Raw genomic sequence first — 72089 nt, 5'->3', positions numbered from 1 at the left:
TTCATATAAAGTCTGACTATGCTACAGTATGAATGTGTCCCCTAAAATTTATGTGTTGGAAATGTGATCCCCAAATTCATATGATGATGGTGTTTGGAAGTGAGTCCTTGGGAAGATAATTTGTTAGATAAAACAATCTTATGGAGTACCTCATGATGGGATTATAGGCTATGTAAGAAGAGAAATCGTTTTCAAAGTCCATCTGGCCTCTTAAGTGGTCATGCAATGGGAAGGTTCTTACCAGGTGTTAGAACCTCAATATTGAATTTCCTACTCTCCTATAATCATGAGAAATAGATTTCTGTTGTTTAAAAATTCTCTAGTCTATTATAAATGGACTATAGCCAAAAGCAACCCATTTCTATGTAAATATATGTGTATATATTTGCATGTGTAAACATAAATATGGGGAATGTATACATACATATTGCATTTATATTCACATATGTATAAAAACATGCCCTGGATATATAAGTCCCTCCAAACCAAAACATTTTAAAGATTAATATATTTTAATTTACCTCTGAAAGAAAGAAAATCTTATTTTGTGCAAAGTATAGCACTGAAAATTCAAAGCTAACCTCTCTGAGAACTTGACCTTGCCTCTCACATGTCATTCAAGAAAATCCCTCCCAATGTCTTTGCATCTGTTGCTCTCTGAATGACTACAGAGAAGCTCTGTCAGGGGCAGAAGGGCTGTCCCAAGATAATCCTCCAGAATTTGCAAGTATTGACACAGAAGCAATTTGTCCAGACAGAGTCACAAGCTAAGACAGAAGTCGGCAGTCCTCTGTCATATGAACCAGGAGAACTGTGGTGGTGAAGAGCCACTGTCATCCACTACACACTGCCTGTAGCCATGCTGGGCATAGGCTCTACACATTTGCTAACCTACATCCTGATCTAAAGCCATAACTTCTAAGGAAGGTGACTGAGTCAGCCCCCAGAGGCTGCCTTCACTTATATTTGTATTCTTATTAGGAGTGTTCACTCAGGACATGAATTATTCTGTATGAGTCTTTGCTACCACTGATAATTATGCCACATCCACTGAGTTCTGATTTCTAAGAATATGTTGGTATTATACAAAGAGATCAAGCAGGAGTATAGCAATACTGTCCAGTAAAGACATGGTGTATACAGTTTTACTGATATTCCAATATATTTGAGCTACAAAGCAGCTAGTCTTTAGTATAAATCACTGTTGAGTTGGACTTGAAGGTTCTTCAGGCTGAGTATGACTTTTCCAGGAACTTCACCAAAGAAGCCTGGCCAGATGTAATAAGAAGAGTGGATGTTCTGATTTGTTAAAAAGGAAAGTAAGAAGAGGTGTGACAATGCCTAACATATGTGTCACTACAGTAATTGCAACTGAATTTTGTATTATCTCACTAATCTTATTTTACAAAGAAACTAGACCTTGAGGAGATTAAGCATCATTTCCCAAGTTGCTAAAATAGTAAGGAAAGGAAAGGAAAGGATTTTAAATCAAATTTGTCTGATACCAAAGTCCTCCATATATCATAGTGCATAGGGTAATAGGGAAGAGAGAACTGTGCTCAGGAGGATATAAAAATAGGCAGTTTGTGCTAAGAGTTTTGAGAGAACGTGAGTAGCATCCTTCTGCACATGTGTGCCATTGGTCTATTAGCAAATGCTACTAGCAGCCACTATATTAAAGACAGAGCTAATAACACATTATAGACAGAAAGAGGTTTAGAGGCCAGGATGGGTGCTTCGCTCTCCAGTGTGTCGCCGGTGGTCAGGGGTGTCTGCTTTCACATTTTCACACACCCACACTCCCTTTTATCTCATGTTCTACTCTTCCTTCTTGCTGTCTGCTCACTTTCTTCCAAGCAGGCCTTTCTTTTTCTTCCAGTTGTGTTAGTGGCTCTGATAGTATCATCAACAGGAACTGATTGGTGGAAGAAACATGGAAAATAAGCAGAAAAGCATGCTGCTGGTGGTGTGGGATGGTAGAGGAGAGTGGAACTGGAAGGGAGCAATGGTTTTCAACAGAAAATGCCCCTCTATTTTTCATTCTCATGGTGTCTTGGTCAGTTAACATAAAAAACACAGCTCTCATCTTTCTCATCTTAGAGAGAATGAGAATATATTCTAAAGCCATTATGACTTACCATGGCCCTAAAACACAGATTTAATTTACTACTCTAAATTTCATGTTCCAACATAGAAGCAGTTTTAAAGATTTTATATATATATATATATAAATATATATTTTAAATATATATATATTACACAGAACAAGGAAAGGCAAGGCAAGTTTAAAATACATTGGGTGATTCATGATTCACCGTAGAGCTAGATACATGGAGATGGAGGAAGATTTTTAGAGGAAGATTTTTACAGGTTCTGATGACATTCTTAGCTCTTGGATTAGTAGCAGTTAGCGTTCTACTAAATTAGTAGCTTCTAAGAGATTTAATTTATCAATATGAGGTATTAGTTCAGATACAGAGTAGGGAAGGAATTGCTGTTCCAGAAGGCTAACACTAGCCCAAGTTAAAGGAATTAGCCCCTGAATCTACAAAATTCCAGTCTTCCCACAGTACTGGAATTCTCACTTGTCAATCCATAGTATCTATAGACACAGGCTTCCTCCAGGAGCCTTGTTTACAGTCAGAAACACATCTTTTCAGGGATTTTTGCTCACAGGATCACTGCAAAGTTAATTCTTCTTTAGGAACCAGATAAAAAGAAGTATTATGTAGCTCACAAGCAGAAGATTGTTAATTCTGGGATGAGAAACCAAAATGACAATTGCAGTTACAGTCAAATGCTCGTTCTCCAAGAAGAGGAAGAGACTGTCAGTCTCCAGTAGGATCGCTGCTATTAAAATGTTGTCTAGAGAAGGAAGATCTTGTTGTATGTGGGAGATAGGAGAATAATGAGACTCATGGGCAACATGGTGCTGGAACCTAATATTTTCTCTTACTAGGAAGAGTCACCTGTCACATGGTACTGATTGCCTGTGTTGCTGCAAGTGGAAGGCTATATTTCTCACGTGTCATCATGTGCAGACTGCACCCACATTTAGTTCAAGACTGCTTGCTCAGGAAACAACTAAGTTGGAAGTAATGAGTCATATTATCAATATGATAGAGAAGTGATAAGTACACGTTAAATATTCAATAAATCCCAACAGCTGGTCAATAAAACATAGGAAGGACAGCAATTAAGACGAATCTCTACTTGGAAGAGGTAAGCGGAGAGGGAGTTGCCATAGAGCTATGCTGCCCTCAGCAGCTAGTGTTGCCTGTCCAGGAGCTCAGGCTGTCCTCCAGGAGAAAAACCAGTACACCAAGCAGACCTTCAGCTTTGGGAGGATAGATTGGGATGGGCGCCCAGACAGGATCAGAGGTTTGGAATGGCTCAGAGGGGAAGAAGAAATTTTGGCAAGGCCTCTAAGAAAACCTTAAAGCTCTTGAGCAAGCACAACGATGAATGAAAGAATGAGTGAATGAAAGAAAACTGTAAGTGGACTCAAGATGAACATCAGAAGGTTCAGATCTTCCTCAAAGAAGCTTGGGTTTCACATCTTACTGCAACTTCATTATCCGTAAAAGAAGCGGAAGACGATGGTAATGCCAACATTCTTTTTTGTGTTAAAGTCTTTGATTCTAGGCTAATGCCATTCTGCAATCTGTACAGACTTAACAAGTATCGTTGGCCACCACAGATCACCCTACTTCCCTGACCTCTTCATTTCTCTGCCCACTCTGTAACCATCTACCAAACACCCTGCGCCTTTACCTTCTGATAGTACCTGTCCTTTTTCAGGTTGCTCTGTGGGAATCATTTTTTTAACTTTATACAATTTGAAGCTTATAAAAAGGCAGTTCAGGCATCTATGGATTGCATAAGGAGTTTCAATAATTGTTTTTCACATTTACCATTTATTTACATTTTTCTCTCTTTGCTCAGTCTCTCTGTGTATATACTTATGCATATGTTATATACATACATGTATATATACACTTAAATAATTTATTTTATATTAACACAATATTCTCCTATCTCATCATAGTCAAGTCACTAACACAAGAATATGTTGCATTTTATGTGCTATATTTAATGTACCATTAACTATTCCCCAAAATACATAATCTGAGTATTATTATGAAGATAAGCCAGGCAGTGGTAGCATATGCCTTTAATACCAGGACTTTGGAGGCAGAGAAAAAAAAATCTTTGTGAGTTTGAGGATAGCCTAGGGGTTGTAAAGAACTCTATTGTCAGATTCACTGGCAGTTCTCAGTGATGTTTCCAGTCTGTTTTAAATATACTAAATTTATATACTTTGTTATTGGTGTGTGCATGTGTGTATGAACACATGTATCTGTGATATATGTGCATGTGTCTGTGCATGTGTACACTTATGTGCACATAACACAGTGTGCCTGTGGCAATCAGAGGACAACTTGAGGGAGATGGCACTCTTATTCTCATGTGAGGGTCCTGAGGTTGGGATTCAGGTCATCACATTTGGTGGCAAGCAACTTTACCTACTGAGCTATCTTGCCAGCCCTCTAGCTATTGATAAGATAATTGAATTAGTTCTTTTCAATTGTCACAACTTTTGTTTTTAGTAGTTTTACTTGGCTCTTTTTTTTTAATTTACATTTCTGCACCAAAATTACCCATCTGGCTGTGTGCTCCATATATTTCTGTCTAGATTCTTCAGTATCTTCATTAAACAATGTAAAGCTGTTGTCCTCAAATGTTCATTTCTGGAGTTACTCAAAGCTTGTTAATTCTTTCTAAAAAAATGTATTTACTTAGTGTCTTGTGATTATTGATTCTCTGAATAAAATGCATATTATTTTCTTCCCTATCCAAAAAAAAAAAAAAAAAAAAAAGAAAAGAAAAAAGAAAAGAAAACAATTTAAGCAGTTGAGCTGTGTATGGTTTGCCCTGTGGTATTAATCAAATTTTGTCCACCACTAACTCAATGATTCAAGAATGAGTCAGTCCTTCACCTTGAGCATGGAAAGACCTGTCTGTACAAACAACCCTGAGAATCCCGAGCAGAGGGGAAGCCCTTTCTGCTCGGGAAAGGCTACTAGCTCTTACACTGCTGAGGACTTCCCCTTGTCTTTTTCTCCTGATCCTTCTGACCTGAGAGGCTGCCATCTTGCTAAATGCTGTGTATATGTTGCACATTGCCTCAATTTATAATCTGACAACACTTTGTACATCCTAACTATCCCATCTGTATCTATAATGGTAAGAAATTTGAATTTCATTGCTTGAAATATATTCATTGGCTTAAGATTAGAGCTCAAGGGAATTAGATTCAGAATTTCATGATGGCAAAAAAAAAATTGTGCTTACTGGATTTCATATTTTTTTCTTGTGTCTTAGCCTTTCTATTGTTGTGACAAAACACCACTATCAGAGTAACTCTTGTAAAGAAAACCATTTAATTGGGGTGGCTTACAGTTGCATAGGTTTAGTCCATTATGATCATGGTGATAGGCATGGTGGCATGCAAGCAGACATGGTGAGGGACAGGCAGCTGAGAGATCTACATTTGATCTTCAAGCAGCAGACTACTCTGCGCCACTAGGCAAACTTCAGCTTCTGAGACTTCAAGGCCCACTCCCAGTGACATACTTCCCATAACAAGGCCACATCTACTAGTAGTGCCAGTTCTTATGGGCCAAGCATTCAAACACATAAATATATGGGCGCGCGGGGGGTGGGGGGTGGGGGGTGGGGGTGGGCATTTTTTGCTCTAACCACCATGCTGTATTTGAGGTATATTTTACATATATAAAATAAAGGAATATAGGGGTTTCAATTTTTGAGTTTTGGTAAATATACGCACTGTATAACTCATACCTCTTTCAAGATATCATTCACACTAGCCCAGAAGATTCATCTTGCCAACTCGTTTCTCCCTACCTGTACAGCTGCAATTTAAGTTTTTCTATAAATTCAAGTTGTGCATTCATAAGTTTCATAAGATAGACTAATACTGCAGATACCCACATGTGTTGGCATCTTTTGCTCAGCATTTTGTCTATGACATTCATTTGTTCTGTGTGTCAATAGCTTCTGTTTTCTGAAAAACATCTCACTCTTTCTACATTTATTTGTTCTTCTGTTGATGAACTTGTGAGATGTTTCCAAATTTCAGTAGCATGAATAAAGTTTACATGGCAATTCTTGTATAAGAGTTTATGTGGTAATATTCTCTTTTCTCTTTTATCATTAAAAAGGACATTGCTGTTGTGATTATATAATTGTAAGACTACAAAATCAACTTTCAAAGAATAAATAAAATTTATTTTTATTGTGGTTCATTTTAATGTATTTCTTTTGTAGCAGTTATGGGGTTTTATGTGCTCTCCCAGTTCCCTGGCCCAACTACACTTCATAGGAAGGACTCTAGCAGTTTACAGTTTTAAAGGTACCCACAGGCCTGTGGCTTCACTAGCATAGGGTGCTGAGGCTTCTGTGTGGGCCTGAATGAAGAATAAACAAGTCTGCATTGTTACTCTCTAATTATGTGATGTTCCTTAATTTCCTTTTCCCAACAGTCTTGCAGACATTAAGATTCTTAACACTGTCACTATGTTCCTTGTTTCCATTTCAGGTGGATTTTTTGGTTGGGGGTGGGGGCGATTGTTTCCTTTTCAATGACTTTATGATATTGGTGATTTGGGAGACTCTTACTCTGCAAACTTTGAGGAACTGGGTTCTGGCAAGTGGAGAGTGGATGAGGCCCTTTTGCTGGCTGCTCCAACCTCTTTGATTGTCCAGTCTTCTAGCAGAGCAGTTTGAGCATCCTTCATGGCCAAATCTGGCTCTCTCATCCTTGTGGTGTCTGGACTTCATGAGCTCCATGTTTAGCTATGCCTTGTCACAAGCAAAGTAACTAAATTATTTGAAACACCATAGTGTTCTGGGATCCAGTGAAACATCTGAGCCTAAAATAGCCCTTGTGAAATGCGTGACATCTCCTGCTCTTTCCCTCTTGCCTTGAACACTGTGGGAGTTTCTTTCCTCTCAATAGTTCTTTCTCTCAATCCCTTGCCTATCTTTGGATGCAGTGTGTGTGTGTGTGTGTGTGTGTGTGTGTGTGTGTGTGTGTGTGGTGTGTGTGTGTGTGTGTGTGTGTGTGTGTGTGTGTGTGTGTCTTCTTTTCAGATTCAAATACTTTTACCCTTAGCAAGTTCCTCCATTTTGGGTGTTTGTTTGTTTGTTTCAAGATTACTGACGTCATTAGGTATGGTTGTCTACTATTACCTGATTGTGTCTTTTTAAGTGCAGGAGACACGAATCCCTTGGTAATTACAAAGCTAGACTCCTGAAAGACTTCCACAATTAAAACATTTCATCATCAACAGTGGGCTTGCATGATTCTCTTCTTAATGTGGCTGCTTCAGAGAGCTATTATACCATGAACAGGGTTGGACTGCTCATTTAGAGAAAGCAGTACAAATCTACTTCCTGATGTGTCAGGTCATTTCAGGTAACAGACCAAGCCCTTGGCTATAGTGCAGAGTCAGGCAGGAAAAAAAATAACCTGCTGCTGCCAGTTAGTTGCTAGGTGCTTGTCATTGTGCAAAGGGGAGTATTTTTGAGCTCTGGTTCTGTTCACACAGGAACCACCACTACTAAGTCAAATGTTGTCTTGTCTCTTCTCTTGCAGACATTCTCCTCAGAAGTATCAGGTCTTCTGTTGATTTTTTCCTTGCCTCACCCAAGCTGTTCTTTCACCCTTCCTCCATTGGGAGTGGCATCTTAAGTATTCTTTCTTGATGATCCAACTAGGAGTAGAGTTAAACAGCGCTTTAAACCACAGCACATTCCTCCCACTTTGCCCACATAGGCTTCATTCTTCCTTCTACCAAACATTTATTGAAGTCACTTGTGTGCTCGGTAAATATAATTAGCACGGTGGAAAACTGTATGTGGATAAGATAAGATATAACCCTTCACTCCAAGAGATTATTGTTTAAGTGAGAGGGAGGTGCAAACGATGCATGAGTACAGCTGACTGTAATTAAAGAGAGAAAGGCTGACTTCCATAGAAGAACCACTAACAAAGCTGAATTAGAGGAGAGGAGTGAGCCTTGCAATTCATGATTAGGCTTTCTTACATTTTGCATACTTGCTTATCAGATATGATATTTTATATAAATCATATATTTGTGCATTATGCTAAGATAACCATATTAAAACTGAAATATAAGGATAGATAAGCTAGGAAGTATATATGAAGTGATTTGATTTTACTGGATGTCTATAGAAACTATTCCTTGCCCTTGAAGTACACTATTAATAGCATTTTCAGTCATAGTAATGTGATCTCTATATCAGATCGGGCTGAATGCTGAGGTTTTTGCATTAAGAATATTGTTTTAACTTTTATATTATGATGAAAAATGTATGTGCAATTTACTCTTCTTTGCAAATGCTTATATTATTGTTCTTATTTTAAATTTGTTACATTTTCCAGGAGAGCATATCAGGAGAGTTTTTTTTATTATTATTATTTTAAAAGGCTAGATGAAGACTATCTGGATACCTAACCCATATTATAGATCACACTAAGCTGAAATGAATGAGAGGCAGAAGAAGCAGTTTCCTGCAGGGCTTCAATAAGAAAAGCCCCTTTCTATCACATCAATGTCTGACACACGTGATCAGGGAGATTTATATGCCAATTAGTATGTTAAATATCAGTAACTATCAATTCATTTGTTAATTTTTTTGATGACTACAAATAGATGTTAAAATATACTCTTCTCATACTTAGTAGACCATTTGATATTGTCCTCGAGTAGATGAGTGCTAGCCTGGAGATACTCAGCTTATCAGTTGGGTTGACATTAAATGCCTCATATATAACTATGTTAGAGGAAATCTAACAGAAGACATTCGCTTTGAATGATGTGTAGAAAATTATTCTAATATTTTTTTCAAGACTGTGGTTCTTTGATGTCTGCATATTGTTCTGTAAAAGCTTGTTATAGGAAATACCAGTCAACTAGTAGATAAAGCTTGAATGAGTTGGACAACAATTCAATGAATTTACATCCTTGTTGCATGGCAGAAAGAATGGTTTAAGTTAAAGCTAATGAAAAGAAGAATCATACAATAAAAATAAAGACAAAGTGATGACCATTTAGTGTTGGAAAAACAACCCTGTCTATTTAGTTTCCAACCTGAGTAAGGGATGGAGATAAAGAGTACTGAGAATGGCTGAAGAGGAGATCTGAAGAGTCATTGGTAATTTTTGATCAATATTTGACTAAACACACCTAAAGTAAAGCATGCGCTTATCAGGTGAATTGGAAAAGATACAAGTGGAAAACTATGAATGGTAGGAACCCGATTAATGAGGGGAGCTGCTTGAAAGAAGATTAAATGAATCATTGAAGAAATCCTATCTAACATTTAACCCCATGGCTGCAGTGGCACCTAAGACTAAGGAGGCTTGTCTTGAGCTTTGAGCTCCCTTACTCATGTCTTTGTCAATTAGAGTTTCTTTGCGGCATCTTTCCTATCAGGCAAGTACATTTAAGATATTTTAAGATCAGATATTACTAATCTTTGGAGACTTATTTTAAAAAAGAAATCTGTTAAGAAAGCTTAGAGATAGTAAGTCAAGGCAAAAATGATAATTAAGCATATTGTCAGAACTTATTAAAAATAGAGAACCAGCTCTTTATGAAGGTGTGCACCTGCAGTCTCTATAGAAGTGTCATATGTTCAAGGCTCCAAGGTAAAAAATATACCTCCCAAATTAAAGGAAACAAACAAAAATAAAGGGAGAAGAAAGTTACTGAGTGTGGAATCATATTTATAATGAAAGTAATATAATCCTTAAAGGATACACTAAGGGCCACTAGTCTCATAGACTAATACATAGACTGTATAGACCAATGAAGTCTATGAAACATGCTACTGATTTTTCCATTTTGATGTGGTAGATGCTGCTTTATAATTGTCAAAACACACCAAAAAATGTAGAATTTATAAAGAAACATAGAGAAATGGCCAAACTTTTATGATTAACCAAATCAAAGACCAGGGATTGGGAGGTAATTTAAAAGGAAGAGGTAGGAAAGAGAGAGGCATTTATGCAAAATTGGTAGCCATATTATACCTATTAAAGGAAGGAGATAGTGATGGACAAGTATTCACTTTAGAAGCCACAGGAGTGTGTCCTTATTTACAATTTGGGTTTGTTTTAAATTTGGATGGTGTATTGAGTATTCATGAAGAAAATAACCTTGTCGGACCCATCTCCTGCGACTATGAAAAGTATGGAGGGAGATTTTAGAACTCTTAGTGGATTTTTATCTTGGTTTTTAACATGTTTTAAATTCAATTCTACAAGAGACACTCATCAATCTAATAAAAAATCAGCTTATTACCACTCTAGAGAAGACTGCTGAACTTAGGATCAAACCCATAATTGTTATGAAATACATGTCAACTTGAAGGAAGTATGTACTAGATAAAGTAGCAATAGCTCAGGAGAAGGATATGCCCATGAGATTTATTTTATCATGGTGTAGACAGTACACCAGGGTATTCAAGTAGATAGATTTCTCATGAAGTTGACAAATTGAAAGAGATTAGTTGAATTTTCATAACACGTGACAAACACTTAGGGCAGACAGTAGCAGTCCTTGCTCTGTAACCTACTCTTCAGTGATATTCAAACTGTGGGTCCCAACCAATTTGTAAGTTAAAGGACCATTTCATTGGATTGTAAGACAATTGGAAAACACAGATATTTATATTGTGTTTCATAGCAGTAGCAAATTAATAGTTATGAAGTAGCATCAAAAATAATTTTAAGGTTGAGGGTCACTACAACACAAAGAAATGTATTAAAAGGTTGTAACATTAGGCAGGGTAAGAACCATTGCTTCTCAACCTGAGACAGATGAATATTTTAGGGCTGATACTTGGTGTCTTGGGAATATGGCTCTGTAGGAGGACATGGAAAGCAGCATAGTGTGAGACAGGAATAGGAATCAAGACCTGTGAGGACATTTCCCACTTATGGTCCTAAATTCACTAAGGTGGAGTCAGGAAAAAGGGTGGGGGATCAAGAGTTCAAAGCTATCTTTTATTACCCAGTGAGTGAGATCCAGCTGAGCTGCATTAGGTCCTGTGAAAGAAAGAAAGAAAGAAAGAAAGAAAGAAAGAAAGAAAGAAAGAAAGAAAGAAAGAAAGAGGAGGAAGGAAGGAAGGAAAGAAGAAAGAAAGAGAGAGAGAAAGAAAAGAATGAAGGAGGTATGATGGAAAAGAGAAAGTAGAAAAAAAGCTAAAATTATTAAAGAAATAAAGGCCTAAGAAATAAAAAATTGAAATCCAAGAGCAAGGATTAAAATAACTGTGATAATTCAACTCAGGAAGATAGGCACAGCTTATTTAATATACTTAAGTTAAAAAATTACTTAGTTGTAATGGATGGAAACCAGTCATTCTTTATTTATAGTAAGGGTTAATATGAGAGGAACTGTGCCTCAACTACAGTGTACAGAATTTAGATATTAAAAAATAGATGCAAATTGGCTGAGAAGGATAGATACTATAGAAGGTTATAGGGTGTTCTACTTGGGAGGCCTTAAAAACCAGCCACTCAAATGTCACGCCTTATATAAAATCAAATGTGAAAGCCGGGAGAGTACTTAGTGCGTGGATGAGTGAAGGGAAACTGTAGGGAACAACAGATTCACTGAAGCGATCTTCCACTCTTAAAGTCCAACGTTATCTTAAAAACATCCGTGTTCTGAGTAGAATTAGAAAATCATTGAGAAATAATATCATGTTGTGGTTTCTCATTATGTTTCTTCTTCCTGCTTGAAACTGGGCAGAAGTTTGGGAAGTTGCCAAGTGGGCTATAACTCTCTATTGTTGAAACGTAAATCTCTTTATATAATAAGCACTCAGAAAGTCCAGATGGAAATACTGGGGCAGTTTTGTTTTGAGCATGAATAATAACAACCTTTTTTTACTTTTCCAATAGTTTATTCATTTGTTAGTTTGTATTCTTGAAGTGCTGTGTAGATGGTTGGCAACAGAACTAGATTCTGTGGGAGGCAGAAGGAAGATAAAAGACAGTTTCTAGTCTCTAAGGGGTGTGACCACTTAAACCGTGCTTGGATAAGTCTGTAAGAAAATTTAGAACATACTATCAGACAGAGTTATTAGACGATATGACGCAGGATATTTTTACTGGAAGAGCTGCATTGTCAGTTTTGTGGGTTGCAGAGGTCATAGAGAAGGTGAATTTTTAAAGGGGCTGTTCTGGAACTCTCCATGTAGAACAAGTTGGTGTGGAATCCACAGAGATCCACCTGCCACTGCCTGTGAACCACCACACCCCGTGAGGCCCAATCTCTTACTGGTTCTATAGCCATTGTTATATTAGTGGTTATATGTCCACTCTTGGGACCAAGACTTTAACATATGGATCTTTAGAGGATGTCCCAGATCCAAATTACAGTACCAGGAGAGGAATCCAGACCTATGTCAATGAACTCCAGGCTTTCCATTCAGTTAGTTTAGAATAAAGAACTTCAATTCCCCACGACTTAGAATTCTGTGAGATAAGTGAATGTCAGATGGACAGATTAGAATTCTGTGAGATAAGTGAATGTCAGATGGACAGATTATAATCCAGCTTTCCAGAAAACAGCCTAGTATTTTTTCCTTAAAACTCAGTCATTTTGCTAGTCACAGGACCACTTAATTTTTAGTTGCTTATTGATGAAATTGTGTTATTTCAGCAGAAACTGTGATGGCTGAATAATCGCAATAGAGGCTATAAATATCTTAATAAAAATAAATCTTGGCTATGTTTTTCTTTCTGAAATTAACATTAAAGTCCCATTAACTTTTAGTTAACGATGGTAGCCAATATTAAGCTTTAGTTATTCATTAATTGAAAGCATTCTAGTATGTAACGTAGTTACTTTTGCAGGTAGCTTATTTTATTGTTGAACATTCTTGAAAGTTAAAGCTAAAATACATATGTATTCTGGCTAGAAAAATCCAAGCCCTGTAAAAAGTATTAATGGAAACAATTAAATAAATCTGTTGTGTTTGGTTTGATTCAAGGATTTCTTTTTGAGAAAGAGGAATTTGAAGGACATGGTTATGCTATGGAAATAACTAGAATACCACATGCTATGTTCTAGGTACCTTAAGAAGCAAGAAGTTTAGCTACATGGCAAATCAAGTCAGTTACTAAACTCAGGAAAGAATGAGATTAACCATTGCTGAATCAGTGTGTTATCACTCTTGTCTGTTAATTAAGGGGCTGGATTGATTTATCCTTTAGAAACTGCAGATAGCACAGCCAGGGTAACAGTTGAGACTTGAATCTCAGCTCTGCTGCTTGAGAAAGTCATGGCAGAAGCATGATGAGAAGTCTGCTAATTTGGTACAGTGGTCAAATATCCAGAGATCCATGTTAACTGGGCAAGGTGACATCTACCTGTGACGCTAGATTTCAGGAGGTAGAGGCAAGGAGTTCTTGGCCAGCCTTGAACACATAACTACATAGTTCATCATAGAAAACAAAACACAAAAGTAACACAAATTTTGAAAAAAGGAAATCCAAGCTGAAAACAATAACAAAACAGAAAAATCCATGTCAAATTTTTGTTAATAAAGAAGGCATTTCTTCTTTCTCTTTGACTATTACTTGTAAAGTTAAATTTATTTATTTTAAAAATGTCTATACAGCATATTCTTCACCTTTCTTTATGACAATTTTATTTTTACTGGCATTGGAAGTCATGGCTACTATTCTAGTACCTAAGGTAGTAGCTAAGAGCTTCAGGTTACACAGACATTATATAAGCCATACCACTTGATTTTTTTATTCACATCTTTCTTGTCCACTATTAAAAATATAATATCTGGCGCCAGAGAACCGGACAGCTTCTGGGACAGGCGGAGGCACAGAGCCACTGAGGCAGCACCCTTTGCAGGCCGCAGACAGCCGGCCACCATCCAGACCAGAGGACAGGTGTCCGCCTGGCTTGGGAGGCGGCCTCAGCCTCAGCAGCAGCGGTCGCCATCTTGGTTCCGGGACTCCACAGAACTTAGGAAATTAGTCAGAACAGGTGAGAGGGTGCGCCAGAGAACCGGACAGCTTCTGGGACAGGCAGAAGCACAGAGCCGCTGAAGCAGCACCCTTTGCGGGCCGCAGACAGCCAGCCACCATCCAGACCAGAGGACAGGTGTCCGCCTGGCTCGGGAGGCAGCCTCAGCCTCAGCAGCAGCGGTCGCCATCTTGGTTCCGGGACTCCGCAGAACTTAGGAATTTAGTCTGCACAGGTGAGAGTCTGCACCACAGAAGCTGAAAGCTTCTGGGACCTGCCAAAGCAACACAGCTTCTGAGAAAGGTCCTGTTTTGGGCCTTCTTCTTCGGCCAGGAGAAGGTCCAAACACAAGATATCTGCGCACCTTCCCTGTAAGAGAGCTTGCCAGCAGAGAGTGCTCTGAGCACTGAAACTCAGAGGAGAGAATCTGTCTCCCAGGTCTGCTGATAGACGGTAACAGAATCACCAGAAGAACAATCTCTAAACAGAGTCAACTATAACTACTAACTCCAGAGATTACCAGATGGCGAAAGGTAAACGTAGGAATCCTACTAACAGGAACCAAGACCACTCACCATCATCAGAACCCAGCACTCCCACTTCGCCCAGTCCAGGGCACCCCAACACACCCGAAAACCTAGACCCAGATTTAAAAGCATATCTCATGATGATGGTAGAGGACATCAAGAAGGACTTTAATAACTCACTTAAAGAAATACAGGAGAACACTGCTAAAGAGTTACAAGTCCTTAAAGAAAAACAGGAAAACACAATCAAACAGGTAGAAGTCCTTACAGAAAAAGAGAAAAAAACATACAAACAGGTGAGGAAATGAACAAAACCATACTAGACCTAAAAAGGGAAGTAGACACAATAAAGAAAACTCAAAGTGAGGCAACACTGGAGATAGAAACCCTAGGAAAGAAATCTGGAACCATAGATTTGAGCATCAGCAACAGAATACAAGAGAAGGAAGAGAGAATCTCAAGTGCTGAAGATTCCATAGAGAACATCGGCACAACAATCAAAGAAAATGGAAAATGCAAAAAAATCCTAACTCAAAATATCCAGGAAATCCAGGACACAATAAGAAGACCAAACCTACGGATAATAGGAGTGGATGAGAATGAAGATTTTCAACTCAAAGGACCAGCAAACATCTTCAACAAAATTATTGAAGAAAACTTCCCAAATATAAAGAAAGAGATGCCTATGAACATACAAGAAGCCTACAGAACTCCAAATAGACTGGACCAGAAAAGAAATTCCTCCCGACACATAATAATCAGAACAACAAATGCACTAAATAAAGATAGAATACTAAAAGCAGTAAGGGAAAAAGGTCAAGTAACATATAACGGCAAGCTTATCAGAATTACACCAGATTTTTCACCAGAGACTATGAAAGCCAGAAGAGCCTGGACAGATGTTATACAGACACTAAGAGAACACAAATTCCAGCCCAGGCTACTATACCCAGCCAAACTCTCAATTACCATAGATGGAGAAACCAAAGTATTCCACGACAAAACCAAATTCACACATTATCTCTCCACGAATCCAGCCCTTCAAAGGATAATAACAGAAAAAAAAAAAAAAAAAAAAAACAATACAAGAACGGGAACAACGCCCTAGAAAAAACAAGAAGGTAATCCTCAACAAACCTAAAAGAAGACAGCCACAAGAACAGAATGCCAACTTTAACAAAAAAATAACAGGAAGCAACAATTACTTTTCCTTAATATCTCTTAACATCAATGGTCTCAACTCTCCAATAAAAATACATAGACTAACACACTGGCTACACAAACAAGACCCAGCATTTTGCTGCTTACAGGAAACTCATCTCAGAGAAAAAGATAGACACTACCTCAGAATAAAAGGCTGGAAAACAATTTTCCAAGCAAATGGTATGAAGAAACAAGCTGGAGTAGCCATCCTAATATCTGATAAGATTGACTTCCAACCCAAAGTCATCAAAAAAGACAAGGAGGGGCACTTCATTCTCATCAAAGGTAAAATCCTCCAAGAGGAACTCTCAATTCTGAATATCTATGCTCCAAATACAAGGGCAGCCACATTCATTAAAGAAACTTTAGTAAAGCTCAAAGCACACATTGCACCTCACACAATAATAGTGGGAGACTTCAACACACCACTTTCACCAATGGACAGATCATGGAAACAGAAACTAAACAGGGACACACTGAAACTAACAGAAGTGATGAAACAAATGGATCTGACAGATATCTACAGAACATTTTATCCTAAAACAAAAGGATATACCTTCTTCTCAGCACCTCATGGTACCTTCTCCAAAATTGACCACATAATAGGTCACAAAACAGGCCTCAACAGATTCAAAAATATTGAAATTGTCCCATGTATCCTATCAGATCACCATGCACTAAGGCTGATCTTCAATAACAAAATAAATAACAGAAAGCCAACATTCACGTGGAAACAGAACAACACTCTTCTCAATGATACCTTGGTCAAGGAAGGAATAAAGAAAGAAATTAAGGACTTCTTAGAGTTCAATGAAAATGAAGCCACTTCATACCCAAACTTATGGGACACAATGAAAGCATTTCTAAGAGGAAAACTCATAGCTCTGAGTACCTCCAAAAAGAAACTAGAGAGAGCATACATTAGCAGCTTGACAACACACCTAAAAGCTCTAGAAGAAAAGGAAGCAAATTCACCCAAGAGGAGTAGACAGCAGGAAATAATCAAACTCAGGGGCGAAATCAACCAAGTGGAAACAAGAAGAACTATTCAGAGAATCAACCAATCGAGGAGCTGGTTCTTTGAGAAAATCAACAAGATAGACAAACCATTAGCCAGACTCACTAGAGGGCACAGGGAAAGCATTCTATTTAACAAAATGAGAAATGAAAAGGGAGACATAACAACAGATCCTGAAGAAATCCAAAACACCATCAGATCCTTCTACAAAAGGCTATACTCAACAAAACTGGAGAACCTGGATGAAATGGAGAAGTTTCTAGACAGATACCAGGTACCAAAGTTGAATCAAGATCAGGTTAATGATCTAAACAGCCCGATATCCCCCAAAGAAAGAGAAGCAGTCATTAATAGTCTCCCAACCAAAAAAGGCCCAGGACCAGATGGGTTTAGTGCAGAGTTCTATCAGACCTTCAAAGAAGATCTAATCCCAGTTCTTCACAAACTATTCCACTAAATAGAAACAGAAGGTACTCTACCCAACTCATTCTATGAAGCCACAATTACTCTGATACCTAAACCACAAAAAGACCCCACAAAGATAGAGAACTTCAGACCAATATCCCTTATGAATATTGATGCAAAAATCCTCAATAAAGTTCTTGCTAACCGAATCCAAGAACACATCAAAACAATCATCCAACCTGACCAAGTAGGTTTCATCCCAGGGATGTAGGGATGGTTTAATATACGGAAATCCATCAACGTAATACAGTATATAAACAAGCTCAAAGACAAAAACCCCGTGATCATCTCATTAGATGCTGAGAAAGCATTTGACAAAATCCAACACCCATTCATGATAAAAGTCTTGGAAAGATCAGAAATTCAAGGCCCATACCTAAACATGATAAAAGCAATCTACAGCAAACCAGTAGCCAACATCAAAGTAAATGGAGAGAAGCTTGAAGCAATCCCACTAAAATCAGGGACCAGATAAGGCTGTCCACTCTCTCCCTACCTATTCAACATTGTACTTGAAGTCCTAGCCAGAGCAATTAGACAACAAAAGGAGATCAAGGGGATACAAATTGGAAAGGAAAAAGTCAAACTATCACTTTTTGCAGATGATATGATAGTATATATAAGTGACCCTAAAAATTCCACCAGAGAACTCCTAAGCCTGATAAACAGCTTCAGTGAAGTAGCTGGATATAAAATTAACTCAAATAAGTCAATGGCCTTTCTCTACACAAAGGACAAACAGACTGAGAAAGAAATTAGGGAAACAACACCCTTCTCAATAGCCACAAATAATATAAAATACCTAGGCGTGACTCTAACTAAGGAAGTGAAAGATCTCTATGACAAGAACTTCAAGTCTCTGAAGAAAGAATTTAAAGAAGATCTCAGAAGATGGAAAGATCTCCCATGCTCATGGATCGGCAGGATCAATATAGTCAAAATGGCTATCTTGCCAAAAGCAATCTACAGATTCAATGCAAACCCCATCAAAATTCCAACTCAATTCTTCAACGAATTAGAAAGGGCAATCGGCAGATTCATCTGGAATAACAAAAAACCTAGGATAGCAAAAACTCTTCTCAAGGATAAAAGAACCTCTGGTGGAATCACCATGCCCGACCTAAAGATGTACTACAGAGCAATTGTGATAAAAACTGCATGGTACTGGTATAATGACAGACAAGTAGACCAATGGAACAGAATTGAAGACCCAGAGATGAACCCACACACCTATGGTCACTTGATCTTTGACAAGGGAGCTAAAACCATCCAGTGGAAAAAAGACAGCATTTTCAACAAATGGTGCTGGCACAAATAGCTGTTATCATGTAGAAGATTTCGAATTGATCCAGTACTATCTCCTTGTTCTAAGGTGAAATCTAAGTGGATTAAGGATCTCCACATAAAACCAAAGACACTGAAACTTATAGAGGAGAAAGTAGGGAAAAGCCTCGAAGATATGGGTACAGGGGAAAAATTCCTGAATAGAACAGCAATGGCTTGTGCTGTAAGATCGAGAATCGATAAATGGGACCTCATAAAATTGCAAAGCTTCTGCAAGGCAAAAGACACCTTCAATAAGACAAAAAGACCACCAACAGATTGGGAAAGGATCTTTACCTATCCCAAATCGGACAGGGGACTAATATCCAATATATATAAAGAACTCAAGAAGGTAGATTCCATAAAATCAAATAACCCCATTAAAAAATGGGGCTCAAGGCTCCCAATGGAGGAGCTAGAGAAAGAACCCAAGGAGCTAAAGGGATCTGCAACCCTATAGGTAGAACAACATTATGAACTAACCAGTACCGCGGAGCTCTTGACTCTAGCTGCATATGTATCAAAAGATGGCCTAGTCGGCCATCACTGGAAAGAGAGGCCCATTGGACACGCAAATTTTATATGCCCCAGTACAGGGGAACGCCAGGGCCAAAAAGGGGGAGTGGGTGGGTAGGGGAGTGGGGGTGGGTGGGTATGGGGGACTTTTGGTATAGCATCTGAAATGTAAATGAGCTAAATACCTAATTAAAAAATGGGGAAAAAATGGGGCTCAGAACTGAACAAAGATTTCTCACCCGAGGAATACCGAATGGCAGAGTAGCACCTGAAAAAATGTTCAACATCTTTAATCATCAGGGAAATGCAAATCAAAACAACCCTGAGATTCCACCTCACACCAGTCAGAATGGCTAAGATGAAAAATTCAGGTGACAGCAGATGCTGGCGAGGATGTGGAGAAAGAGGAACACTCCTCCATTGTTGGTGGGATTGCAAGCTTGTACAACCACTCTGGAAATCAGTCTCGCGGTTCCTCAGAAATTTGTACATAGTACTACCGGAAGATCCAACAATACCTCTTCTGGGCATATATCCAGAAGATGCCCCAACCGATAAGAAGGACACATGCTCCAGTATGTTCATAGCAGCCTTATTTATAATAGCCAGAAGCTGGAAAGAACCCAGATGCCCATCAACAGAGGAATGGATACAGAAAATGTGGTACATTTACACAATGGAGTACTACTCAGCTATTAAAAAGAATGAATTTATGAAATTCCTAGGCAAATGGATGAACCTGGAGGGCATCAGCCTGAGTGAGGTAACCCAATCACAAAGGAACACTCACAATATGTACTCACTGATAAGTGGATATTAGCCCAGAAACTTAGGATACCCAAGATATAAGATATAATTTGCTAAAAACATTAAACTCAAGAGAACGAAGACCAAAGTGTGGACACTTTGCCCCTTCTTAGAATAGGAAACAAAACACCCATGGAAGGAGTTACAGAGACAAAATCTGGAAGTGTGACTAAAGGATGGACCATCTAGCGATTGCCAAATCCAGAGATCCATCCCATGATCAGCTTCCAAACGCTGACACCATTGTATACACTAGCAAGATTTTGCTGAAAGGACCCAGATATAGCTGTCTCTTGTGAGACTATGCCAGGGCCTAGCAAACACAGAAGTGGATGCTCACAGTCAGCTATTGAATGGACCACAGGGCCCCCAATGGAGGAACTAGAGAAAGCACCCAAGGAACTAAAGGGAACTGCAACCCTATAGATGGAACAACAATATGAACTAAGCAGTACCCTGGAGCTCTTGTCTCTAGCTGCATATGTATCAAAAGATGGCCTAGTCGGCCATCACTGCAAAGAGAGGCCCATTGGACTTGCAAACTTTATATGCCCCAGTACAGGGGAATGCCAGGGCCAAAAAGGGGGAGTGGGTCGTTAGGGGAGTGGGGGGTGTATGGGGGACTTTTGGTATAGCATTGGAAATGTAAATGAGCTAAATACCTAATAAAAAATGGGGAAAAAAGTAGTGGCAAAAAAATATATAATATCTAAACCCTAAGGTTATGGAAATCAATGGGGTCAATGGACAGAAGGTCTGAATACATGTAGTTGAATGATCCATCATCCTGTTAGTTCTTTTGTTGAATATAGATGGGTGATAGTAATCAGAAGTATACCCATCAACAACTGATGGAAAGTTTTGACCGAACTTTTACCAGGAATCAATGTTGCCTGAACTAAGAAATGGTAAGCCTGCAAGAGAAGCCACCCTGAAAATATGGACACATATAGTATTGCTTACAATCAATGACATTGACTTTCCTCTCCCACTATCTAATCAGGTGGTTTTAGTAAAAGGAAAAGCAGCCAAGTGAAGAACCAGTCCAATAAAATCCTGGTCCCAAGGAGTACATCTTGTCACGCAAAGATAGCTTGCTTTAAAACTGAAGTACAGTAAAATAAATGATGTTGTAATTTTTGATAGGCTCATTTGCTACAAGGTATAGTACCATAGATACATTGGATAAAGAGAAAGTTGAAATTGAACTAGAACACTTCATCTAGTTCTGGCTTCAGAGGGAGAGTAAAGACAAGGCATTGGAGAATCAAGGAATCGACACACAGGAGAGAAGAGGCAGGTAAACAGCTTAGGAATGCCACGGTGAAGCAACATGGAAGGAAAATTGGATGGTAACAATGTAACAGTCAAAGAGAGTTGAAGCAGAAGATATGATAGTGCATAATCTTACTACTCAGGAGGCAGAGGCAGGAGAGAACAGTCTGGTTTTGGTCAACTTGGCTGCATAGTGATAACCTGGCCCAGAAAAATAAAATAAAATAAAATAAAATAAAATAAAATAAAATAAAATAAAATAATAAAATAAAATAAAATAAAATAAAATAAAATAAAATAAGAAGACCTGAAGCCCAGTGACATAGCATGGCCATTTTATATGTCCAGACTACCTGGTGAGGCCATGAATAGTTAGGACAAGCTACATAGCAACTTAGCCACTGGCCATACACTAAACCTCTGGGACCACAAGCAAACCAAGCTCCTCTTTTTAAAGTTAGTTTGCTGAGGTATTCCATTTGGACAGATTGGTCACTACCCACCTTCCATTTCTCTCACTTTTATTTCTTCCTCTTATTGTCTATTGTCTCTCTTCAGCACATCCTGGTGCAAATTATACATGACTTGAACATGAGCTTCATCAGTTAATTACTAAAAGCATGAACTTCAGTCATTTCCTTCTGAGTCCCAGTATTCAGGGGGAAAAAACGTAAATTAATGTGTTTTAGTTTGTAAAAGGAAGATCTGCTTCCAACAGTTTATGAGAAGAGCATATATAGTAACTAGTAGAGTATGTATAACATATAGATACAAAAACCACTATATAACGTTTGGGCAAACGTAGATGTGGATTTTTAATATTACTGATGTATTTCAGTAGTCTTTCTCTCTTCTATTTTTCCTTTATAATTCCAAATAGCACGACGTTAAGAAAGGGACAAAAAACTAGAAAGAGAGGCCCATTGGACAGGCAAACTGTATATGCCCCAGTACAGGGGAATGCCAGGGCCAAAAAATTGGGAATGGGTGGGTAGGGAAGTGGGGGGGGGGTATGGGGGACTTTTGGGATAGCATTGGAAATGTAATTGAGGAAAATATGTAATAAAAAATATTTTTAAAAAAGCATACCCTTTTCTTTAAAGTTCTTTTAGAAAAGTCTTCAGACTAGAGGAATGGACCTGAGAATCTACTAGGATTTATTTTAGTCACATGACTCCACAATTAATCCAATATACATTTCCTCTTTGGACTGTGTATTGCTCATTTTCATTGAGCTAGAGAAGCCACTGTTCTCTTCTGATGTCCTGCATATTTTTTGAATTGAAAAATTAAGGAAAGAAACTATCTCAGAGGGGGTGGAGTAAGAGTGGACCAAGGACAAATTTACTACTACCAGACCTGGTCAAGTCTGACCTGAGTGGGCTGCAACGTTCAGGCCTCTGGGAGAGATGAGTGAGCTCCAGACCTCGGTTTCCTTCTGGATTGGCCATGGCTGTGGTTTCTGTGGAGATCCTAACAGAGGCCAGCCCTATGCTGATTTAACTGTGTTATCAGATGACATGGATCTTAGTGGTAGCAGCTATCTCAATACTGTTGTCGATCTAGAATCAGAGTAATCACTGGATTAACTTTAAGCATGGACTGTGTTTCAGCACCTTCTGGGCCACATTTCATGGGCCACATTTCTTCACAGCAGAAGCTATAATCTAACCAGTGACAGCCCAAGTCCTGACAGTCTCCTTACAGTCAGAGCCGAATTTCACAGGAAGTTGAAGAGTCATTGATTTTGGCCTCAGTCCTTTTCTCTCTTTGAGGTTATGGTAACAAACTAGCCTAAACCTAATGGGTCACAACAACAGCAGCAGTACATTGTTTCGTAGCTCTGGAGATGAGAAAAGCAAGATAAGCATGTATGTATTCAAGCTACTCCCATCTAATACCTGTAAGGGAAACTGATCAGCCATCTCTCCAAGCTTTAGTTACCTTGTTAGACTGTGATATTACTCGGCTTCTGATGTGTCACCTGATCCTACTTCTCTCTTCATATGGTGTTCTTTTGTGTTTAATATCTGCTGTTTTCAAACTTCTTTTTATAGGGACACTGATCATACTAGATTAAGAACTTGTAGTATGTAATTTATTTCCTCTGCAACAATACTACATCTAAAGATGGCCATATCCTTAGGTACTGATGGCTAGTGCTATGGCATATACATTTCTAAAGAACAAAAAGCATAAGAAGGATAAACTCTGAAATATATTTGGTTAAAAATTATTAAGACTCAAATTACATAAAGTATATTTAGATAGCCCACACTTATTAGAGCAAGTCATGAATGGTCCTTCCAGCCAGCTTTTGACATTTTAAGTAGTCATCAAACATACTTGTTAGTTGAGAACCTATATGGATAGATACCAAATGTTTGCAAAGAATATGGCTAAAGTTAAATATATATGGCCATCATTTAGTTTTAAACCATTTATATTTAAATCAGAAATATTTGAGATCTTCTCTGTTGGTCCAAAAGGGGAAAAAGCGTATATTCTCTTACTCAAATGAAGTAGAGGTTTGACTGTTCATTCTGCTTATTTATGTACATGAAAACTATGGAGTCTCTATGTATACAATATGATTTAGTAGGACTCCAAAGCATAGTTTTCAATGAGAGGCTAGAGGGGAAATTTTCATCCTGGTTAATGTACATGAATAAAAGTTTGGGGGTAAATAAACATTTGGGAAAGGCCACCAGAAATGTAAGGTTTGGAATATTTGGAGAGTGGATTAAGAAAAGTAGTTTGATATTCTAAAACAGCGGATCCCACTAGGTCTTGACTGAGTTCAGATCTGTGAAAGATATATTTAGTGCCTGGAAAGTTTGCTGAGCCTCACTGTGCTCTCCATACCTGAAGTAATTTGCTTGTTGTTGATATCTACTGATCACTTTGATGCTTCTATTATGTAGATCTTGTCTTCCTCAGTAAAGCAGCATTTATACAGTATCGGGGGTTGTACAGGTTTCCCCCTGCATTTCTGTCCTGTGCCATTAGCATAGTTTTTAAGTTACTAAAAGTACAACTTTGCATGCTTAATATGAATTTAAGAATCATGACCAAGAACATGCAATTATAAAGGACAGATGATCCTGTATTATGAAATCTCTTAGGACCTTAGATATGGAAGTATAGTTTGTCTTAACAGATTTCTAAGAAAGAGATGACATGGTTCCTAAGTTACAAGTGAAAGTATTTGAGGTATAACCAGCTTGTGTCTCAGATTAGTAATCTGAATTTATATCTGCTAGATTATGGACTCTACAATATTTTTACTCAAGGTTAGAGAACAGAAAATATTGAATCCCATGGTACATCACAAAATCAAAACCTATGACCATGTCCTTGATTAGAAATGACAAAAAAGAAAAAAGAAAAACAGCAAAATGAGGAGTATGTGACTTTCCTTAAAGACCACAACACAGTTATACTGTCATTGAAACTGTCCTTTCATTATTGTCATTGACCCAGGGGGTCAACTTGCCTACTGTACAGTACATACTGAGTATCTGGTAGTAATTTTTCTCATTATCTATCTATCACTTCCAATCTCATGCATGCTGAACCCACAAACAATTTTCCTTTTAGATTTTGTACATTGTTTTCAATTGTGTTATATACATTTACATGCAGTCCACATGACCATAATATAAAGTTATTAAGTGGAAATGCAGGCCAGTCACTGCCACTGGCATGATGCTCAGTGGTGTAGCAAAAAATGGGTCACAGAGTTACACAATGGACTTTACACAAGAGTTGATTTTCTCTTCTAAAGGTCACTTTGAATGTCAGTCCATTGTTAAAAATTGTCAAATATATTAACCTAATAGAGAACCACTAAATACAAAACCGAGCATAAGGATGGCAAGTATGGAGAAAAGTGTGATCTTTCTGTTTAATGTGAGATACTTTAGCATCTTCAAGCACACTGGAAAAGACCACTACAAAACTTGATTGATCTTTTCCTTTGACTCTCTGGCTTCACCAAGAAGAAATGGAAAACACCCAGAGATGACGCACAGTTATAAAGAAAAGACAAGCTAAGCACGGAACTTTAAAAACTGAGAACAAGGATGGAAAGCATGCTTTCAAACCGACCCAGGCAATTTACAATGTGGTTGAGGCAGGCCCCGAAGCTTGTGAACAGTCTGCCCTGGAAAGTGGGGAAGCTCAGGGAAAGCCAAGCCATACACATCAGGGCTTAGCAGGATAGCTTTCTGCAATCACTGCCATTTCCACGGGATGATGTTGTGTTTGCTGTCTATCCAGTGATGTGCAGGAATGCACTTCTGAGATTCAGGAGTGATCCCCCATGCGACCTGCCCAGATGTGGGAGGGACAGACATTTGGGTACATGAATATTCAGTGGGCATTGGAGACAACATTTGAAATATCAGAAGTCTGAGTTAATTTTTTCTATGTTTTTATGTTTTGTTAGATTATTGTTAATATATAAAACATAATAAAATGGAGGTTAGCAGACAATTTTGTGGGTTTGGTTCTTTTTTCAGCTTTACATGGTTCTGGAGGTCAAACTCAGGTCACTGGGCTGGCAGTTTCAGGCAGCAAGTCCCTTTAATCCATGGAGGCACCTTGTCCCTGAATATCTTAAAGTAACTTAAATGATCCAACAATGCAACTCTCGGTACATATAAATAAAAGCCGGGGCTGGGGGAACATTTAGAAAGTCCCAAAGACCTGGAGTGTGAGAGGTTCCCCCAGGATTCAGTGGGGGTGACTTTAGCGGAAATGCTCAACAATGCAGAGGTGGAATCTGAAGAGATCATCTCCAGTAGATAGGGTCCCCAGAGGAGGGATAGGAACAACAACCTTCAAAAATTTTGATCTAGAATTGTTCCAGTCTAAAATAAATGCAGCGGGGGAAATGGAGCAGAGTCTGAAAGAAAGGCCATCCAGAGGCTGGACCAACTTAGGATCCATCCCATAACAGTAATACTCATGCTATGTTGTGCTTTCAGACAGGAGCTGTCCTCTGAGAGCCTCCACCAATAGTTGAATGAGACAGATACAAGTACTTAAAACCAAGCTTGGATTGAGGTTGGAACCCCGATGGAAGAGTTTTGGGAAGAATTGAAAGAGCTGAAGGGAATTGCAACCACATAGGAAGAAAAACAGTGCCAACTAATCTGGACCCCTGGGAGCCCCCAGAGATGAAGCCACCAGCCAAAGAGCATACATGGCCTGGTCTGTAGTCCCTGGAACATATGTAGTAGAGGACTCCCCTATTTGGTCTTAGTGGGAAAGGATGTGCCTAATCCTGTAAAGACTTGATGCCCCAGTGAAGGTGGGTGCCCAGGGGGGAGGGCACCCTCTCAGAGGCAAAGGGGAGTGGGGAGGAGGTGAAGAATTCTGGGAGGGGGGACAGAAAGGGGGACAAAAATAAAGCATGTAATGGTAAAACATATTCTAACAAACAAACAACAAAACTCTGAAAACAGTAGCTGAAGACATATCTGAATATCATACATATTCATACTCAAGGTATAGTGGGAAGCAATGGGTATGCTTACTGATATGGACTAAATGTGCTCTGCACATACAAATGAACATAGTTTGCCACTGTTAAAGGAAAGAAATTCCAGTGCATTCACCAAAATAGGTAAACCCTGAGGACATTATGTAAATGGAATAAAACAGTCACTGAAAGACAAACATCTATGTGTGTACATGTGTGCATGTACATGTATGCCTGTATGGGGGGTGGGGTGGGAAGTGCATGTGTACCAAGGATTGCAGAGTAACCTTCTGTAACTCCTTTCACTGTGAGTTCTGAGACTGGGACTCGGGCTGTCAGTCTGGTGTGGCAAGTGCTCTTACTCACAGAGCCATCTTGTGGGCCCTCATTTAGAAACCCTTACACCTTAGAGCAGAGGAAAAGATGGATTCACCATGTGAAGGTAGCAAAAATTGCTGAATAGGACACTTGCTAATCCTTATGCAACCTATGTACTTACTAAATACATTAAATAAGCCTTTGGTAACAACCCTCCATAGATTCAGTGGTGTAGGATATCTGAAGTTCAATAATATGATACTATGTATCATAAATGTCTATAATGTGCTTGATTATGATAACTCTTTCCTTCCACCACTTCCTGAATACTATACTACATGCTTGAGGTTTTCACATTTAGCCATAAAAAGTCCCAGATTCTGCAATATTATCAGCTCCTAGAGAGACTGGCAGAGATCAGTCCTTGTTACTAACACAGAAGTTTGAGAGATCCAGCAGACAAAGGCTGGGGGTTTGCAGGTTAATTCACCACCATCCAGTAGATTTCACCTTAAGCCTACAAAGCTGCTTTGTTATGAGATCATATATGAATAATGTACACATTTTAATAGGATGTATTTAAAATACGGTAGTTTAAACTGATGGCGACATGGGCTGTGATTAAGCTGAAGACAGCAATTGCTCTCTATACAAATCTGACAGAGATTGAGAAAGCTGGGTCCTAAGGTGCGTGGGAGCAATGCCTGGTCTTGGATCATGCTGCTCTGAGAGTGGTGAGATAGAGAGGATCCATGTTTAACTTACCAACTTCCTTGCCCTCTTCAGAATATGGTATTGTCTGCCTCCTCTCTGCTGACTTTCACCCCCGTATCCAGGAGGTTTCGCATTAAGAAAATCTCCAAATAAAAATCATTACGTTACTGACCCTCAAATAAATTGCATGTAAACAGCTATCTGCAATCAACTGTGGCTTAAAATGTTACCAAGGTTCTCAGCCTCTATCAGGAAGATCTTTAGTTCAGTCTTGGCCTGACCTCGACAGGGCAAGGCGTTCCTTGAACAATAATAGCTAGAATTGCTTTCCATCCAGGTTCCTGCACACTAGAAATGCTTCCAGGAGAGAATAGTTTAACCAAAGAATTCTTGCAAGCACAGAGCAACACCCAACAGGGCCAACTATGATTCTTTAAAAGCTTACATCTTCTATTAGGACACTTCATGCCCCTGTAGAGTTGAAAATTTGAAAATACTTTGTGTTTCAGTGACTTCCTGCCTCCAGAGTACCTACCAAAGCTACCAGGAATTAGTCTCACCTGCTATCATGTTAGTACAGCTCCCACAAAACAACAGAGCTCATAGCAGCCACAGGGCAGTATGACTTCTCCACCCACCTGATAACTTTCTGGTCAGTTATGAAGTATCTGTAAGGACAGACATGGAAAGCCAAGCATGGAGGCCTCTCTCTGATTAGGGTATTTAAATAAAACATTTTCCAGAATCTCAAGCATGCACATGTACACACTTAATCTTAAAATCTGAGTTCAGTGAAATATGTTCTATATACTTAAATGATTCACTAGAGCTTGCAGTCATAGGTTGTACTTTAATTTAGAGACTTCTGACAGCAATGGCAACAGGACATCCATGGAATTAAATTTGCATTCAACAGAATGACTGTGGATCTGTGCATGAGTACAAAGTACCCCACCTCAGTGTGTGCATGTGCACCTGTCAACTGTGCATATTTCCATGGCAACAGCTGGAAGTACCACAGTGGAACAATTAACAATGTTTGACAAATTATTGCACTAACCCTTTAACCATTTTGAAATTTACCAGAGCCTGTGCTTTCTTGGATTCCTGCTTCTCTGTTTCCTTACTTCTTCCTCCTCCTCCTTTCATTTGACTTTAAGCTTTGACAATCATAGCAAGTAATCGTCAATTAAGTGCTGCAAAGATACTCTGAAGCAACTTTGACATCATATAGCAAGTATCATTAATTTTTCAATTGGCTTTTCTTTAAAGGTCTAGAGCAATTTTTTGTTTTGTTTTATAAGAAAGAATAGGTAAGATGTTAGAGGTTTATATTGAATAGATTTTATTAAAATAAAATACTACAAAGCCCGGGGTTTAAAGAACGTATTTTTATGCTGCCAGTTCAACTTAATAATGTTATTTATTCTAAACTTGATGGAATAGCATTAAAATAATGGCACACACTAAAAAGTCATTAGACTAAGTATTAAAAATGTTATTTCATACTTTAAGGCATGTAAATAATTTATAGTGTTTACTGACCAACTACAAGATAAATAAAGGAAGACCATAAAAGAAGCTGTGTAGCAAAATAAGGCAGCTGAGCACTGTCTAGGTATGGCCTGCAGAAAATGCATGGACTGTTAAAGTGAACAGTACTGATGGATTCTGTGCTGCCCTTGAATTGAAGAACACTGGAAGTTTACCATGCCGTGTGGGGCCACTCAGTTGTTTATTGTCTCTATGCCTCAATTTTGTAATTTATAGAAGGAGGTCATTTGTGCAATGAGATGAGAGGTATAAGAATAGACTTTGAAAGTACTATTGTAGTGACATTAGAGGGAAATGGTGGTGAGATAGACCATGGGCAGATTGTCTTTGGTAGAGATCTCTCTCTGTGTCTGTCTCTGTCTCTGTCTGAATACATCATCATCTCTAGATGATGGTACTGTTATGGGAAGCTGTGGAAGCTTTAGAAAATGAGGCCACACTGGAGTAGAGAGATTACTAGGGCCAAGTCTTATTGTTATCACTCCACCCCAGCGTTGCTCTGTTCTCTGCCTCCAAGTAAGTATGCTATCTCACCAGGATGAACAGGATTCCCTCATCTGGGAGCCAAATCAACTCTGCCTCCTCCCTCATAAGTTTCTTCTATGACCTGTTCTGTCACAGGCATACAAGTTTGTTATGTAATTTTGACACATTCAACATGTGAAGAAAAGTCACTGTAATTAGCAAATCTTTCATCTTATAGATTTATTGCTTCTCTGGAGGGGAGTGTTTCATTTTTTCTGTTTATTTTATTTATTCAGATTTATTCATTTATTCATGTGTGTGTGTGCACACATGCACGTGCAAACATACACTTTTGCTATGGTGTATACATGAAGTTGGGGGACAGTTTAAATAAATCCATTTTATCTTCCCACCATGTGGGTCCAGGGTTTGACTCATATTTTTTACTTACTTTGAAATGTACACGTTACTAGCTGTGAGTCCCCCTAGTGTGTTAGAATGTTAAAATTCCTTTTCTGACTATATGAAATACTCAGTTAACCTTCCATGTTCCCCATCTCCTCTCCACATCTAACTTCTAATGGCTACCATTTCTATGTCTGAGCATCTGCCTGTGTTTAGCATCCACACAGGGATGAAATCACATGGTATTTTCCTTTCTTTCTCTGACTTCTTTCATGTAAGACAATGTCCTTTAGTTCTATGTATGTTGTCATGAGAGAAAAAGTGCCATATATTGTGATATTTTTGCATGTGTGTGTGTGTGTGTGTGCATGTATCTGTGTATGTGTGCTCACATGTGTGTGTGTGCACGTATCTGTGTATGTGCGCTCACATGTGTGTGTGTGTGCATGTATGTTTATGTGTGTATGCATGCATGTGTATGTGTGTGAGTGGTATAACATATATACTCAATCTTTCCGGAGGAGCATGCTTTGTTCCATTCTGTGTGTCTGTCCCATCTTCCCTTATTTGATCTTTTCTCCTAATAACTTCCACCCTCTTATAATTTTAGTTTGTGTGCATCACATCTGTTTTGATGCTGTCCCATATCCAGCTCATTTTCTTTGTGTTCATTAGTTTAAATCTCCAGAAAATGGAAAGGTATTAGCTGGCATTCCCTTTGAATGCAATGCCATGCCTGGGACCTTATGTCATTGTATCTTGTTTCTGTGGTTTTTCAAGGATGACTTGGAGGAAGCAGGAGGAGAAGAAGGAGGAAGAGGGAAATGGGAGAATGATTGGCATTGATGTCTGAGGTAGTTGAAATTAATTCAAATTTTCATATGTATATTTTATGTAATCTAAGTGACATTCTTGGTTCATGTACTTAGGCATCCTCCAAATACATAATGAGTTCATGGTGTGCCTACAACTGTCCTGGGTGCTAAATATAATAGGGAACAAAACAATGTCATTCATGCCCTCTGTCAGTGTGTTTTTTAAAATATTCATACAGTTTAGTTTTCTTCCCCCGCCTCTCTCTTTGGTATTGACAGAAATATGCCTAAGAAGTTTAATACTTTCTTCCAAATTCAAAGAGTCCTTATGAAAATAAGAGATTTTAGAAAGTGCCTAGGGAAAGTACTTAAAAGTATTGTAAATATTCATATTAAGAGGTATTTATTGTTTCAATAGTGCCTTCCAAATTTTTAGCCTGGGATTATGATAAAATAAGTGTATAATAATAGCATAATTAACTGAACTTTTCAAGTTACCTAAGTTAGAGAGATAAGGTAGATTTATGTAATTTGCATTATTTGCAAGGGTAATTTTTCCCTGCTGATCATATATGCCATAAATTCCTTCTGAATACCACTGGCAAATAAATTACAAGATGTAGCATTAATTGTTTTAGAGATGATTTATGAAAATAAGGCTTTTGTGCACTGGATAAACAAAGGGAGTGGGTAAAGTAAAAGCATTTGGCAGGGAAGATGTTCTGAGTTTAGCTATGGCTTGGAGGAAGGTTTGGCTGTGGGAAAGAGTAGAGTGAAATGGGAAGGAAGGTCTTGTGTGTGTGTGTGTGTGTGTGTGTGTGTGTGTGTGTGTGAGAGAGAGAGAGAGAGAGAGAGAGAGAGAGAGAGAGAGAGAGATTGAGAGAGAGAGAGAGAGAGAGAGAGAGAGAGAGAGAGAGAGAGAGAGAGAGCACATACACACACATGCTCACACATGCATGCTTAGGCAAGCAAAGGGACCTCCATGGAGGATGGAGGCAGCAGATAACATGGCAGGAAAGCACAGACACCTGCTAGACCAACACTACTCAGAGAAGCAATGGAAAAATTTAGACCAGAGCATGACATTTTATTGTGAAAATGTGCACTGGGCGAGAAGGGCACTGCTGAAGTGAGACCCAAACTGAAGTATGGTTTATGTCCCAGAGAGTAAAGGAAAGACAGTCATGTGACTGTGTGAACAGCAGTAAAGTGACAGTGCTTGGAAATTCACTTACCATATCTAAACTGAAGAAATCAGGCTCTGGTTGGACAAGTCACTTTAGCAATGATTATGCGTTTGCCTTCCTGGAAACTGAAAGGATGACATCTCGAACTGGGTTGTAGGATTGGAAAAAGAGGAAGGGGTGATTGGGAACAAGCTGAGAGAAAAGGGAATACGGATCAAGCTGGAAAGCTTAAGAGAGCCTGTAAAAGAAACAGAGGCCCTAGCACAATGTTTGCTGTGTGAGCAAGTCTAAACATGAGGACCTTGGAGTGAGCAGAAGTTCCCACCAGGCCAAGTTTGAACTTACACGCTTGACATAGAGAACATCCCATAAAAATGCTTCATTTAAAGATAGTCCCAAATAGACAGTTAATCTGTCCTAAAGAAGAGAGGACCAGGGAATCTGGGAAATGTAGCAATTTTTGGGATTTGTTTTGAAAGACAAGGTTGTCTTCAGAACCGGAGAATCACTATGCAGGGTGTGACCAGCATTATAAACATGGTCATATTGTCCAACACAAATCCAGATGAACATGGTGTGGATACAGTGAGAGATCCTGTTTTTGTCCATGGGAATCTGTGAAGCTGAGACATAAAGGAGGTAGGGGACTTGATAAGTAGAGGGAATAGGTGTTTCAAAGACCCAAAGCATGTTGAAGAACTACAAGTGCACTTTGAGCTCTTGAAGTAGAGAGTGTCAAGGGTGAGCTGTGCAGCTAGCCAGACAGACTCCCATTAGATCAGAAGGAAGTTTTTATGCCGGACTCTGTGCCTTATCCTGGAGGTATATAGTCTGACAGAATCTCTGATGGGTTTGAGCAGGAGATAATACACAAGACCACCTTTCTTTACACCCATTTAAAGACTGGGCAGGGCTTTAACTGTGTGGAGAGCTGATGACCCAGTGACTGCAAGCTTTGTAGGTCACTACTGACCCTCCTGTGTTCCACTGAAGCTGGCATTCTGCTAGGATTTTCTGACTTAAACCAAATCCTATGGACACCTATTTCCTCTATGGCCATGATTTCAGAGTTGATACCTACTCCTTCAGGCTATCACTTGACAATAGTCAACCCCTCTCCTAAGGTCAGTACTGGACAACAGTCATCTCCTGCTCTAGAAGCAGCACTGGCTAGCACCTCCCCATCAAGAGGCAGCACTGGACATAAGTCCACCCTCCTTGTTCTTTTCTTTACCAAAGATTTTTCTCATATTCTCAAAGAAGTGTTAGTTCATACATGGCTTACTCCATGAACACCTCTTCATGAAAGCCAAGTTGGGATGAGCTGGCACTTTCTGTCATCCTTCCTCTATGCCTGGCACATGCCTGATATCCAGCCCTTGGCACCTCACCTGCGTCACAGTGAGATGAATGAAAAGCTGCTGTGTTAATCCAGAGGAGGAGTATGTATATTACTATTATTACATATGTATTATACATTGTACATCATATATTATATAAGTATATATAATATAATATATGATTATAATATAAATTATAATATATGATTATATATTATATTATATATAAAATATATAATTTATATGTAATATATCATATATCATATAATATGATGCATAATATGTTATGCAATGTATATATCATATAAGTAATATATAATATATTAAATAATGTACATATTACATATGTACATATATATTATATGTAACATATTAATATATAATATCTTACATCTTACAAACATATTAAAATATGTTTATTTTTACCATTACATGGTATATAATTTATAATAAATTATCTAGTATATATCATATCATACACCACACATTATATATCATATATCATATGTCACACATCACATCATATTTCATATGTAATATAAATGCATATATATATGTACATATATAATACAGAAAAGCTTGCAGTTCCTGGATAATCAAATATATGTTATATGTTGCTCACTGCTGCTTCTATCTGTTTCAATATAGAAAAATCCAATTTCATGCAGAGTATTATTAATTTTATTTATGATTGTTGTGTATGTCTGTTCATAGTATGCACACACACATACTTGTGTGTGTGTGTGTGTGTGTGTGTGTGTGTGTGTGTGTGTGCGCGCGCGCGCGCGCGCACGTGCGCTGGCCAGCATGACTGCCCTTGCTCATATGCAAGTCAGAAGACAACCTTTGGAAGTTGTCTCTGCTCTTCCAGTGTTACCCTGGTTCTGGGGATCAAATTGGGTTCATCAAGTTTGTGCAGCTTTTCCTAGCTGAGCCGTCTCACCAGCCCCTTGCACTGCAGTGTCCTAAGGACATTTGCACTGCTCAGCGGCAATCACAGTCATCCATCGCCAGCAGTTCACCTTCATCTTCAATCCTGATTTGCTGGATTTGAGATGAAACTTGCAGAAACACTGCAGTGATCTTGCTATGGATCTGACAGCTGATTTCAGAAGCCTCACGTGACTGAGGAGGAAATGAAGGCAGATCTGTAGCAGAAATGAGAAACAGTAAAGGAGCCGTAGGCTGCAATTAACTGGAGGTTTTTGTGACTGTAATGTTAGGTTGAAGCATAGTCCTGAAATCAAGGAAGAGAAAATCCTGTTTTCTATACTTCCCAGATTACTTGAAGTAATGTATGCAGAAAGGATGAAAAATCAAAAGCATCATGAGAGATAAAGAAAAATGTTAATTAGGGTTTGGTTAAAACAAAAATTAACACCTGCTGTGAGAAACGTCATCTTAACTTCTGATGCTATTTAAAGAACGTGGAAAGCACATGCTGTCTCAGACTGACAGAAAATAGAGACATCAGGACTCAGGGAAATAACTGATCATGGTGGCCACTGAGGGAGAACACTGCTGAGGAAGCAGCTAGTCCTCTGTCATGAGTGGCATCTGCTGTGATACCTGGTGGATACCTGGTGGCACAGAACCAAACTAGTAGTGGCTTCTTAGACAACATGGCGCCAGGGTTCACTCCAACTGAATTTTGTTTAAAATTCTTTTGGTTGGGACAGAAAACCAAACCATATCCAGTTATAGTTTCTCAAGTATAAAAGAAAATGTTAGGAATCATATTTGAGAAATGTCATGTGGTTAGAGGCAAGGCTGAGCAGTGGAAGTTAAGAAGAGTGGCGCTCAGTCCCTCCATCTTAGCCATCTCTCCTCACTCTCCCTGGTCTGACTGTCCAGTATGGTACCTCTATTTCTCATTGGTTCACTGCAGTGGGTAAGAAGGGCAAAGGCTGGAGGCTTCTGTCTTAACAAGCCTATGTTAAAGTCCTGAAAAGAGGCTTCATAATCATTTAAGTCTGGCCAAGAGAAAAAAACATGATAAGAAAATTGATTCCAGTTGTTAAGTTGTGAGCCTTTTCAAAGAGTGTCTTGACCATGAAAGTTTCAGCGTGGCAAAGGACACACTCCCTGCCTTAACTTGTGTGACACTTGTGGCCAGACCCAAAGGGAAGACACTGGCTGAACCATCTCAAAGGAAGGAAACATGTTTGGAGTTTACCTGGAGGAGCCACAATCAATTTAGGAGCATAGCTAGGGACCACTGTGAAATTCTTATTACCACAGCCTGGCCAGGGATGCAGCAAATGAAGTAAGGCTTTTCTTTTCTGAGAGTTTGGAAAACTTTAAGGCAAAGTCAGTGGTGTGTAGCAGCTCAGGTCCTTGCAAACATTTGTGGCTGTGCCTGAAAGCCAGAGTGGGCTGGAAGTCTGTGGGGTCACGGAGGACAGCCTTGGGAGTTAGTAGAGGAGTCCAGTTTTAGTCTACAGATGAGAAGGTTGGTCCCGGGGGTGAAATGGCAGCAAGTCCTGGTGTGAAGTCCCACTTCTTCACATCACACCTTTCCTACAGCCTGTCCTGGCTCAAGAAGAGCCTTGCTTCTGCGGAGGACTCACTAGACGCCAGAGGCACTTGCTCATGTTTTGAGAAGGAACAAGGTTTGACCACACTGAGTAGGACAAATGCCAACCTCAGTTCACACAGATCTCTGCAAGGATTTCCTACTGAGGAATCTTCTATTTTAATTGTGGTCTTATCTTTCTGAGTTGTTGACTCTGGTGTCATTGTGTGTCCTTGAGGAAGATGCTGGAACTCTGGCTCCAGCCCTTTTCTGTTTCTCTCTCTCATTCCTGGCAAACAGGAGGACAGCAGTCTCCTCCACCACGGTGTGTCCTTGCCAATATTTTCTTCATTCTCACAAGGACAAATACATCCTCCCTCCTTTTTAGGGGACCATTTCTGATATTTTGTCACAGTAAAAGATGAATAAGCATGTATACCAATTTTTACAAACTTTACATTTATGAAGCAATCCCTCAAGTTCTGGGAGAGAATTGACATGAGAACAGAAAACAACATGTGCCTCTGGTAGATCCCATTTGCCAAGCCTTGTCTGTATCTCTTCTTCTCTTTCTAAGGATGATTTAAAATAAGGGCAAACTAACTCATGACGGATGGAATCAGGCATCAGAATGAGTGTCTGTTCACACTGCTTTTGCCTAATCTGCTGTAGAAGAAGAAGAAGATGATGATGATGACAGTGATGATGATGATGAGATGATGGAGATGATGATGATGATGGAGATGATGATGATGGTGATTATGATGATGGAGATAATAGCACTGGTGAAAGGTTGCCCTGCTGACTAGTAAGTGGAGGTGGATCTGTTTGGCTATTCTGAGAATGTAGTCAAAGTGCTGTGATAAATAATGAAATGAAAGCTGAAGCACATGTACTCTCGTGCTTCTCTGAAAAGCCATAAGGAGAATGTTAACTGTTTGAATGTTTCATTATATTTTATATTTCATAACATGCTGCAGGGCACATAAAGAATAAAAGGTAATGGCTAAAGAAACTGGAGGAGCAGGAGTGTTGAGTTCTGGAATTGAAGATGATCATCAGCCTTGCTTACAGTGGGTAAATAGCACACTATAAAAGCCTTGAGAAGGAGAAGGGCAGCAAACAGAGACTGGCCCTGACTGAGAATCTAATCAGCTCTACAGCAGGACCCAGTTGGGCTAAATAAGAGACAACCTTGCTTGTTTCCCAAACACTAATGCTGGAGGTCAGGGCAGAGCTACTGTTCAAGCTTGCTACAGAATATGACAGTGGCTATGTACTGCCTGTCTCACCATGAGTTATAGATGAAAACACCAAGTCCAGGACAACCGGGATGCATGGGAAAGAGATAGCACTTCGAAACACCTGTTGTCTTCATCCCATGTCCTTTCACAGGGAGCACAAGATCTGTTCAGAGTGACCCAGGCATGGCCCAGCTAGCTGAGGATGCAGTCATAGATTAGAAGCCCTGACATTCAAGGACAACAACTTCCAAACACTTCATTTTCTCTGTGTGAATATCTGCTCTAGAGGGTGGGCTTCCATCTCCTATAGTTTGGATAAGAAATGTCTCCTGAAGGTTCTTGTAGTGAAGTATCCAAGGCAACAACATTCAGAGGCGGGACTATGAGAGTGATTGGCCCGTGAGGACGGGGCTTTGGGAGCACTGGGATGGTGAGGGCTCCTCAGTGTGTTAGTATACTGATGGTGTCAAGCTCTGATGAGGTATTGAGAGGCAGTGGTAACTCAGCCAAGGGGCAGTGTCTGTAACACCTGTGTCTTGTCTCTGCTCTTGGCGCTCCACGTGTTATGAGATATGCAACTGCATGCTTTCCTCCATGATATTCTATCCCATCCCATCCCAGAAACACATAGCTAAAGGAGCATGCACTGAAACCCGTGGAACCAAGAGGAAAGGTCCTTTTCCCCCCGCCCCCCCACCCCCCCCCCGTTAAGTTGATTTTCTCCAGAACTTTGTTACAAGCATGAAATTTGGTCTAATCCAGGTGGCAAGTATCTTCTTAAACTGGCCAGGGATATTTGTTGGTTAATGTTGGAACAGATATAAATATCATCAAATATGGGAAAATATCATAATTTCCCCTCTGGCAATTAATATTTTTCAGCTACAAAAGCTAGTTTTTAGGTGGATTAAAACAATTTGGGTGACATATATTGCCCTAGGTGACTCAGAAACTATAGAGTATTTAGCAATTGGATAAAATGGTTTGCAACTCTGATCTTTTTAAGTCACACGTGATATATTTTTACATTCAATGTAATTTCATTGTTCTCTATCATGTGCATTATTATATATGCACATGAATGAGTAAAGGCATTCAACCATATTTTTAAAATATTGAAATAATAATTACCATGGTGTGTACAGTGCTTCCAATTCTATTTGTTTCTCTCTTGTATTCTCATATATTAAGTATGTTTGGGGCTGCTGTTGGCAAAACCTTGAATTAGAGAACATAAAATGGCCACCCGAGAGCAGCTATGTTCTATCTGACATGCTGTCTCAAAGCCTCACAGAGTGTATGATTGTATGCTAAAGGGGCCCTCATGGAGCTTAATATGTTCTAAAATGACTAAATACCAATCATTTTCAATATCATCCACTAATCATTTCATTTTGGACCAATCACCTAATTTCTCTCTGTCTTTGTTTCTTATCCATCAAAAGATACCAACAATCCTACTGGCTTTGCAATCTTTCATTTGTTTCATTAATGGAGATTAAAGATTCTCTAGAACAATGTGAAGTATACCCAACATACTTGGCAGCTTTCTCATCGATTCACATCTGTGTTGCCTTGCCATTTCTTTGAAAATGTGAAGTATTTCACATTCATTACCTATGTTGTGCTATCTATAACTCTGGGAGATAGCAGCTTCCAGTATGAAATTATAGATTAGGCATAGAAAGGCTGGCTGCCAGCTCAATGTATGACAGCTAATTCTCAACTGGTTTCTGGAACTTCAAAGCCTGAGACCTTATACAACAGAAAGTAGAATGAGGGAGAGACTGTTTTAGGTAGGTTGGCTCAGCTGCAGAAACCTGGGAGTTGAGTTCTAACATCCTCTTTCTTATATGCTCTGTACCTGTATACCTGGAAATACTTCGATTTGAAGAAGTGCTTGTACAAAAGGCAGGGAAAAAAAATCATACAATTTGGGGCATAAAGACAGAATAAGGAAGAGTATTAATTTACATTTCTTTTAACTTCTGGGCAGTCACTTTCTTTCACAGGCTCCCTTCTCACAGGTCTGTGGAACTTTCATACACAAGGCAGAGTGAGGCAGAAGAGACTGAAGTTGTAACGTTGATAGAGGATGAAGAATTGAGGTGGAAGGTGGGCTGCCTAGAAAGTAGGAAGGAGGGACAACTAGGGTCAGATGATAAATCTAGGAGAATAGAGAATGAGAAAATAAGAACACAAGGGGGAGAGAGTTCTGGGGGAAGGGAGATCAGAGGTACACTGCCTCTGAGGCAGACTCAACCAGCCCTCAGTTCCCAAGTATACTGTAGGAGTGTTAACTAAATGTACCCAATGTATCAAAACTGTGCCAGAGATGAACACCCAAATAAAATGAGCCAGCACAGCATGAGGTAAGGTGGGTCTTTCAGACTATACCTAGCAGCTTGGCTTGCAAAATGAAAAACTTTATAATGGAGCAAGACCTCCTCAGATTTACTCAGGATTCCCATGTACTCAGAGATGTATATAATGATGGAGATGCCCAGGGCTTCAAAAGAGGATCTCTCTGCAATCTCAGTGCATTCTGATCTCCCAACAGGCTAGCAGAGACTGCAGCAGCAGCAGAGAGATTCTTGTTTATGCCCTAGTAATATCCTTTCCTTATTACAGGTGGCAACGCTAGCTAAAAGCTGACACAGAAATAAAGTTCTTCTGGATGGAGTTGCCAGTTTCATTCACTCAAGAGAGAGACTTTGGGAATCGATGTAGTTTTCTGACTATACATATTCCCTGAAATACTTTCTAGGATGTGACCTGAGGAGGAAGGCCCACTTTCACATTATACTTCCTATGAAACTCAAACAGAAAGAGGGAGGTTTGCACTGAAGAGGTCTGGGGCTCTTTTAACATCTGTAACTATTAGCTATTTGAAAAAGGAGATCTGTTGTTGGAGATGGGGTCATTTAGGCATTGTACAGTCAGTGGGTGCTACAGCCCTTCTATTCTGACAACCCAAACTCCTGCGGACATTGGTTAATGTTTCATGGAGTTTGACCTAGCCATCTGCTTAAAGAACCCTGCCACATCCCCAAGACTCACTCTTCAGAGTTTGTAGACCCGAGGCTCCAGCATCCTTTGAGATCCTACTGGAAATTCAGGATCTTGGATCTGGAAAGAGGGTTCAGTGCTTAAGTACATTGGTTTTTCTGCCAGGGGATCTGGCTCTGATTCCCAGCATCCATGCAGTAATGCACAGCTGTCTGTACCTTTGGTTCCAGGGAATCCAATGCCCTTTTTGACCTCCACAGCCACTGCACACAATTACAGAGACTTACATGCCAGCAAAATTCCCATACACTTAAAAACAACTAAATTAAAATATATAAATGCATCATCTGGATGACCCATAGCTACTTATTATGAGTCTTTATTTCTTCAAGGTTTCTAGGGGGGTGATATTACTTTTTATCCACACAGTGTTGTCAGATCTACCATTCTGATCTCGTTTGTCTATTTGTGCACCTCTGGAAAAGGCCTCAAGTTGTGAGCAGTTATCTGTGTAAACTCAAGAGCCTTGGCTTCTCCCAGAGCAACTTTCATTAATTCTAATTTTTTTCTAGCTCCAGCAATGCTCCAGAGTGCTAGAGAATAATATTCAGAAGGCTATCCACAACTGGGAAAGAAGAGGGATTTTGAACCTTCATGTCTGTAAGAATAGCTAATGGGTGCCTGCATTACATGCTGGGCCACCCTGTTAGTCCCTTGTTTACAAGGTACTTGGCTGGTTCTATATTTGAGATTTCCAGGTTGCAGTAATTAACATTGCATCTCATTATTTTACATGGACAAAATGCATAAGCTGAAATAGGGAAGTGTTGCAGGTCTCCTAATGTGACACCAAATGACACTCCTAATTCATGGTGGTCTTTGGATTTTAGAGTCTAGAATAGCATTTAACACTCCTTCCCGTGATTTAGTTTGCACTCTTAAGTACAGGACTAACATTACTAACAAGCTTTTCTTACTTTCACACATAATAACTAATCTTGTTTTCCAATTGCTACTCAACAGTTTTCCAATTGTCTTCATCTGTGGTCTGGATCGGTGTGATTTGTGGTCATTTAGTGATTAAGACAGTAGTGGATTTGGGACACACACACACACACACACACACACACACCTATTGGAGGCTACCTATAGTTGAGTGTATAAGACAAGCAAAGTACAGCCATGCCCTGCTGGGTTCATAAGACCCAGCTTTAGACCTGTCTATCCTGCCCATGATATGAACTTTTTAGGGAGTTATTTCTCTATCACCACTGTGGTGAGCTGCAGTTAATTTTGTTTAGCCGAAGACAATATATTGTATCTTTTGTTCCCTATCTTCCTATCCAGATGTTTAGTCCAAGAAGTTGGAAAACTCAGTACTCTCATATCCAAGGGAGATGACTACTAAACTTTAAGGTTGGAAGAGGCAACTCTGAACTTTTGTTTCCTAGACCTATTGCTACCACGGGCCAGTTAGCAGGTGTTTTGTTGTTTCTTTGTTTAGCGGGTGGGAGGGCAGATGTGTGCTTTTGGTTTTGTTGTGTTTGTTTCCTACCCTGGCATATGTGCCCAGCCCATCTTTCTAGTGCATTTTGTTACTGTTCTGGAATCCTCTCAGATCTCCTGTGATAGTGCACCTCCCCAAGCAGCTTCTTTGATAGGAGATACTGTTGAAGTGCTGCATCCACTCCTTGTTTTGTATGCTCTTCTTGTTGCCTTTATACCACCAGCAGCTACCTTCATGCAGAAGGCCAACTTTATTCATAATATGTGTTCTCTAAGTGATCCTGCAAGCATCTTATCTATCCATCTATCTATCTCCATCTATCTATCTACCTATCTATCATCTATCTATCTATCTATGAGAGTTCTAAGACACTGTAATTGTCTTTGGCCAAGGTACTTAGTGTGGAGCTCTATCTGAATGTGTGCTAGTTATATGCAGCATTCAAGTTTGTATGACTAACATTCTGGGACCAATAGCAACCACATTGTCAAGGAGACTTGCTGTGGAATTAAAGGAGTCTTGACTACTGCGCTGATATTTTCTTGCTATCTAGGTCAAGGGCTCATCTGACATAAGGAGTTATTATTGTTGTCATTGTTTGTTCTTTATGATTCTAATTGCCTGCTTTGGCTTGAAAATGTACATTGCATTGCCATGTTTTTGATTCTGAGTTTAGAAGTGTTTAAAATGAGGAAACTGAACATAGTTCGGTGTGCATGCTTGGACATAGTATACATATTTATACATTTTATGTAACTGTACTTGATCCAAAGCTTAGACTAGATGTTTAGTAATGATATGCTACAAAACAGTTTTTTAAATCATTTTCATAAATGCATAAATAAATCATGCTACCCAGTGTATTTTTATTAGTATAGCCTAATTATTTAATGCACCTATGAATAAAATTGATATAGTATTAAATTATGAGGATCCATATGTTCTCTATGCACTTAAACCACAAAATATTGCTATGAATAACCACATACAGTGTGCTCTGAGTTGATTTTAAGTGTTATACTATCTTTAACTCTGCAGAGCAGGTAAATGTTTGCTTTAACAAAATGGCTTTTGCAATCTATTGTGTCTCTTACTCTAACCTTTTATAGAAGTTCTAAACCATGTACCTTGAAGACTCTGTGTCTCAGGACCCTGAGGCTCCCTTTACCATCTCTGTCATCTATCACCATTGTGCTTTTACCTGGAGAAAGATAAATGCTTTGTATACTTGCTTGAAACAGATGCATCTTTGAAATATGTTTTGTGAAGTTTATCATGTATAGATTTTTGAGTTGTGAAACTGTGGCACAACTGTACATCTTTGTGGTCAGTAGCCAAGCTCGCTAATTTTGTGTCATCACTCTAACTAGTGTGGAACACAATAAAGTCTCCATGTCAAATAAATACTGCCTGGCTATTACAGTTTCTGCCTCCCCATCTGCAGAGTTCCCTGAAGCCTACAGGATGGGAATTGATGGGAACTGAGGGTTCTAAGGTCTCTCACTCTTTGCATATTGTCTGGCTCTGGGTCTCTGTGTTTGTCCTCTCTGATGCAGGAAAAGGCTTCTCTGATGATGGCTGAACAAGGCACTGATCTTCGAGTAGAGCAGAATGCCATTAGAAGTGATTACTATATTCTTTTGGCAGAAGAGTAGTATTTGGTTTTGCCTTAGGTCAGTGCGATACCTAGTCTCAGGTCCTTTGTCACCCAAGTAGTATTGAGTATGAGTCCCATCTCATGGAGTAGGCCTATAGTCAAATGCTATATTGGTTGGATACTCTTCGAATCTTTGTGCTACTATTACACTAACATATATTGCAAGCAGGACACCATTGTAGATCAAAGAATTTACAGATGAATTTGTATTTACATTTTTCTCCTTTGGTAGCTTGCAGAGTATATTCCTGTCCATGAATACCAGTCCATAGAGGTGAAACCACAAATACTAGTTCACAGGGATGAAGACTCTAGGTAGGTATCAGCTCCACTTCTCCAAACTTAATGAGCAATTTAAGTGATATCTTCAGCAATAGAGAATTGTCAGTTTCTGAAGATCCACCAACAGCCCTGTCAATAGCCTGGGTTGCTTGGGGCTTCACATGGACCAAGAACTCAATTAGATGTAACCTACCTACTCTTGGTAGAAAATTAATTTGCTGATAAGAGATGTCCAGTTGGGGACATCTTTATTTGACAATTCCATTTAGAACACCTTCATCTATGTATATATTTTAGGAATCATCTACTATGTTGGGTTTCCATAGGATCCCTCAAATGGCCCTTATTTTTACTGTTCCTATGTGTGTCTTCCAACCTCTCAATGCACACCTTGCTCTATCCTTGAGGACACTAAGGAATTGAGATTGCTTAGAAACATCAGGGCTGGAACACATAGGAACTCACAGAAGCTGTGGCGGCATGCCTAGAGCCTGCACCATCTGCCCCAGGTGGGATACTAGTGTTGAACGAAGAGACTTGGGTAGCAATCCCTGACCCAGAGGCCATCTCAACAGATAGTCACTTGCAAGTGAATAATTAATTTCCTCCAAGGTTCACTCTTAGGGAGAGGCCCCATGCTGAGTCATAGGCAGTCCACACAAAACAAACTCAGTGCTGTGGTTGGAGTGTCCTTGTTTCAGGGCACTTTTCAAAAGCCTTTGAGTATATATAATATGGCTTCCAGTTTTATGTTTTATGGGGTTCGCATGTGTGAAAACAGTGTTGCTCTGTTGTGTTTCTTGTGTTTTTTTTTTCTTGGCTCTTGTTCTTGTTTATTTCTTTTCTCTTATTCCAATTTGTTTGTTTTATCTTATTTTATTTTTATTTCTTCGATGCCTGTTTGTTTTCTAAGTAAAGACAGAATGAATGGGAGGGGAGGAGGAACTGGGAGGAATAGGGGGAAGGAAACTGTTGTCAGAATATATTGTATGAAAAAAAATTATTTTCAGTAAAAGAAAGTGAAACTAGTGCCTAAATCATGTCTCCTTCTTCTGATGGCATGGATGATATCTTGGCTCTGAACTGCTCTGGTTAAAAAGACAATGGAGTTCCATATAGAACTGAGTTTCCACAGGAGTGCCACATGGCCGAAGGCTATTAATTATCTACTTCTATTGTTATCTTTTGTTCAGAACAATAGTGCTCCCAAGGTCCCAGGGAATTTTTCTCCCATACAATTATGTCAGGTTTTGATTAAGCATCATAGTATACAGTTCATTAACAATGTATCTTAAAATGAGTTTTTGATTGAACACTTTTATTGGTCATTTACTGTAATTGATGGTTTCTGCTGAAATTTCACATACTAAATTTGTGAAGACAGTTACAATATTTTTCATTATGTATCACTATGCAACCCACCCTCACTGGAAAACCCAATTTTATTTAAAAAGAAAATACTAACTTTCAAAAATTAGATATTGATCTATGCCAAGGCACTTGTTCTTCTCATGGTTTAATTAGAAAACCAAATCTATTGACATTGAACAAAAGAAAATTTTGGGAAATTTGATAATATGATTAATCTATCCCATTTCCCCCTAGTATCTAAGTCAGGCTTCAGGGAACTAAGTCAACTCATCAAACTGGGCAGGGGCATGACCTGCTTAACTGGACTCTCAGGCAAGTTACTAAGTCTCTCTAGTATTTTATTGGAATGTTCCTTTATTTCTTTATTTCTCTAGTACTGGCTACTAAATGAAAGCCTTCCAAAACTTATTTTAATCAGAAAATAAAAGATTTGGAGTAGACACCATTGCATACACTAGCAAGATTTTGCTGATAGGACCCTGATATAGCTGTCTCTAATGAGACTACGCGGGGCCTAGCAAACACATAAGTGGATGCTCACAGTCAGCTATTGGATGGATCACAGGGCCCCCAATGGAGGAGCTAGAGAAAATACCCAAGGAGCTAAAGAGATCTGCAACCCTATAGGTGGAACAACATTATGAACTAACCAGTACCCCAGAGCTCTTGACTCTAGCTGCATATGTATTAAAAGATGGCCTAGTCGGACATCAGTGGAAAGAGAGGCGCATTGGACTTTCAAACTTTATATGCCCCAGTACAGGGGAACGCCAGGGCCAAAAAGTGGGAGTGGGTGGGTAGGGGGTGGGGGGAGGGTATGGAGGACTTTTGGGATAGCATTGGAAATGTAAAGGAGGAAAATACCTAATTAAAAAAAAAATAAATAAATCTTAAAAAAAGATTTGGGGTAATATTATTTTTATTACTATTGTTGTAAATTTGGGGGGGGGGTTGTTTTTGTTGTTTTGAAGATAAGGTCCCATTCCATAGTCCAATCTGGCTTTGAACTCACTATGTAGCCCAATTAGAGCTTAAGTTGTAATAATCCTCTTGTCTCAGCCTCTTGAGTGCTAGGATTACAGACATATGCCTCCATGTATGGCTCAAATTTACAAAAGTCAGTCAATAGTTCTGATAGTCATCATATTAACATGATAGACTATAAAGCTGTGTAGTTCAAATGTGTACTTCTAACATTGCCATGAAATCCAGAAGCTGAACCATGGAAACGTACTGAATTATCCAGACGCAGAATATGTGTGGCCCAACATGCTCAGGCTCCTGGGCTTCAAAGAAAGAGAATCCTAAATCTAAAGATGGAAAGTCTGAATTGTGCCTCCCAGAAGAGTATCATCTTTCTCTCCTCCTCCTGTTCATTCCTCCCTCATCCTCACTCCTCTTCCTGCTCTTCCCTCCCTTTCCTCCCCCTCTCCCCTCTCCTCCCTCTTGCTCATGCCTCCTTACTCCTCTTGCCTCCTCATCTTTAAACTCTCTTAAAATTAGTGCAATACTAAGTACTAAAAGGAACAAAGGAACTGTGTCTTGTCTCTAATAGATTATGATTGTCTGCCCAGTATTACTCGATAACATTCAGTGGACTACAGTTCTTCATGAGACTTGTCTGAATTCATTGATAGCTATCTCCAGTGCTATATTCCTGTATCACACATCTTACCCTGATTCTCCTCTTTAAGTAAAATAAGAAAGCATGAAAAAAACAGTGTGTGAAATAAATGAATTCACTGTTGTGGGCCAAGCTGAAGATTTGATTTGTGCCTCATATGTGACATGAACAAGCAAGGCACCCTTGTCAGTAGTTGACATATAAAGGCCACATAAAAGAGATAATTGATTAACTGTTTTGATGTACTGGGGTCTAGAGAAATAATACATATTTTCTGATTTAAGTGAATATACTTTAGAGAACTTCTACATATATCCTATGGCATAATTCTATTTTCTGGATGAATATAAAATGGCATAGAATGAAGATGGCAGCTTGATTCCCAACTAACAATCCTACTAACCTGTGTTCTTGGACCAAAAATGAAAGCCAGGGTAATGGACACCAAGGCACCAGCTGTACTAACACTGGGATAAAACAAAGCTGTATGCCCCATGAGTGATCAACTCTTAGTTCTATCATTATAAAGAAAATACGATACTAATGAAAATCTAAATGTTCTGGCCTGGAAATCAGGTGAGATCAGAACATCTCGTCTTTATGTCAGCAATTGGGTATTTTGAAAAAGCTCATTTTAGTGGTTAATCATTCTGACATGTAGCTTTCAATTTGTCTTAAATACTTAAGCAATTGACGTTATTCTGTTCATCTCTAGAATTTGGTCTCTTAGTTACTGTGTGAGATATTCTGCAAAAATCTATAAAAAATGCCTAGCACACAGAAGGTTTGCACAAAATAGTTATGTGTTCTTGATGTCAGTTTGCTCATACATGAAATGGCTCAGTCTACACCATAATAGTTAAGCAAGTAGGATCTTTTAGACAACTGCAAAGAATCTTCTGTAGCATCCCAGTTAATTGAACAAGTAACAGATAAGCTTGGCAGAGCTATGAGCATTGGTCACTAGAGCTTTCCTGAACAAATCCTGACTCGCTCAAGCTTCTAGCTAAGATAACACAGTAACACACCAATATGCCACAGCTCTTTTCAATCTCTTTACATCATTAACTATTGCTTGGACCAATATATGTTCTATATGAGCCACACATACCAGTAGTCTCCAGCATTTCTACCTTCAAATTTCCTGAGGATGATCTCACAACAACCCATGCTAAAAGGACAGCAGCTGGATGTGAAGAAGTACAGTGAACCCTTGAGATCATATTGTCACCAGTGAAGGCTGCCACAGACAACTAAAGTCAGTAGAATCTTATGATGGCCATCTATCTAGTATGCCCAAAGAGAGGTTCAATTGTTATTAAAATTGTCATTTGGAGCCTTCCCAGCCCAAATTTAATAATATAAATGGAGTTTCTTTTAATGGGAGACAATACAAAAACAAAAGGACAACTTGGTTTATAATAAATCCAAGCACTGAGCATATTTTAATAATTATTTAACTTATTTTTACAGTAAACCCCACTTGGCAGCCTAACATGATTGGGGAACTGCAGAAATAGGTTAAATTAATTAGAAAGTCCCAGCTTTGTGATCTTAGACAATGATTTTACCTGTACTAAACCACCACTTCTTAATTGGTGAAATGGAAATGAGAATTCATTTCTCACTTGCACTGCTATGAAATTTAAATTAAAAAAAAACATATTCCTTGGTTCTATGTTAGACTTACCATAGAGGAGATGCTCAGAAACAAAACTGCTAACATCACTTTAAGGCATTTTGTGAACACTCACTTACAAACCCCATTTGCTAATAACAAGATAGTGTTGAAACTTTGAGACAGATCCCGCTGAGTACAGTACAGTTCATTTCGATGTCTCATTAATCGATTTATCTATATACCACTTATTGATCATCTCTGGAGTCTTGATTGACTTGGATATTAATGTGGACAGATGCTTGGATTTTCTGTTTTCAGTTGTAAAGCGTATGTATATGATAACCAACGAGATTTATCAGTGACATCTCTGCAATTGTCAGCTCATCATTTGTGCACAGATTTGGCCACATTGGAACAGGATGGAGCGAATTCTTTCTGAGCATGCACTTCATATGAAACTATGGACATTCATCCTCATCAGCATACCAGAACATAATCGTTTTGCATAGTAGAGGACTTTTACTTCTAATCTTATGGACATCTTTTTTTAGTCTTTCATAGACAAGAGTGGCTTTAGAGTTAAATTCTCATAGGTTGAATATACAAACTAAACTGGGAATCTAGTTAAGATACAGATATCTTGTCATTTATTCTAAGGATGTAAACGATGACATGTCTCCACATACCTCAACGATGTTCATGTTACCAGTCTGTGGACTGTTGTGTGAGGAGCAAAGCCCAAAGCACATACCAGGTCACCTTGTGAATCAACTGTTATTGCCCTTTCGGGATTTTTCTTACATTCCGTGAGCATGAGCAGAATTTTAAATTTGTTTGTTTATTTCCTTACCCAATGCCAGCCGTGTCCGAAATAAAAACAGAACCAAATCTGCCTCCTGGCTGTCTTAGATGCTTTCGGCTGTTTATCTCCAAGAGCAGCTTCTTAAAAGGAATAAAGCAAATGTGAACAGCCTGTGGTTTTGTATCAGCTTTAAAACAATGACCAAAATTTACATGATATGCTCCTGTAACAAAATTTCTCACTTTGTTTGTTTCCTCATTTGGTTGTGTTTTTTGAACAGCCAGTTGCTTGGTATTCTAACCACAAAAAAAAAAAAAAAAAAAAAAAAAAAAAAAAACCCCCAAAGTCTCTCATGAAAAAAAAAAAATCACCCTCTTGACATAAGCATGTGACCAAAACCATGCCCACACCCTTGGCTAAGCATTCACAGTAACACCCAACAATGGTCTGTCTTGGGTTCTATTCAATCACTGAGAACAGATGATAATGATCTCTGTGAACTTCTTAGTAACCACAATAAAGCCCCAGTGAGCAACCCACTGGACTCTCCACTCGACTTTCTAGCCTGAGATGTGAGCCTATTAAAAAACATTGCTATAAACTCATGATTTTAAGAGCTGTTTCTTCAGAAAAGTCTGGGCCAAGCATTCCAGAATATATTATCGCTCCAAACACAGATTCTCACTGACAACATTTTGTGGGCATCCATTTCATACTAATATTAAGCCAAGGAAATAATGGTCCTTGTTTCTTTCCTTTAAAATGACAGGAATAGTGGGTACTTGTTCCTTCTGAAAAACAGGAAATATCTACGCCAGCGGCATCCACACTGGGACCGTTCCTGCCTTGCTTCAGTTATCCTTTGAACCTTGCCAACTTCTCCATGATGCATCTGTCTACTAGCAAGGAAGAGGCTTGTGTGAGAGATCTGCTTGTAAAGGTTATCTCAGGAGCAAATGATAAGCAGTTCTGCTTTATGAAAAGTCTTAAAGGGCTGTGTGACTGGATAGGCAAGCAGAAAATGGGGCATCTGCTGATTATTTTCTCAAATTAGGAACAGAATGTTTCAGAATTCGGTCTTAATCCTTAAGAAGCCAGGCCTAACCTAATAAATACTATTTGGTTCTCTTTTCTCTCACCCTGAAGCCATGAGTGCTCTGTGTTTGGTGTCTCTATGACATTCCCAGAATCCTTGAGGTTCTCATCCACCAGATAACTTACAAGAGGTAAGAATATGGGCCAACAGCCTAGAAGCCAGGAGCAGCTTTCTTGAATGGATTTATTGTCAAGGCTTAGAGAGATTTCCTGTTGTTACCCTTGCCAACATTTAAGTGTTATATTTTATTTTGTTCTTTCTGTTGAAGCTAGCATGGTCATAGCCCCAAACCATGCCCCAGGACCTGCACAACTATAAACACAAGAAAGGGGGTGCAGAGGCTTCCATTTGTTCTATAAATTCAGAGAGCCCTATAGGGATGCCCAAGATCAACAGAGCCCTTACTATCTTTCTCTCACCTCTTCTTTGCCAGCTTCCATTGCCTCACATTTGCCTCTTCCTTTGTTCATCTTCCTGTTGAGGCTCTTAGCTACTTGAATCTCATCATCTCTTCTCATGTCTCATGGTGACTAAAATAATCCTAGTGGCAGGACAGTTTCACTGTGAAACTTTGCCTACTTAACCTTCAAGGCTTAAAAGGAGTCCCAGAGCTCATAGAAACATCTCTGGGATGTGCATATCTCTTCTCTCTCTCTCTCTCTCTCTCTCTCTCTCTCTCTCTCTCTCTCTCTCTCTCTCTCTCTCTCTCTCCAAGACACCCCCTCCGCCCGTATAAAGGTGAAGAGCTTTAGATACTACTAGGACATAGAGTTAAACTCTAGAAGGGTCACTTGTTTGTCAAATGTTTCACTTGTTTGTCAAATGATCATGTGTGCATACATAGAGAATATTCACACCTGCAGAGAGAGAATAGATAGTTTTTGAAAGTCAAGATCAGAATGATAAAACTTAATGAAAGAGTTCAACTTTCGGTGGAACCTCAAATCACTTTCATTCCTCCATGATGTTGATTAAAGTCTGCATGAGATCCTTGATTTTGGACTCTGGAAAGCTACCTTGGTTGGGGCAAGTGTCTCTTTACAACAGCAGCCAGACCGTGGACACATAAAATTCTCTACCTGAAGATACTCTTCATATGCTGTCTTTTGTGAATGAAACAGCATTTATCTATTTGTCTAGCTGCAAGATGATTTATCTATAGAAAGAAAGTTTCCCAAGTGAGACAGATTCTGTACTTATTAAGAAGAAATCTTTTATTTTTCCTGAATTTTCTATTTTTTATTATCAGTACCAATATAGAAAAATGTATAAGGATAGAAACATTAATATACAAAATAAAAGAAATGTTGGCATTAAGACCTTGTTAATGTTTGTATTTTAGACTCTTAACAGGTACCTCTAACAGGTGGCACATGATGGGAGGAAGTTAGATCATTTGAGTTGTGACCTTGAAGAAGAAAGCAGGACCCTGTTCTTTTTTGTTCTTTTTCATGTCTAAGAAGATTAGACTTCATTTGCCCCATTTCATCATGGTGAATTGTTTCCCTACTAAGCAATGAGGCTAGTTGGCTTTAGATGGGAACCTTCATGATAGTATTTCTCCTTTTAAAGTTAATTTACCTTAAGTGTTTGTCATAATAAGACTCCTCTGATGAAAATGAAGTAAATTATTATGTACACTGATAAAAAGAACTGCTCCCTTTCAAGAATATTGGCCATCTGTAAAGTTAGCTAGAGGTTCAAGAATTTTCTCTGACAACTTTCTGTGACTAACATCCAAGAGGTCCTGTTGTCTGTGACTATGTCCCTCTTTTTAATCTCTGCTCTTGCCCTGCTGGATTGGCTGTGTATTTCCTAACTGAAGATAAATGAATTCGGTGTTGGTGCCAGTACAGAAAGGACTTTTTGATTAGAAAGATATTTCTATGATGATCAATGGCCCATCTAAATTGAATAATGACTAGAAGAGAGTGCAAAGGACAAGGACTCCCCATCTGCTTGCTTACTTTTGTCTGATTATTTTTGAAAGTCTTTGAGTTAGATCCAAGAACTTCCTAAAAATGAATATATATATATATATATATATATATATATTGCACCAACTATATATATGGTTGGTTCATTTTAACTGCTAGTATTAGACTCACAGAAGGAGTCTTAATCTACACTCCACACTCCTGTCTACTGTGCAGCCCTGTGCTTTATGACTGACAGTCCCTACCCTGTACTGAGAAACCATCTGTCTCCACAGCTCGCCCACACCAGGATGGAGTTATTGTCAATGTGGCAGCCAGGACTGTAGCAACAGGCACCAGTGCCAGACAACGCAGGTGGTTGGGCTCATTGAGAGTCACCAACAAGACTAAGAGAAGAGCAGCAGTTGATTAGTGGGGTGAAATGCATGGAAAGGCATCATGAGCTATCCCAGTCTGATGACGCCTTATTCAAGTGGACAATGAACCCTAGAATGGATTCATCAGTGCTAATTCATAGAGATTACAACAGTGTAGTTTGAGACTGTAGTTACTGAAAGCATTCTATGAGATGTGACACCATGCGCTTAATTCCATAATTCCATCTCCATAAAAACCCCATGAATAAGGCATTATTATTATACTTATTTATAGAGAGGGAAGGTAAAATTAGTTCTTGAACAGAGTTTACCCAGAAAGTGAAAGATAAGTCAGAATGTATCCCAGAAACTTAACTCCAGCTTCCACATTGTTTACCAGCAGATTTCAAAGCTTTTCTTGTCCTGCTCTCAGTGTTCTTATGGTCTTTCTTTATATCTAACCCTAGGATTTTTATTATACTTATAAAAAAGACAAAGCAACACTCAATATTTTCTTCCAAAGTGACTCCTTAAAAAATCACTAGATTCCCTCAGTTCTATTCATTTCATTTACCCACAAATCTCATTTTTCCTTACAGGTGAATGAAATTATATTATCCACTCATCTGTTGATACACACTAGGATTCTTTAATTTCCTAGCTGTTGTGAAGAGAACACATAGATAAGCAAACATCTTTGAAATCAGATACAGTCCTTTGGGTATATGCTCTGGCTTGGTATAGCTCGGTTACATGATAGGCCTACTTCTAACATTTTGAGGAGACTCCACACTGATTCCCACATTGACTGCACAAGTTTAAAATCAGACCAACAGTAAATAGAGATTTCTTTTATCTCATAATCTCACAAGCGTCTGCTCATTTGAATTTTTTTATAATAGATGCCCTTTGATAATTAATAATAGCCATTCTGACTGCAATTAAATTGGTTTTAATTTGTATTTCTCTGAAGCTAATGATGTTAAACACTTTTAAGGGTGTTTATTGGTAATTAACGCTTCTTGTTTTGCAATCTCTCTATTCAGTTTCCGATTCCATTTTATTTGGGTTGTTTATTGTTTTTATGTTTAGTTTTTAGAGTTCTTTGCGTATTCTAGATATTAATCTTCTGTTGAATCTACAGCTGACAAATATAAATGCATACAAATACAAATCTTTAACTCTGTAGGCTGCCTTATCACTCAATTGGTTATTTCTTTGGCTGTACTTTTTAACTATGTAAGGTTCCATTTGTCAACTGTTGGCATTAACTCCAGAGCTACAAGAGTTCCATTCAAAAGTTCTTGTACCGCAAAAGATCCTGGTTAACACAAACAATCTCAGTCAAAAAAACAAAAAACAAAACAAGCAAACAAACAAACAAAACAAAACAAGCAAACAAAGTCAATGCTGGAGTGATTGAATTCCAGACCTACAGATACACTACAGAGCAATAGAAACAAAAATAATACTGTTTTGTCACAAAACAGACATGTAAATCAATGGGAAAAAGATCAAAGATCCAAGCACAAACACATGTGACTTCACCCACTTAATATTTACCAACAAAGCCCTAAACACATGACAGTAAATAAAAGGAAGCTCCTTTAACAAATAATGCTAGAAAAACTGGATATTTACATGCAGAAATATGAACTCAGACCCATGTCTATCATCTTAAATAAAAACTAACTCCAAATGGATGAAATATGTAACCTTGAAACCTCAAACCTTGAAACTGTTATAAGAAACCACAGGCAGTGCCATACATGATTAAAGTGCATGAAGGAATTCCTAAATAGGACTTTATTAGCCAAGAATTAAAGTCAACAATTAGCTAGTAGGATTTTGTGAAACGATAATATTTCCACACAGTTAAAGAAAGAAACAATTGGATGTAGAGAAAAGTTACAAGATGGGAGAGAAGCCTGGGAGCTGTACATCTCACTGAAGAGTAATATACAAAACCATATAAATAACTCAACAGAGTCAATAAACCAAATGGCCCATTCCAATAAAATGGACTTAAGACCTGAAAAGAGTGCTCTCAATAAAGGGAAAAAATGGCTAAGAAGTAGCTCAAAAAACAATGTTCATTTTCTGTGGCACTTAGGGGAATTTAAAACAAAATAGGTGAGATTTCTTCTTGATCCAACCAGAATGGAAAAGATCAATATACTGACAACACGTTCTGGAGGGGCTGTGATGAAGAGAACCCCTATGCAGTATGGGTGGGACTGAAAAACTGTTGAGATCAGTGTGGGAAACTCTGAAAAAATCTAAAAGTAAATCTATCATATGACCCAGCTATACCACTCCTTGGCAAATGTCCAAGGGACTTGGCTTCATACTCAGTAGCTGCTTGTTCAGACACATTAATGGCTGCTCTATTCACAACAGCTAGGAAGTGATAACAACCTAGTTATCCTACAGTTGCTAAATGGATAATGAAAATATGGTGCACATGTACTATGTTATATTGTTCAGTGGTAAGAAAAATTAAATCATGAACTTTGTAGGTAAATGAGTGGAACTAGAATAGGTCATATTGAGTGAGGTCACCCAGATGGAGAAGACAAACATCACATTTTCCTTTATTTGGGGATCCTAGCTTCAACTGTTCAGATGTGAGTACATAGCCTGTAATAACTACAGAAATCAGGAAAGGTACATAACACCATGGCCAGGATAAGGGGTTTGGAAAACAGTAGAGAGGGTAACAGTGGGGCACAAGTAGTCCTATCAGGGAAAGGGGAATAGGAAAGAGCTAAATACAGAATAAGGCATGGAGGGGATGAAGGGAAATGGCAGGATGCAAGTAATCTGATAGGGGAAATGGGAAAAGGGGGGCACTTTATTTGATTTGTTGATTAGGACTGTAAGAGACTCCAAAGTGTGCAGTCCTATTGCTGTTGACCTTGGTTACCTCCCAGAGGTGAAAGATAATTCCATACTGCTGAAGTTAATATGCAATTCATAAACAGGGCCCAGAGACACCTAAGCTGGAACTCTCCTGAATGTCTCCACCTAAAGATTAGCTTTCATGGTACCAGAAGACACCATGAAAACTTCTGAAGGAGGGAGACAACCAAAAGTCTGCAGTGGATCTCAGAATAATACTGGCTCTTGCCATTCTTCTTAGTTGCCCACTAGAACAACTTGCTGTAAAGAGTATAGATATTGACCACAGGATATAGAGAAATTGAGCTAGAATTAAACTGGAAGCTTCCTCCTGGATGGCAAGCTTTCATAGTGCCAGAAGGTAGCCATACAGGCTGTTAGGAGAGATAAGGTATTAATGGTCTTACTCATCTGTGAGTGCTATGAATAATAATGTAATCACGCCAGGCAAGATGTACCCACTAGTACAATGGTGGAATAAGTGTAATGGATGTTGTCAGTCACTATTAGATTGGATCCACAACTTGTTTCACATGGGAATGCACAAATGATACTATAGTCATGTTAACCTGGTCAAAAACCCATAGCTGGGGAAGTCATAGGACCCAGAGAGATACTATTGTTTACCTAAATTGACATGCCACTAAACCATATTCTAAATGTTTATTTATAATCATAGACAAGCACCATTCTCACCCTTCATCTGAAAAGCTTCTCTTTCCAGTGTATGCCTGTGAATTTAGAGGCTCATGGTGCTGAGAATAAGTGATAGTTGAATGCTCATCCCCAAACAGCAGGTTTATACCACCTTGTCTTAGTTTAATAGAGTTTGTCTTAGTCAGGGTTTCTATTCCTGCACAAACATCATGACCAAGAAGCAAGTTGGGGAGCAAAGGGTTTATTCGGCTTACATCTCCATACTGCTGTTGATCACCAAAGGATGCAGGACTGGCACTCAAGCAGGTCAGAAAGCAGGAGCTGATGCAGAGGCCATGGAGAGATATTCTTTACTGGCTTGCTTCCCCTGGCTTGCTCAGCCTGCTCTCTTATAGAACCAAGACTACCAGCCCAGAGATGGTCCCACCCACAAGGGGCCTTTCCCCCTTGATCACTAATTGAGAAAATGCCTTACAGTTGTATCTCATGGAGGCATTTCCTCAATTGAAGCTCCTTTCTCTGTGATAACTCCAGCTGTGTCAAGTTGACACAAAACTAGCCAATACAGAGTTCATGGAAGAAAAAGAAGAAAGAATGTAAAAATCAGAAGATAGAGAAAAACGTTTTCAAATGCCAACTTCAGAGCATTCAATTAATTTTCAGGACATTGTTCAGTAATTTCATACAGAATCTCACAGTGATTTTGGGTTTTTTTTTTTTTTTTTTTTTTTTTTTTTGCACTAGATTTGCACAAGACTGAGCCTGTCAACAACAATCTACGATAGGTCAGGGAGTCCTACTCCATGCTGTACTATTGTCTACTGATAGATTATGGGACCGGGATAACTGCTGTCTTCAGCTGTGTACTCAACAGCAAGCACACTAACCTCTATGCAATAGGTCCAATTTTGTGGTCACATAGAGGATCCTAGTTAAAAAACAACGGTTACAAAGCAAAACAAAAAGATACAGGTTTGGGAAAGGGACCTGGATGTGTGCTGGGGTAATGGGTTAGTAGGAGATAAGACAGTGTAGGAGGTGAAAATACACAGAATGCTCTATGAACTATGCATAGGCATGCATAAAATCGTCAAAGAACAAATTTGATCAATACGAAAATAGAACATCACTCAGATATAGAGAACCCTTTTACAGGTACTCTGATACTGTTGATTACAATCAGGCTACCGCAAGTCATCAAACCTAGGTGGTACATCTGTCCTGTTTCAAAAAATAAAACAGAATGTCCAACTGGATTTTAGAGAAGTAAAGCAGCGTAGAAGTCAAAATCCGGAATTGTAACTCTCTCTTCCTAGTAATGACTCTGCCTGACCAAGTTAGAAAACACCATCTTCATTATACATGTCTTTTTTTGAACTTAATATATACAACATTCAATTTTCACTGAAGCCCTGCTGGTCCTTCCGAATCCACCTTCTCTTCATTGCTATCAGTTCAGTTCCCAGGATTTCTTCTCTCTGCAAAGAATGTTTTATGAGGTTCTTCATTTGTATCCTTAGCCCCACCCACCACTCTCTTCTAATAAACAGAATTGTTTAGATGACAGCCATCTCAAATCTGAGTAATTCCCTTCACTTTCTCTCTCTAGCACTTCTTACATTCCAGAATATAGTGTTGAGTCCCTTGATGTCAGCATTATCTGCCATTCCCTACAGGTTATCAGCCACACAAACGCAGTTACCATCTGTTTCTTTGATGGGGATAATATGTCAACAATAGAACTGAATCAATTTTAGGCATTAAAAAGTCTTTTTATTTTCTGCTTAAAAATCTACCTTGCCTTGACATTTGTTCCAGGAAGAAATATAGACTTCTTATCATTGACATGCTTTTCAGTAGTCTGACACAAATTTCTCCCTGGTTTTCTTACTTCTCCCTCTCTATCCAATTTCTGTTCAAGTGATCTGCGTGGTGCCATTCTTGAAGCTTGCCATGCTCCATCAACTGAAAAGCTCTTCATATAGTACATTCATTCACATAGTCATTAATTTATCCACTTATTCCCTGTTCAAACTCTACAGTTATGAAGATGCAGTGAAGTTCTTCCGTTCCTCAGAAACCTTAGAGGCGCCCAACACTGGGGCTATCCAAGGTTCTGCTTTCCCTCACAGTATCTTATATGTAACTTTGTTTGATTCTTGTCATGATGTTTATCAACTTATCTTAGATACTTCTTTTATCCTCCATGGCAATGGGATTCTCCAAAATAAGAGTTGCCTCAAGTGTCCACTTGTCCTTAACAGCTCTATGCTCACAATAAGAACAAGTATCTAATGAATTTTCAATGAAAACAAAATGTCTAAAATAAATGTCAATAAAATTTCAGTAAATTTGTAAATAAATAAATATTTGAATAAAATTTAAAATAATTTACAATTTAATTAAATTGTGATTAAATTTATAGTGAAGTTACACTATCTTAGATATACATATTTTTGAGAAGAAACAATTGCTTTGAGTTGAAGATTTTTGCAGTCAAACTGTAATAGTCTATCCAGATATCAAAGAAAGTTCAGAATATCCTCTTAATATTATAAGATGCATACTTAGGATATAATAAAATAATTTACATTATATGAAATGTATATATTTATAACCGATTATCAGAGCAGTCCTGGTGCTGTAAACCAAGTCACAAAGTCAAAGCACGAGGTTTAGTAATGTAGCCATAGAAAATATTTAGGGTTTAAGTTTCAATTGTCTGTATATTACTCTGTGAATCCAAGAAGAATGGATTGCTAGGAGAGTCACATTTGGCCTCCAGGACAGAGAAATGAACTATTTCAGATGAGAACTATTTACAAACTGATAGTTATTCTTGCGTATGCCTCCCCCCCCCACACACACACACATACACCATGTTACTAACACTCTAAAAGTAGCATATTTAAATGTAAACATAATTTGGTTTCTTTGAAGTGCCTTTTGGCTGTATCTGTGTATCTTGAAGAGAATAGCTTTGCTTTCCGTTCTCTCCCTGTGCTATGGATCCTTCTAAAGCTGGAGCTGCCCACAGGAATCACGCCACAGGCTGCTGAAGGACTGCACACTGCACACATGAGTACCAGTGTGCAATTGGGTGTTCCCCAAGAAAGGGTACTGAAGTGAACTGACGAGTTTCTTTGTTGGTACGAATGAAATGCTAAGATAAAAGTAGTGTTTGTTGAGGTAGTTCTGGGTGCCTATCTTATTCCTCAGGCTGACAATTCTGGGCAAAATGCTGACGCTGCAATGCTTTTCTATTCATTGGTCTTCCATCTGCACAGCATGCAGACCTCATATTGTTCACTGGGAGTCCCTGTTATTGTTCAAGTGACTATCACAAAAGAGGGTGCCTTAGTCCTGTAGGGTAACTGGCTGTGGAACCAATGGACACAGATGGTGAATGAATGCATTAATATGCTTTGTTCACGATGGAAATTGCGCAGAAATAATACATTAGCTTGAAAGAACTGCTCCCCATTTTGTGAAAGAAGTTTTGGAGGCTATGTCTTCATGTACAAAATGAAATGAAGTTTTAAGGAAATTATTTAACATTTGTTATGTATCGAAGGTAATTTCAGCCACCTGTATTAATAATTAAGAGTCTGTGATTAACTTTAATGTGAATCTACCCAAACAATGAACTTCCCTGATGGATTTTAACCACCTTTATTTTTAAGGGATTCCACCATGTTTCCTAAGCAGTCCCAGTAGCAGCTGTGATTCAGTGCTTATGATGCAAAGCTATGCTTCCTGCCCCCTAGAGGAAAGAAAAGGAATGGCAACATTCCACTGTGTCTTGACATTCTTTTTTTCTGATTTTTGTTGTTGTTTTTAATGAGTTTTTACCAGAGCCATTTGATCTATAAAATGGAAAATGCAAAGCCCTGCCCATTCCCATAGAAGGGCCATGATGAAGTAGTCCATAATTTCACAGATTTGTACATAGGCTGCATTGTTGGGTGTATTTGCACAAGTGAAGATCAATGGTCAGATCTAATCAAGGTGGCTATATCTGGATTTTCATCATGAAAGGAATTCTTGACTTATAAAATAAGACAAAGCCACTATGCAGGTAATTTGGAAGTTGTATACAAGTCATCTATGCTTATACTTAGGTAAGAGTCTCTGATAGTTGCTCTGTGCTTATCCTGTGAGAAGGGTGGTAGAGGTGAGGCTACCACCTTAGTGTGTGATTGATTCTCTATCAGCCTATGGAAACCCCAGCTTCTTATTTCATCTTTTAACAATTTCTGCTCTTAATTTTCTCTTACAAATTCTCATTAAAAGTTTTAAGAGCAATCTGTTTTCTTCAGCCAATGAATAACATTAACACAGTTAAAAATTAAGATTCTGGATCTGTCAAGATGGCTCAGTGAGTAAGAGTACTTCTCCAAGCCTTAGGACCAGAGTTTAATCCCTCAGATCCATAGAGTTAAGGGAGAGAGCAAACTCCAGCAAGTTCACCTCTGACCTCCACATATGTATCATGGCATGTATGAGCCCCTCACTCTTGCTCTGCTCTCAATCAATCAATATAAATCCACAAAAGTTTTTTTCCCTCACATCTTGCCCACAAACTCCTTTCTCCTTTCTGCTGCCCGTCAGCTCCTATACAAAAGGATGTTTACGGCTCTGGGATCCTAAACAAGGATTCTCCTGATGAGCATAAAGACTAATTCTGTTGCAGCAGTTTTTGAAAGAAGAAAGAGCTTTGTTTGAATAGAGCAGTAAGCTGAGATGTACCACCAGTCAGATCAGTTGGTATTAGAGGTTTAAATAAAAGGAAGCAGGGAGCTCCTTGCTAGTTGAATGACAAGGAAGAGGTAATGGTGCAGGGCATCATGTACCTTTGAGGGTTGGATGCTGTTTTGAGAGCTGAGGAGTTTATCTTGTTATCATAGGTCAGTTTGAGCTTGTAACATAAAACAGCAATTGGCCAGATGAGCTGATATCTTTGAGTTCTCATTCCTCAAAAGCCAGTTTCAAACTGTTCTTGAATGGCTACTGAAAACAACTTAAGGGTTTTGATGCTTACATTTTTGAATATTTCATGTTATAGGTCTGTGGGCATATAAAATTGTGTATATATGTACGTTTTGAATTTTTTTTGTTTAGATTATTCCAGATATATGCTGCTTGAATTACTTTATTATAGTTTTTAAAAGTCATAGAATTTCTTCCTGATCAATAAGAAAAAATAATGTAGAAGGTTTCTATTTGTTTTTGACAAAAATTGTCTTTTATAGATAAATTATATATATATATATATATATATATATACACACACACATATAGGTTATATCAAACCAATTAGTGTGTTTGTTTGTTAGCTCAGGTCCTTGTTATCTTTTTGTGGTGTGAAACTTAAAATCCACTATTAGCAAGTTTTAAGGCTTTTAAAATGAATATATAATATCCCATATTGTATTGCTATTATTTAAACTGTTGAATTTTATCAATCAATTTATAATTGTGAACAAAATAATATTATAATTGACATTATTTCTAACATATGCATTAACATGTAAATCACCTATGTATTACATAAAAAACACATAATCTGTACCACCTGCATGTTAATTACATACATATATTTACTCTCAATACATATTCTGCATGTTACATTAGAAAAAAGTGTAGAGAAAGGTGGTCAAAGAATATATATCTGTTTACTTATAGAGTAAAATTTAAAATTTTTAAAAGATTTATTTACTGATTTTATGTATATGAGTACACTGTAGCTATCTTCAGACACACCAGAAGAGGATATTGGATTCCATTACAGATGTTTGTGAGCCCATGTGATTTCTGGGAATTAAACTCAGGACCTCTGGGAGAGGAGTCAATGCTCTTAACTACTGAACCATCTCTTCATCCCCCAAATTAAAATGTTTGAACTGGTTTATAACATTTCACTTCCTTACTGAAATGGGATCAAGTACCTCTTCTGCTTCATCTTTACCAGTGCTGAAGTTAATCACTTTTACATATTTGCCAGTCTGAACAATGATGCCTCAGTCCTTTCAGTTTGCACACTTCTGACTTGGGGTGATGTTGAGGACCATGTTAAAGGTTTATTGTGCAATTCCATCATGCTTCACTAATTGTTCAGGCCTTGCTTCTTTTTTTTTTTTTTTTTCCATTTTTTATTAGGTATTTAGCTCATTTACATTTCCAATGCTATACCAAAAGTCCCCCTTACCCACCCACCCCCACTCCCCTACCCACCCACTCCCCACCTTTGGCCCTGGCGTTCCCCTGTACCGGGGCACACAAAGTCTGCGTGTCCAATGGGCCTCTCTTTCCAGTGATGGCCGACTAGGCCATCTTTTGATACATATGCAGCTAGAGTCAAGAGCTCAGGGGTACTGGTTAGTTCATAATGTTGTTCCACCTATAGGGTTGAAGATCCCTTTAGCTCCTTGGGTACTTTCTCTAGCTCCTCCATTGGGAGCCCTGTGATCCATCCATTAGCTGACTGTGAGCATCCACTTCTGTGTTTGCTAGGCCCCGGCATAGTCTCACAAGAGACAGCTACATCTGGGTCCTTTCAGTAAAATCTTGCTAGTGTATGCAATGGTGTCAGCATTTGGAAGCTGATTATGGGGTGGATCCCTGGATATGGCAGTCTCTACATGGTCCATCCTTTCATCTCAGCTCCATACTTTGTTTCTGTAACTCCTTCCATGGGTGTTTTGTTCCCACTTCTAAGGAGGGGCATAGTGTCCACACTTCAGTCTTCATTTTTCTTGAGTTTCATGTGTCTAGGAAATTGTATCTTATATCGTGGGTATCCTAGGTTTTGGGCTAGTATCCACTTATCAGTGAGTACATATTGTGTGAGTTCCTTTGTGATTGTGTTACCTCACTCAGGATGATGCTCTCCAGGTCCATCCATTTGGCTAGGAATTTCATAAATTCATTCTTTTTAATAGCTGAGTAGTACTCCATTGTGTAGATGTACCACATTTTCTGTATCCATTCCTCTGTTGAGGGGCATCTGGGTTCTTTCCAGTTTCTGGCTATTATAAATAAGGCTGCTATGAACATAGTGGAGCATGTGTCCTTCTTACCAGTTGGGGCTTCTTCTGGATATATGCCCAGGAGAGGTATTGCTGGATCCTCCGGTAGTACTATGTCCAATTTTCTGAGGAACCGCCAGACTGATTTCCAGAGTGGTTGTACAAGCCTGCAATCCCACCAACAATGGAGGAGTGTTCCTCTTTCTCCACATCCTCGCCAGCATCTGCTGTCACCTGAATTTTTGATCTTAGCCATTCTCACTGGTGTGAGGTGGAATCTCAGGGTTGTTTTGATTTGCATTTCCCTGATGATTAAGGATGTTGAACATTTTTTCAGGTGCTTCTCTGCCATTCGGTATTCCTCAGGTGAGAATTCTTTGTTCAGTTCTGAGCCCCATTTTTTAAGGGGGTTATTTGATTTTCTGAGGTCCACCTTCTTGAGTTCTTTATATATGTTGGATATTAGTCCCCTATCTGATTTAGGATAGGTAAAGATCCTTTCCCAGTCTGTTGGTGGTCTTTTTGTCTTATAGACAGTGTCTTTTGCCTTGCAGAAACTTTGGAGTTTCATTAGGTCCCATTTGTCAATTCTCGATCTTACAGCACAAGCCATTGCTGTTCTGTTCAGGAATTTTTCCCCTGTGCCCATATCTTCAAGGCTTTTCCCCACTTTCTCCTCTATAAGTTTCAGTGTCTCTGGTTTTATGTGAAGTTCCTTGATCCACTTAGATTTGACCTTAGTACAAGGAGATAAGTATGGATCGATTCGCATTCTTCTACATGATAACAACCAGTTGTGCCAGCACCAATTGTTGAAAATGCTGTCTTTCTTCCACTGGATGGTTTTGGCTCCCTTGTCGAAGATCAAGTGACCATAGGTGTGTGGGTTCATTTCTGGGTCTTCAATTCTATTCCATTGGTCCACTTGTCTGTCTCTATACCAGTACCATGCAGTTTTTATCACAATTGCTCTGTAGTAAAGCTTTAGGTCAGGCATGGTGATTCCACCAGAGGTTCTTTTATCCTTGAGAAGAGTTTTTGCTATCCTCGGTTTTTTGTTATTCCAGATGAATTTGCAAATTGCTCCTTCTAATTCGTTGAAGAATTGAGTTGGAATTTTAATGGGGATTGCATTGAATCTGTAGATTGCTTTTGGCAAGATAGCCATTTTTACAATGTTGGTCCTGCCAATCCATGAGCATGGGAGATCTTTCCATCTTCTGAGATCTTCTTTAATTTCTTTCTTCAGGGACTTGAAGTTTTTATCATACAGATCTTTCACTTCCTTCGTTAGAGTCACGCCGAGATATTTTATATTATTTGTGGCTATTGAGAAGGGTGTTGTTTCCCTAATTTCTTTCTCAGCCTGTTTATTCTTTGTGTGGAGAAAGGCCATTGACTTGTTTGAGTTAATTTTATATCCAGCTACTTCACCGAAGCTGTTTATCAGGTTTAGGAGTTCTCTGTTGGAATTTTTAGGGTCACTTATATATACTATCATATCATCTGCAAAAAGTGATATTTTGACTTCCTCTTTTCCAATTTGTATCCCCTTGATCTCCTTTTGTTGTCGAATTGCTCTGGCTAATACTTCAAGTACTATGTTGAAAAGGTAGGGAGAAAGTGGGCAGCCTTGTCTAGTCCCTGATTTTAGTGGGATTGCTTCCAGCTTCTCTCCATTTACTTTGATGTTGGCTACTGGTTTGCTGTAGATTGCTTTTATCATGTTTAGGTATTGGCCTTGAATTCCTGATCTTTCCAGAACTTTTATCATGAATGGGTGTTGGATCTTGTCAAATGCTTTTTCTGCATCTAACGAGATGATCATGTGGTTTTTGTCTTTGAGTTTGTTTATATAATGGATTACATTGATGGATTTTCGTATATTAAACCATCCCTGCATCTCTGGAATAAAACCTACTTGGTCAGGATGGATGATTGCTTTAATGTGTTCTTGGATTCGGTTAGCGAGAATTTTATTAAGAATTTTTGCATCGATGTTCATAAGAGAAATTGGTCTGAAGTTCTCTATCTTTGTTGGATCTTTCTGTGGTTTAGGTATCAGAGTAATAGTGGCTTCATAAAATGAGTTGGGTAGAATACCTTCTACTTCTATCTTGTGAAAAAGTTTGTGCAGAACTGGAGTTAGATCTTCTTTGAAGGTCTGATAGAACTCTGCACTAAACCCGTCTGGTCCTGGGCTTTTTTTTGGCTGGTAGACTATTAATAACTGCTTCTATTTCTTTAGGGGATATGGGACTGTTTAGAAGGTCAACTTGATCCTGATTCAACTTTGGTACCTGGTATCTGTCCAGAAATTTGTCCATTTCGTCCAGGTTTTCCAGTTTTGTTGAGTATAGCCTTTTGTAGAAGGATCTGATGGTGTTTTGGATTTCTTCAGGATCTGTTGTTATGTCTCCCTTTTCATTTCTGATTTTGTTAATTAGGATTTTGTCCCTGTGCCCTTTAGTGAGTCTAGCTAAGGGTTTATCTATCTTGTTGATTTTCTCAAAGAACCAACTCCTCGTTTGGTTAATTCTTTGAATAGTTCTTCTTGTTTCCACTTGGTTGATTTCACCCCTGAGTTTGATTATTTCCTGCCGTCTACTCCTCTTGGGTGAATTTGCTTCCTTTTTTTCTAGAGCTTTTAGATGTGTTGTCAAGCTGCTAGTATGTGCTCTCTCCCGTTTTTTCTTGAAGGCACTCATAGCTATGAGTTTCCCTCTTAGAAATGCTTTCATTGTGTCCCAAAGGTTTGGGTACGTTGTGGCTTCATTTTCATTAAACTCTAAAAAGTCTTTAATTTCTTTCTTTATTCCTTCCTTGACCAAGGTATCATTGAGAAGAGTGTTGTTCAGTTTCCATGTGAATGTTGGCTTTCTGTTATTTATTTTGTTATTGAAGATCAGCCTTAGTGCATGGTGATCTGATAGGATACATGGGACAATTTCAATATTTTTGAATCTGTTGAGGCCTGATTTGTGACCTATTATGTGGTCAATTTTGGAGAAGGTACCATGAGGTGCTGAGAAGAAGGTATATCCTTTTGTTTTAGGATAAAATGTTCTGTAGATATCTGTCAGATCCATTTGTTTCATCACTTCTGTTAGTTTCAGTGTGTCCCTGTTTAGTTTCTGTTTCCATGATCTGTCCATTGGTGAAAGTGGTGTGTTGAAGTCTCCCACTATTATTGTGTGAGGCGCAATGTGTGCTTTGAGCTTTACTAAAGTTTCTTTAGTGAATGTGGCTGCTCTTGTATTTGGAGCATAGATATTCAGAATTGAGAGTTCCTCTTGGAGGATTTTACCTTTGATGAGAATGAAGTGTCCCTCCTTGTCTTTTTTGATGACTTTGGGTTGGAAGTCAATCTTATCAGATATTAGGATGGCTACTCCTGCTTGTTTCTTCATACCATTTGCTTGGAAAATTGTTTTCCAGCCTTTCATTCTGAGGTAGTGTCTATCTTTTTCTCTGAGATGAGTTTCCTGTAAGCAGCAAAATGTTGGGTCTTGTTTGTGTAGCCAGTTTGTTAGTCTATGTCTTTTTATTGGCGAGTTGAGACCATTGATATTAAGAGATATTAAGGAAAAGTAATTGTTGCTTCCTGTTATTTTAGTTGTTAAAGGTGGCATTCTGTTCTTGTGGCTGTCTTCTTTTAGGTTTGTTGAGGGATTACCTTCTTGTTTTTTCTAGGGCGTTGTTCCCGTTCTTGTATTGGTTTTTTTCTGTTATTATCCTTTGAAGGGCTGGATTCGTGGAGAGATAATGCGTGAATTTGGTTTTGTCGTGGAATACTTTGGTTTCTCCCTCTATGATAATTGAGAGTTTGGCTGGGTATAGTAGCCTGGGCTGCAGTTTGTGTTCTCTTAGTGTCTGTATAACATCTGTCCAGGCTCTTCTGGCTTTCATAGTCTCTGGTGAAAAATCTGGTGTAATTCTGATAGGCTTGCCTTTATATGTTACTTGACCTTTTTCCCTTACTGCTTTTAGTATTCTATCTTTATTTAGTGCATTTGATGTTCTGATTATTATGTGTCGGGAGGAATTTCTTTTCTGGTCCAGTCTATTTGGAGTTCTGTAGGCTTCTTGTATGTTCATATGCATCTCATTCTTTAGATTTGGGAAGTTTTCTTCAATAATTTTGTTGAAGATGTTTGCTGGACCTTTGAGTTGAAAATCTTCATTCTCATCCACTCCTATTATCCGTACGTTTGGTCTTCTTATTGTGTCCTGGATTTCCTGGATATTTTGAGTTAGGATCTTTTTGCATTTTCCATTTTCTTTGATTGTTGTGCCGATGTTCTCTATGGAATCTTCTGCACCTGAGATTCTCTCTTCCATCTCTTGTATTCTGTTGCTGATGCTCAAATCTATGGTTCCAGATTTCTTTCCTAGGGTTTCTATCTCTAGTGTTGCCTCGCTTTGAGTTTTCTTTATTGTGTCTACTTCCCTTTTTAGGTCTAGTATGGTTTTGTTCATTTCCATCACCTGTTTGTATGTTTTTTCCTCTTTTTCTGTAAGGACTTCTACCTGTTTGATTGTGTTTTCCTGTTTTTCTTTAAGGACTTGTAACTCTTTAGCAGTGTTCTCCTGTATTTCTTTAAGTGATTTATTAAAGTCCTTCTTGATGTCCTCTACCATCATCATGAGATATGCTTTTAAATCTAGGTCTAGGTTCTCAGGTGTGTTGGGGTCCCCTGGACTGGGCGAAGTGGGTGTGCTGGGTTCTGGTGATGGTGAGTGGTCTTGGTTCCTGTTAGTAAGATTCCTCCGTTTACCTTTCGCCATCTGGTAATCTCTGGAGTTAGTAGTTATAGTTGACTCTGTTTAGAGATTGTTCTTCTGGTGATTCTGTTACCGTCTATCAGCAGACCTGGGAGACAGATTCTCTCCTCTGAGTTTCAGTGCTCAGAGCACTCTCTGCTGGCAAGCTCTCTTACAGGGAAGGTGCGCAGATATCTTGTATTTGGACCTTGTCTTAGTCAGGGTTTCTATTCCTGCACAAACATCATGACCAAGAAGCAAGTTGGGGAGGAAAGGGTTTATTCGGCTTACACTTCCATGCTGCTGTTCACCACCAAAGGAAGTCAGGACTGGAACTCAAGCCGGTCAGGGAGCAGGAGCTGATGCAGAGGCCATGGAGGGATGTTCTTTACTGGCTTGCCTCACCTGGCTTGCTCAGCCTGCTTTCTTATAGAACCCAAGACTACCAGCCCTGAGATGGTCCCACCCACAAGGGGCCTTTCCCCCTTGATCACTAATTGAGAAAATGCCTTACAATTGCATCTCATGGAGGCATTTCCTCAACTGAAGCTCCTTTTTCTGTGATAACTCCAGCTGTGTCAAGTTGACACAAAACTAGCCAGTACAATTGACCCCTTGTCAACTTGACACACAAAAACATCACTAGTAAGCCTCAACCCTTACAATCTTATTCATCCCCAAGATCTAAACAACTTTAAAAGTCCCACAGTCTTTACATATTCTTAAATTTTCAATCTCTTTAAAATATCCATCTCATTTAAAATTCAAAGTCTTTTTACAATTAAAAGTCTCTTAACTGTGGCCTCCACTAAAACAGTTTCTTCCTTCAAGAGGGAAAACATCAGGGCACAGTCACAATCAAAAGCAAAAGTCAATCTCCAACCGTCCAATGTCTGGGATCCAACTCACGATCTTCTGGGCTCCTCCAAGGGCTTGGGTCACTTCTCCAGCCAGGCCTTTTGTAGCACACACATCATCCTCTAGGCTCCAGATGCCTGTACTCCACTGCTGCTGCTGCTCTTGGTGGTCATCTCATGGTACTGGCATCTCCAAAACACTGCATGACCCCTTCAGTCCTGGGCCTTCATTTGCAACTGAGGCTGCACCCTCACCAATGGCCTTCCATGGCCTCTCACAGTGCCGAGCCTCAGCTGCTTTGCGTGACCCCTTCATGCCGTCAAAACCAGTACCACCTGGGTGACCCTTACATATTACCAAGTCCTGCTGCAGCAGGAGTACAACCTTGGCCATCTCTGGAACACAGCCTCGTTGTGCTTTCAGAAAACACTTCCCAGAAGTTGTCACCTCAATGATGCTGGTCTCTTCTTAATCACCGCTAATTTCTTAGCTCCAGCTAACCAGCATCAATAGTCCCAGTAATGCAAAGGTTTTGCTTTAGTAGTTCTGGTATCTTGTTAATCACAACTGATTCTTCAGTCCCAGCTAACCAGAACCACAGAATAATCAAACTCCAAAATAGCAATGTCCCTGAAAAGAGTCTTTAATTTTCCCTCTGAAACTTCACAAGCCAGGCCTCCATCTTCTGCACTGTTCTCAACATTATCTTCCAAGCTCCTACACAACATCCGACAGAGCTCTTAACAACGGATGGATCTTCAAGTCCAAAGTTCCAAAGTCCTTCCACAGTCCTCCCCAAAACCTGGTCAGGTTGTCACAGGAATACCCCACTCTACTGGTACCAATTTGTCTTAGTCAGGGTTTCTATTCCTGCACAAACATCATGACCAAGAAGCAAGTTGGGGAGGAAAGGGTTTATTCGGCTTACACTTCCATGCTGCTGTTCACCACCAAAGGAAGTCAGGACTGGAACTCAAGCCGGTCAGGGAGCAGGAGCTGATGCAGAGGCCATGGAGGGATGTTCTTTACTGGCTTGCCTCACCTGGCTTGCTCAGCCTGCTTTCTTATAGAACCCAAGACTACCAGCCCTGAGATGGTCCCACCCACAAGGGGCCTTTCCCCCTTGATCACTAATTGAGAAAATGCCTTACAATTGCATCTCATGGAGGCATTTCCTCAACTGAAGCTCCTTTTTCTGTGATAACTCCAGCTGTGTCAAGTTGACACAAAACTAGCCAGTACAGACCTCCTCCTGGCCGAAGAAGATGGCCCAAAACAGGACCTTTCTCAGACACTGTGTTGCTTTGGCAGTTCCCAGGTGGTACAGACTCTCACCTAAGCAGACTAAATTCCTAAGTTCCTTGGAGTCCTGGGACCAAGATGGCGACCGCTGCTGCTGTGGCTTAGGTCGCCTCCCCAGCCGGGCGGGCACCTGTCCTCCGGTCCGGAAGGTGGCCGGCTGTCCCCGGCCCACACAGGGTGCTGCCTCAGCCCCTCTGTGCTTCTGCCTGTTCCAGAGGCTGTCAGGTTCTCTGGCGCACCCTCTCGCCTGTTCAGACTAATTTCCTAAGTTCGGCGGGTCCCGGACCAAGATGGCGACCGCTGCTGCTGTGGCTTAGGCCGCCTCCCCAGCCGGGCGGGCACCTGTCCTCCGGTCCGGACGGTGGCTGGCTGTCCCCGGCCCACAAAGGGTGCTGCCTCAGCGCCTCTGTGCTTCCGCCTGTTCCAGAAGCTGTCAGGTTCTCTGGCGCACCCTCTCACCTGTTCAGACTAATTTCCTAAGTTCGGCGGGTCCCGGACCAAGATGGCGACTGCTGCTGCTGTGGCTTAGGTCGCCTCCCCAGCCGGGCGGGCACCTGTCCTCCGGTCCGGAAGGTGGCCGGCTGTCCCCCTTGCTTCTTTTCTTTTCTTTTCTTTTCTTTTCTTTTCTTTTCTTTTCTTTTCTTTTCTTTTCTTTTCTTTCCTCCCCTCCTCTCCTCTCCTCTCCTCTCCTCTCCTCTCCTCTTCTCTCCTCTTCACTTTTCTTCTCTTCTCTCCTCTTTTCTTCTTACCTCTTCTCTTTTCTTCTTACCTCTTCTCTTCTTTTCTTTTTTATTCTCATTGACATTGGAGCACTTGTGATATCTTTTGTAGAACTTCATGTACTGAATCTCCTTTCTTCTCTTTCTTGTCTCTTCTCATGATTTGTTTTGTAAAAGGAAAGCTCCAGATGATCTGTGCAATAAAACTGAAAAGTACTTTGTGACTTTTGATCAGTCATAGAGCCTTGTTTCTGCCCTGGATTCTTTTATTCTATGTTTGCATCTGGGACTTCATGACAAGTGAACAGCTGTATGGAGGGCCATTCTGTGCCTCTGTGGGACTTAGTGGCTAAACAAGGAAGCAGGGCTAAGTCATTCTGCTGCTCAAGAAGCTAGAGAGGTTGGTTCTCAGAACAGATCGCTAAAGTGAGACGAGCAGAATATCTTTGAAAATGCTTAAATTGGAAAAGTAAAGGAGCATAAAAAATAATGTTTCCTGAGAACAGTCTTAATTTCCTAGAGAATGGTGTCATTGATAGTTTTTAATTTAGGATTTAAGCCCATTTATATGATAGTCAGACCTCAAAAGAACTTTCATAGAGTAGCCTCATTATGCACAGTGTATGTGACTAGAAAATGAATGGTGCTTAGGATTCTGAGACACTTTGAGTTGAGAACCATAAATCAACAGTGTTTTATTGAATAAGAGAAAATACCTAAGTACAATTTTAGAAATGGTGATTTCCTCACTTTATGTATGATAATCCTAAGAAACGAGATAAAGGAGGACTTCCTAAAGTCTGTCTCAAGGATGTAACAAAGTCTTGAAAAGACCCTTTGTCAAAACAGCTTACCAAAACAGAAAAGGAGGGATGAGGGATGATGAATGTCTGGTCCTATCAATTACAAGATTGATGGACAGCCTCAATGTGATTATTTATATGCAGAAGACATTGTATGTCCGTGACATCAGGATGAAGATATTTAGCTTGAGAAACTTGGTGTCTCTAGCATTATTATCTGTTGCGGGAAATATTTAAAAAGAAATGGTATGTTCCAGCACTTGTGCAGGCAACTCTCTGCCCCAGCGGCTTGGCTGGCCATGCACTGGCGGGCAATAGCTGACCTGTTTTTGTCTCTCTCTATACAACTCACTAGGTTCCCACTGGCGGGTCACTACCATGTCAACTCCATGTTTCAAGTCCCCCCACGGTCTTTGTGGTGCACATCTGGTAAACCCAGACTTTGCTACCATACATTTTTCTCTTGAACCTAGCTAAACCACCATGTGAAGGAAAATGCCACAGACTT

The 72089-nt window shown here is 39.2% G+C and overlaps 1 long non-coding RNA gene across 1 annotated transcript; it reads left to right on the top strand.

Moving 5' to 3' along the window:
- The first annotated feature begins 36626 nt into the window (after positions 1-36626).
- On the top strand, positions 36627-45420 carry Gm39199. Its single transcript, XR_878937.1, has 4 exons — positions 36627-36851; positions 40869-41021; positions 43693-43775; positions 45348-45420. It is a non-coding gene; the product is annotated as a predicted gene, 39199 (long non-coding RNA).
- Positions 45421-72089: the final 26669 nt, after the last annotated feature.

This window comes from Mus musculus, chromosome 8 (genome assembly GCF_000001635.26).
Source record: "Mus musculus strain C57BL/6J chromosome 8, GRCm38.p6 C57BL/6J".
Classification (NCBI taxonomy): domain Eukaryota; kingdom Metazoa; phylum Chordata; class Mammalia; order Rodentia; family Muridae; genus Mus; species Mus musculus.
This window is presented reverse-complemented; position numbering and strand designations above follow the sequence as displayed.